Below are 71,276 nucleotides of genomic sequence, written 5' to 3'. Positions count from 1 at the left end.
AGGAGAGTCGCTACCCGCGGGAAGGTGCGGCGCCTCCGCGCCCCACAACCGCATAGGCTGCCGCCAGCACCGTGGCGACGGCGGCGACGGTTACTGCAGCAGGGGAAAGGGAGAAAGGGGCTTAGGGTTTTCTGGGCAAAAGATAGTTTTGCCCCTTAGAATTTGAGAAATTCCAATTTCTAGCCTTTATCTAAATTACAAAAATACCCCTTAGAATTCTAAAAATTCCTTATATGTCCTTGATTTCAGAAAATATTAATTAATTAAATGGTTTAATTGATTATTATTTTTATTATTATTTAGTGTCCTATATGATGATAATTTATACATGTGATGTATGATGTATGGTCGAATGACCATGGACCGTGTAATGTGTGTATTTGTGATTATTATTATTGGGGCCTACGAGCCTCCATTATATTTCTCATTTATTGTTAGATCTGTATGCTTATGATTAAGTTATAATCACGTGAGTAGGTGCAGCGGGAGCGTGGATGCGATAGCGGGACCAACGAGATGGACGATCGCGATGCATGGAGATGCATCGAGATGTCGACGGAACCGATGAGGACGAGATGGATGATCACAGGGGATGGAGATGTATCGTTGCACACATAAATCTTGATGTGAGTGATTAGGCCTACTGGCTCGGGCTTGATCACATTAAGTTGTGGTTCATAATCATCTGGTGTGTTTGCTTATACACCTACTAGATATGTATATATATTTGCATGCGATGTAGATATATATTAAATATGTATATGTGTGACATGTCATATTAGGAGACCAAATCATACAAACCCCTCTCTCGATAATATTAAGTCGGTAAACGTGAGGCAATTAGATTGACCCACGTGGCCTTCTATCGTTATAGGTAGGAACTGATTCCCGATGTAGGTTGAGTTGGTCGAGTCCCTCGAGGCTCACCTATACCGCGATTCACTATCTTGCTTATGATATAGATATGTCACCAGTGACCTGAGGAAATGGTATGCTTGGTCAAGTCCCTCGAGGGTATATCATTAAATCAAACTCTTCTTGTAACGAAGGTATTGACTTAACCGAGCATCATGGTTGGTCGAGTCCCTCGAGACTATGGTGATTCGGAGACCGAACAGGACGGGAATCACAAGAAGTTATGATCGGTAAGAGTTGCCTACCTTTTGGGCTTAGTGTGATTGGTCGAGTCCCTCGAAGTTACACTAAGATGCTGATTGAATCCTAATCCCCACTAGAAGTCTACCGGAGACTTCTATTTCACGTGTTAAGGGTATCGTGTGACTCGCAAGTAAAATAGTGGGTGCATATTAAGATATAAGTCAATATTTTGATTGTTTATTTCTTATAAAATCTGCATGTTATTTATTTTTGCTGCATCTTTATTTTTAGAAAATGTCACATTTCAAATCCCTTATGTGGTATACCCGATGTCAACTGCCTCACTGGTCCAAATTATACAGATTGGCTCCGCAACTTGAGAATTGTTCTCACGGCAGAGAAAATCACGTATGTCCTTGATATAGTGATACCTACGCCCGAGGAAGGGGCAAGCGAGGATGAGATTGCTCGCTACGTGAAGTACATTGATGACTCCACTCTTGCTTAGTGTTACATGTTGGGCTCTATGACTCCTGAGTTACAGAAACAACATGAAAAGATTGATGCCATATTCATTCTCCTATACACCCACAAATTGTTTGAGGAATAGGGAAGGACTCAGTGATATGAGATATCCAAAAGCCTCTTCTACGCTAGGATGACTAAGGGGACATCGGCTCAGAACCATATCCTAAAAATAATTGAGTAGATAGAGAAACTCACATATCTAGGAATGGTCCTAGAGAATAACTTATGTGTGGACATTGTGCTTCAGTCCCTACTAGATTCCTTTTCACAGTCCATAATGAATTTTAATATGAACAAGCTTGAGGTGACTCTCCTAGAGCTCCTCAATATGTTGAGGGAGGCAAAGAGTACTATTAAGAAAGAGAAGTCAGTTCTCTACACTAGTGAGATCAGAATGAAAAAGAAAGTAGAAAAATCCCTTAAGAAGGGCAAGGGCAGACCAGGTAAAGCAAAGGTTGCTAAGAAAGACCCAGCAAAGGACAAAGATCAATGCTTCCACTGTGGCAAAGATGGGCACTAGAAGAGGAACTACAAAGAGTACCTTGTAGAGAGGGCGAAATAGAAGCTTGGAGAAGCTTCAAGTACATTCATGATCAATCTCAAGTTGTTAGATTTTTGTAATAGTGCATTGGTATTGGATACCAGTTTTGCTTATCACATTTGCAATTTGTTGTAGATTCTAGCAAAGCCGAGGGGAGATTGACGAGAGGAATATTGCATAAAGGTTTATTTATGCTAGACACTACTCCACATAACATGAATGTAAGTATGTCTAAGAGAAAACGAGATGAGGTGAACAGTGCATACTTGTGACATTGTAGGCTAGGTCACACCCATGAGGGAAGGATTCAAAAGTTGCTAAATGATAGATATCTAGATCCATTCGACTATGAGTCATATACAACTTGCGAGTCTTGCCTTCGTGGAAAACCAACCAACTCTCTATTTAGTGGAACTGGAGAGAGAGCCACTGAGCTGTTGGAACTCATACATAGTGATGTATGTGGATCCATGTCAACTCATGCCATTGGTAGTTACTCCCACTTCATTACCTTTACTGATGATTTCTCAAGGTATGGATATGTGTACTTAATGAAGTACAAGTCCGAAGCCTTTGAAAAATTCAGAGAATATAAAATGAAGTGGAGAACTAGACTGGAAAGAGTATCAAGACTCTTCGATCGGATCGAGGAGGTGAATACTTAAGTACAGAGTTTACTTAATTCCTCAAGGACCATGAGATATTATCCCAATGGACACCTCCTTATACACCTAAGCTCAATGGTGTGTCTGAAAGAAATAATCATACGCTGTTAGACATGGTATGGTCCATGATGAGTTTCGCTGACCTACCCATCTCATTCTGGGGATATGCCCTAGAGACCGCAGTTTACCTTTTGAATAGAGTTCCAACTAAGTCGGTAGTGTCTACACTATATGAGATATGGAAAGGGAAGAAGCTCGATCTTAAGGTTGTTAAGATTTGGGGCTGCCCTGCCCATGTTAAAAAACATAACCCCGATAAGTTAGAATCAAGGACGGAGCGGTGCAAGTTTGTGGGATACCCCAAGGAAACTTGTGGGTATTATTTCTATAATCTCGAGGACCAAAAGGTTTTTGTAGTCAAGAGAGTAGTGTTCCTTGAGAAGGAACATATTCTTGGCGGAGATAGTGAGAGCAAGATAGAGTTGAGCGAGGTTGGAGAACCTAACTCAAGAACCACTCTACAGCCTGAGTCTGTTCAGGTACCTAATACACAAGTTCCAACTTTATGTAGGTCTGACAGAGTATCTCATCCTCCTGAGAGATATGTGGGATATATTAGAGGAGAGGATGTTTAGGATATTGATCCTTAAACCTATGAGGAGGCTATTATGAGTATAGACTCCGGGAAGTGACAAGAAGCCATGAATTCTGAGATGGATTCTATGTACTCCAATAAGGTTTGAAACCTAGTTGATGCACCCGAAGGTATTGTACCCATTGGTTGCAAGTGGATCTTTAAGAAAAAGATTAGAGTAGATAGAAAGGTAGAGACCTATAAAGCAAGGCTAGTGGCTAAGGGGTATCATCAAAGGCAAGGTGTTGACTATGACGAAACCTTCTCACCTATAGCAATGCTAAAATCTATCCAAATTCTATTAGTTGTTGCAGCACACTATTATTATGAGATCTGACAAATGGATGTGAAAACCATATTCCTTAATGGGAACCTCAAGAAGGAGGTGTATATGATACAACCCGAGGGATTCATGTCTAAGAACTGCCCAGATAAGGTATGCAGGTTGCTTAGATCTATTTATAGACTAAAGCAAGCTTCCCGAAGTTAGAACATAAGATTTGATGAGACAATCAGATATTATGACTTCGTTAAGAACAAAGATGAGCCTTGTGTGTACAGGAAGGTAAGTGGGAGCACTATCACCTTTTTGGTGTTATATATGTATGATATCCTAATCATTGGGAATGACGTAGGAATGGTATCCACAGTAAAAGCTTAGTTATTTAGACACTTCTCCATGAAAGATTTAAGGGAAGCATCCTATATCTTGGGGATTCAGATCTATAGAGATATATCCAAGAGAATGCTTGGCTTGTCCCAGTTCAGGTACATAGAAACTATTGTCAAAATGTTTGGCATGAAAAATTCCAATAGAGGTCTCATACCGATAAGACATGGGATATCGCTTTCTAGGAGTATGTCCCCAAAGACTCCTGAAGAAAGGACAAACATGAATATGATACCTTATGCCTCAATAATAGGGTCTATCATGTATGTCATGCTATGTACTAGGCTTGATATAGCGCATGCTCTGAGTGTCACGAGCAGATATTAGGCGGATCAAGGCTTGGAGTACTGGAAAGCAATAAAGTATATCCTTAAGTACTTGAGAAGGACTAAAGATCTTTTACTAGTATATGGATGTAGTAATCTCAAGGTTGAAGGCTACATAGACTCGAGTTTTCAGTCTGATGTCGATGATAACAAGTTGAATTCGGGGTATGTGTACACCTTGAATGGAGGAGTCGTGTGCTGGAAGAGTTCCAAGCAAGATACTACCGCTGACTTGACTACAGAGGCGGAGTATATTGCTGCAATAGAGACAGCAAATGAGGTAGTCTGGATGAAGAAGTTCATCACAGATCTAGGAGTCGGGCTAAGTAGCGAGGAGCTGATTCCTTATATTACGATAACTACGGTGAGATTACTCAAATAAGAGAACCCGAGTCTCATCAAAAGTATTCTGAGGAGGTTCTAACTTATTGGAGAGATCATGACCTGAGGAGATGTAGTAGTGGAAAGAGTTCCATCCGAAGATAACATTATAGATCCACTAACAAAGTCGTTGTCTCAAATTGTCTTTGAGCATCACAGGGGTCTGATGGGGATCAGACACATAGGTGATTCGCTTTAGTTTAAGTGGGAGATTGCTAGTCATAGGTGTTGGATCTCAGATTTTGATGATGAAGTCAATTGTCATTTGTTATCTAATCCATATGTTGAGATAAGTGTGCAGGATTAACTACGATAAAAGTAAGACATGCAGTAGGAGTTACGCCGAAGTCAAGACCATGATCACGTTGGGGGTTCAAGAGTTCGACGGAAGTCTGGATGGTTGTCGAAGGTTCTACGAGAACAAATCCGAGAAGTCCAGGAGCTTACAAAAGAAGCTTGTCGAAACTCACCAAGTGGATCGTCGCAAGTCTAGGAGTTTGCTGGAAGTCCGCCAGAGCATCGCCGAGGGTTCGTCGGATGTTTGCCGGAAGTTCGTTGAAAGCTCGCCGGAAGAAGCGATTGACGCACCGGAGCAAGCTATAGTATAATGTCTTAAAATATCGTAGTTAGCATGATGATTAAGTTAGAAATGTGAGGTGATCTCATTAACTTAATATTGGGGCAATTGGGCCCTTGACAAACTCAAATTGGGCCGAATGGATCAGCCCATTCGGACCCAGATTTCCTAGCCGGTGGTGGCACCGCTTGGGTCGACAATGGCATCGCCTAGGGGCTCAATCTCCAAGCGAGGCTGGGCGGTGGTACCGCCCCTGTCAGGCGGTGGTACCGCCCGAGCTCGGTTTTCGAGCTCTGCCAGGTGGTGGTACCGCCTAGGTCAGGCGGTGGTACCGCCCAGGTTAGGCGGTGGTACCGCCAGAGCTCGGTCTCTGAGCTCTGTCAAGCGGTCGTACCGCTCAGTCTAGCGGTTGTACCGCCAGGACCCCGAAAATCCGGGAGATGACAGTTTTGAGCTCCAAATTCAAATCTATTTGGGGCCTATATATACCCCACCTTTTCATGTATGAAAGGGCATCGAAATCTTGATCTTATTCTGTGAATTCTAGAGCTCAAAAGTGTTGTAAAGGCCAAAATTTCTTCTCCCTCTTTTCTTTCAAGTTTTGATCATTCAAGAGAGGTGTGAAAAATCTGTAAGGGTTGTCTCCTAAGCCCGTCAAAATGAGTGAAACTGTAAAAGGGTAGTTGGCCTTCGCCTATTGAAGGAAAGTCTCTAGTGGACGTCGATGACCTCATCGGAGGATGAAGCCAAAAGTGGATGTAGGTTAAGATTGACCGAACTACTCTAAAATTGCCGTGCTCTCTGGTTTACATTTATTATTGCTATTTACCTTACTGCAAACCTCCATATGTGCTTTACTTCCTCATTACTATTGCTGCACTCCTTTACAAACTCTCTTTTAAGTTAAGTTTCAAAAAATGACTTTACATCGGAAATAGTTTTATCATACGAAAGTTCTTAAACCGACATTGGTTTTTCCGCTGCACTAATTCACCCCAAACCGCCCCCCCCCCCCGCTCCCCCCTCTCTTAGTGCTCTTGATCCTAATAATTGGTATCAGAGTAAGGTTAACTCTCAATCGGATTAAAACCCAAGAGAGATGGCATACGCTAGAAACCAAGAGGGCCACTCTATTACGCGTCCACCCATGTTCAATGGGATGGACTACACCTATTGGAAGACCCGAATGAGGATCTTCCTTATTTCCATAGATTTTGAACTTTAGAATCTTGTTGAAAATGGATTTTCAAAGTCTTCTCTTCTAATGATCGATTGGAATAAATCGAAGAAGAAGACTTTCGCTCTTAATGCAAAGGCTATGAATGCCTTATTTTGTACGCTTGATAAAAACGAGTTCAATCGTGTTTTAGTTTGTGAAACCGCATTTGATATTTGGCATACACTTGAAGTGACTCACGAAGGCACAAGTAGAGTGAAAGAGTCAAAAATCAATCTTTTGATACATTCTTTTGAACTTTTTCGAATGAAACCGAGTGAGACTATAGGCGATATGTACACCCATTTCACGGATGTCGTCAATGATTTAAAAGGACTCTGTAAAATTTTTTCAGATTTTGAGCTCATAAATAAGATTCTAAGATCCCTTCCAAAGAGTTGGGACCCTAAAGTCACTACTATTTAAGAGGCTAAAGATTTAAACAACTTTCCTCTTGAAGAATTAACCGGATCATTAATGACCTACGAAATGACTTGCAAAGCTCATGAAGAGTAAGAAGACATCCTTCCAAAGAACAGGAAGGATATGACACTTAGAACTTTAGAAGACCACTTGAGAAAAAACTCAAGTGATGAGGACTATGATGATGACTTGGCACTTCTAACAACGAAATTTAAAAAATTTATTAAAAGAAACAAGTTTAAAAATGACACAAAAAATAAATTTGAACTCAAAAAGGACCAAGTTATTTGCTACGAATGCAAGAAGTCGAGACACTACAAAAGTGATTGTCCTCAAGCCAAGAAGAGAACACCAAAGAAGAAGGCGCTCAAAGCAACGTGGGATGACTCAAGCGCGTCCGAAGAAGAGGAGTCCAACACCGAGCAAGTTGCTCATTATGCCCTAATGGCCATCGGAGAGGAGGTAATGAATTTAATTGATACAGATTTATCATTTGACGAATTATTAAATGCCTTCCATGACTTATTTGATGAATGCAAAACTATTAGTAGAAAATATAAATTGCTAAAAACTGAGCATGATAGTCTTATAATTTCGATAAATTAAAAACTGAATATCATGATAGTTTAGCTCCATGTATAAAATGTCATGATCTAGAAACTCTCCAAAAGGAGAACTTGCTACTTAAAGATACCTTGAAGAAATTCGAGGTTGGTAGAAAGTCTTTGAACATGATCCTTACAAATAAGGGTCACGTTCCTAAAAGAAGTGGAATCGGGTTTGTGAGAAGTCCTCACCAAAGTCTAACCACCTTTGTTAAAGGCCCTATCTTACATGTTCGGCACCAAAGCAAATGCAACTTTTGTTGCAAACATGGACATAAAACTTATCATTATTCATTTAAGAAAACTAGTCCGAACAAACTGATTTGGGTTCCCAAAGGAACCATGATAAATTCTATGCAATATGATAAACAATTTAGATCTGTTTTTTAGGCACCCAAAAGTAAATGGGTACCTAAAAATCATCCTTTCTTATAGAAACATACACCATCACAAGCTAGGAGCAAGAGATGGTACCTTGATAGTGGATGCTCAACTATGTGATAAAGGATATATTGTCAAATTCGAATCTAATGCTTGCATCATTGAAAAACCACACAAAAATATATCTATGATTGCATTAAAATAAAATAACGTATATACCATTGACATTATTGATCTTTGTAATAAAATATGTTTCTCGGTTTTGAATGAGGATGCTTGGCTATGGCATGGGAGATTAGGTCATGCTAGCATAAAACTAATCACTCAAATATCATCCAAAGAACTTGTAAGAGGAATTCCTCATATCAAGTTCATCAAAGATAATGTGTGTGATGCTTGTCAATTTGGAAAACAAATTAAGGGTAATTTCAAATCTAAGAATCAAATAAGCACCTCTAGGCCTTTGCAGTTGATCCATATGGACTTGTTCAGACCAATCTCTACATCAAGCCTAAGAGGTAGCAAATATACCTTCGTCATTGTAGATGACCATAGTAGATACACATAGACTTATTTCTTAAAACACAAAAATGAATGCTTTAGATATTTCACCAAGTTTTGTAAACTTATTCAAAATGAAAAGGGTTCTATGATTTCATCAATTAGAAGTGATCATGGTGGTGAATTTCAAAACCATGATTTTCACGAATTTTATGAATTTAATGGATATAATCACAACTTCTCTACTCCAAGAAATCTTCAACAAAATGAAGCAGTAGAAAGAAAAAATAGAAATTTATAAGAAATGGCGAGAACCATGTTGAATAAACATAGCCTACCCAAATATTTTTGGGCAGAAGCTGTAAACAGTACATGCTATATTTTGAATAGAGTTCTAGTAAGACCCTTACTCACCAAAACTCCCTATGAGTTGTGGAACAACAAAAAACCCAATGTTTCATATTTTAAAGTTTTTAGGTGTAAGTGTTTTATCTTGAATGAAAAAGATGCCTTAGAAAAATTTAATGCTAAATCCGATGAAGGAATTTTTCTTGGTTATTCTTTGGTTTCTAAAACTTTTCATATCTTTAATAAAAGAACTTTAATTATAGAAGAATCCATTCATGTTGTTTTTAATGAGAGTTACGAAATCAAGAAAAATGATTTTGATAATGATGTTAATTTGGATTCTTTGAACTTAAATGAAACCCCTTCTCCAACTAGCAACTTGGATGCATCTACTTCCGAAACATCCTTACCCAAGGATTGGAAGTATGTTGATACTCATCCTAAGGAGCTAATCTAAGGAGACATATCTAAGGGAGTTCAAACACGTTCTTCTCTTAAAAATTTTTATGCCAACGTTATTTTTCTCTCCCAAATTGAACCAAAATGTATTAACGAAGCCATGAAAGATGATTCATGAATTATCGCAATGTAAAATGAATTAAATTAATTTAAGAGAAATAAGGTGTGAAAGCTTGTTCCTAGGCCAAATGACCATTTAGTTATTTATATTAAATGGGTCTTTAGAAACAAGCAAGATGAATATGGTATCGTGGTTAGAAACAAGGCTAGATTAGTGGCCAAAGGTTTTAACCAAGAAGAAGGTATCGATTACGAAGAAACCTTCACTCCTGTGGCTCGATTAGAAGCCATAAGGATGCTTCTTGCCTATGTTAGTAATAATAATTTCAAGTTGTTTCAAATGAATGTTAAAAGAGCTTTTCTTAATGGCTTTATTTCCGAAGAAGTTTATGTTGAACAACCTCCTAGATTTAAAAATAATAGCCTCCCTAATCATGTGTTTAAACTAACTAAAGCTCTCTATGGTTTAAAGCAAGCCCCAAGGGCTTGGTATGAGAGACTTAGTTCTTTTTTTATTGAAAATAATTTCACAAAAGGCAAGGTTGATACCATATTGTTTATTAAGAACTTTGAAAATAATTTTCTCATTGTTCATATTTATGTTGATGATATTATCTTCGGTTCTACGAATGAATCTCTTTGTGAATCTTTTGCTAAAACTATGAGTCTCGAATTTGAAATGAGTTTAATGGGAGAATTAACATTCTTCTTAGGCTTACAAATTAAGCAACTAAGCAATGACATCGTTATTAGTCAAACTAAATATGCTATAGATTTGCTAAAAAGATTTAATATGGATAGCTCAAAAGCTATTAACACTCCTATGAGCATCTCCACTAAGTTAGAAGTTGATGAAAGTGAAGAAAGCTTCGATCAAAAAACTTATAGGGGTATGATAGGAAGTTTACTTTACCTCACTGTAACTAGACCAGATATCATGTTCAGTGTAGGACTTTGTGCTAGGTTTCAATCAAACCCTAAGATATCTCATCTCAAAACAGTTAAAAACATACTTAAATATATTAAAGGTACCACAAATCTAGGATTATGGTATTCAAAAATCGAGAATTTTGAGTTAATTGCTTATGCTGATGCGGACTTTGTTGGGTGTAGACTGCTAGTCATAAGTGCCCAGCAAGCCAATCACGTGAGTGATGGCACGTGTGACTTGATACAGAATCTTTTTGGTTATTATATTTTTGGCGTATATCACTTTATAACTATTGCATAAATGCATATGTATTGTGATGTCCTTGGATTTGTGCAATGGGAATCGGATCGTGATGAGATCACGATAATGAGATCGATTCACCTTTAAACACATATCCTAAATAATCCCGGTCATAGGTTACTCGAGAGGGACATCGTGATAACCGGATAGACTGGTGTGCTGTATACCCGTCCATATGATGGATGCAGCTGGTCTCATAGTTGCTCGTGTAGGGACACTAGGGATACAGTACAGGTGCTCATTGGAGAATGAGTTCACTGATTGATCCGCTTACGGAATGCTGGATGGTTGATGATGCCTTATTGTCAGACAACGATTCCTTAGTCCTAGTGGTGTATCTGGTTCTTAGACTTGAGACACCAAGGATGTCCTGTATGAGTGCTCCACTCTTTGATACCAGACTTATAGGTTTGGCTGTTCCCAGATCTAGTACAGCTGGTCATTGGGAGTGGTAGTCGACCTTACAAGGGCTATTGAGTGTCGATAGAGGATCATCCACTCTCGGTATCATGAGAGGAATATCCCATGTGTTCTTGCTCAGACAAATCCCTGGCCAGGGTCATTCGGGTTGAGAGAGAAAGAGTTCTCCGGGAGAATCCGATTAGAGCGAGACTCGAGTAGAAACCGTATGGGTCTGACAGCACCATGCTCGATATACGGTCTCTGGGATATTAGATGGATGAGGGACTATAGGTACATGGTAACTGAGGACAGACAGGTCCAATGGATTGGATTCCCCTGTATCGTCTGGGGACTACGGCGTAGTGGCCTAGTACTTCCGTAGTCGATGAGTCGAGTGAATTATTACAGAGATAATAATTCACTTAGTTAGAAGGAGTTCTGACAGGTATGACTCACGGCCAGCTCGATATTGGGCCTAGAGGGTCACACACATATGGTAGGCATTGCGATGAGTAGAGGTTCGGATATGAGATATCCGACGGAGCCCTTGTCTTATTGGATGCAGATCCAATACCCACTAGGGAAAGGACCCATTAGGGTTTTGACACGGGATCTCTATAAATAGGAGGGATTCACAGCCTCATAGGCTAGAGTCTTTGCTTGCCCTTCCTATTCTCCTCTCCCTCTCCACCTCAGAGTAGGCCTGGAGTTTTGAGGAGCGTCGTCGCAACCCTGCTGTGTGGATCACCGCTAGAGAGGAGGACGCTTGACCTCCTTCACCCTCTCCTGAGGATCTGCAAGGAAACAGGGATATACGATCTCCCTAGGTAACACAATCTCTATACGCAGTTTTGTGTTTTGCGGATTTTGCGCACCAATCTTCGCACGACGACGAACATCTTTTTGGGAATCGGGGATTTTTGTTTTCTTGTTCTTCCGCTGCGCATATGATGTCGCCCCCCATGATTTCCCAACAGTGGTATCAGAGCCAGGTTGTTCGTGCGAATGATTGGTTTTTGAACTGCGTGTGTTGTGTTTAGGAAGAATATTGACGTCAAAATCGTTGACGCAAAAGCAAGGAAGGGCAGCAACAGTTGCTGCCCTCGATCTGCATGCCTACAGCCAGCCGCAGCCGCAGCCAGGCAGCACAGCGCCGGCGCATGCGCAAGCGCTGTGCCTGCAGTAGCCGGCCGGCGATCTGCTTGCAGCAGGCTTGCGGCCGGCGGGGCTGGGAGCCCGCTCGGTAGAAGCGCCTGCGGCCACTGAGCCCGCGGGCAGAGGCGCCGCGGGGCAGCAGCGCGGGCTGAGGCACCGCAGGGCAGCGGCGCCTGTGGCCGCTGCTCCCACGGGCAAAAACCCCGCAGGGGCGGCCGCCAGCGAGACAGCACCACCTGCGGGCACTGACTCGCGGGCAGAACCGCCCGCGAAGGCGGCGGCGCCCGCGGGGGCGCCCACCTGCAGCGGCAGCGACCCCAGCGGGCGTGCCACCTGCAGGCGAGGGCAGTGCCCTCGCCCTCGCCGCACAGGCCGCCGCCAGCAGGGTGGCGGCGGCGGCGGCGCAGCAGCGAAAAGGGGAAAGGGTATTAGGGTTTTCTCCGCAAAAGACAGTTTTGCCCCTCGGAATTTGAGAAATTCCAGTTTCTGTCTTTTGTCCAAATTACGAAAATACCCTTAGGAATTGAGAAATTCCCTATATATCCCTGATTTCAGAAAATATTAATTAATTAAAAGGTTTAGTTGATTATTATTTTTATTATCTAGTAGTCCTACATAATGACGATTATTTATACATGTGATGTATGATGAGTGGACGGATGATCATGGACCGTGTGATGTGTGTACTTGTGATTATTATTATTGAGGTCTGCGAACCTCCATTATATTTCTCGTTTATTGTCGGGCCTGCGTGCCTATGATTAAGTTGTAATCACATGAGGAGGCGCAGCGGGAGCGTGGAAGCCATAGCGGGACCCACGAGACGGACGATCGTGATGCATGAAGATGCATCAAGATGTCGACGGAACCAACGAGGACGAGATGGACGATCACAAGGCATGGAGATGCACCGTTGCACACATAGATCTTGATGTGAGTGATTAGGCCTACTGGCTCGGGCCTAATCATATTAGGTTGTGGTCCATGATCATCTGGTGTGATTGCTTATACACATACTAGATATGTATATATATTTGCATGCGATGTAGATATATATTAAATATGTACATGTGTGACATGTCATAATAGGAGACCAAATCATAGAAACATCTCTCGATAATATTAAGTCGGTAAACGTGAGGCAATTAGATTGACCCACGTGGCCTTCCATCGTTATGAGTAGGAACCGAATCCCGGTGTAGGTTGAGTTGGTCGAGTCCCTCGAGACTCACCTATATCGCGATTCGCTATCTTGCTTACGACATAGAGATGTCACCGGTGACCTGAGGGCATGATATGCTTGGTCGAGTCCCTCGAGGGTATATCATCAAATCAGACTCATCTTGTAACGAAGGTGTTGACTTAACCGAGCATCATGGTTGGTCGAGTCCCTCGAGGCCATGGTGATTCGGAGGCTGAACAGGACGGGAATCACAAGGAGTTGTGATCGGCAAGAGTTGTCTATCTTTTAGGCTTAGTGTGATTGGTCGAGTCCCTCGAGGTTACACTAAGACGCTGATTGGATCCTGATCCCCACTAGAAGTCTGCCGGAGACTTCCGTTTCACGTGCTGAGGGTGTCGCGTGACTCGTTAGTAAAATAGTGGGAGCATATTAAGATAGAAGTCCATATCTTGATAGTTTATTTCTTGCAAAATCTGCATGTTATTCATTTTTGCTACATCTTTATTTTCAGAAAATGTCGCTTTCAAATCCCTTACGTGGCATACTTGATGTCAACCGCCTCACTGGTCCAAATTATACTTGATGTAACTTGAGAATTGTTCTCACAGCGGAGAAAATCGTGTACGTCCTTGATACAGTGATGCCTACGCCCGAAGAAGGGGCAAGCGAGGATGAGATCGCTCGCTACGTGAAGTACATTGATGACTCCACTCTTGCTCAGTGCTATATGTTGGGCTCTATGACTCCAGAGTTACAGAGACAACATGAAAAGATGGATGCCAGATCCATTCTCCTACATGTCCGTAAATTGTTTGAGGAACAGGGAAGGACTCAACGATATGAGATATCCAAGAGCCTTTTCCGCGCTAGGATGACTGAGGGGACACCGGTTCAGAACCATGTCCTAAAGATGATTGAGTGGATAGAGAAACTCACAGGTCTAGGAATGGTCCTAGAGGATAACTTGTGTGTGGACATTGTGCTTCAGTCCCTACCAGATTCCTTTTCACAGTTCATAATGAACTTTAATATGAACAAGCTTGAGGTGACTCTCCCAGAGCTCCTCAATATGTTGAGGGAGGCAGAGAGTACTATTAAGAAAGAGAAGCCAGTTCTCTACACTGGTGAGACCAGAAAGAAAAGGAAAGCAGAAAGGTCCCTTAAGAAGGGAAAGGGCAAGGGCAAACAAGGTAAAGCAAAGGTTGCTAAGAAAGACCCAACAAAGGACAAAGGCCAGTGCTTCCACTGTGGTAAAGATGGGCACTGGAAGAGAAACTGCAAAGAGTACCTTGCAGAAAGGGCGAAACAAAAGCTTGATGAAGCTTCAGGTACATTCATGATCGGTCTCCATTTGTCAGACTCTTATGATAACACATGGGTATTAGATACCGGTAGTGCTTATCATATATGTAATTCGTTACAGGTTCTGGCAAGGCCTAGGAGACTAGAGAGAGGCGAGATGGACCTCAAGATGGGTAATGGAGCAAAAGTTGCTGTTTTAGCTGTTGGCGAGGTCGCCCTACATCTGCCTAGTGGAGCTTTTATTGCATTAGATGCATGTTATTTTGTTCCTTCTATTATCAAAAACATTATCTCCATTTCATGTTTAACAGTTAGTGGATATAAATTTGTTTTTGAGAACAATGGTTGTTCGATATTATTAGACGATAAGATCATCACGAAAGGAACATTGCATAATGGTTTATTTATGTTAGACACCACTCCACATATCATGAATATAAATATGTCCAAAAGGAAACGAGATGAGTTGAACAGTGCATACCTGTGGCATTGTAGGCTAGGTCACATCCATGAAAGAAGGATTCAAAAGTTGTTAAATGATGGATATCTAGATCCATTCGACTATATGTCATATGCAACTTGTGAGCCTTGCATTCGTGGAAAACTGACCAACTCTCCATTTAGTGGAACTGGAGAGAGAGCCACTGAGTTGTTGGAACTCATACATAGTGATGTATGTGGACCCATGTCAACTCATGCCATTGGAGGTTACTCCTACTTCATTACATTTACTGATGATTTCTCAAGGTATGGATATGTGTACTTAATGAAGTACAAGTCCGAGGCCTTTGAGAAATTCAGAGAGTATAAGAATGAGGTGGAAAACCAGACTGGAAAGAGTATCAAAACTCTTCGATCAGATCGAGGAGGTGAGTACTTAAGTACAGAGTTTACTCACTTCCTCAAGGACCATGGGATATTATCCCAATGGACACCTCCTTATACACCTCAGCTCAATGGTGTCTCTGAAAGGAGAAATCGTACATTATTAGATATGGTACGGTCCATGATGAGTTTCGCTGACCTACCCATCTCATTCTGGGGATATGCCCTAGAAACCGCAGCTTACCTTCTGAACAGAGTTCCAACTAAGTCGGTGGTGTCTACACCATATGAGATATGAAAAGGGAAGAAGCCTGATCTTAAAGTAGTTAAGATTTGGGGCTGCTCTGCCCATGTTAAAAGACACAACCCCGATAAGTTAGAATCAAGGACAGGGCGATGTAAATTTGTGGGATACCCCAAGGAAACTTGTGGGTATTACTTCTATCATCTCGAGGACCAAAAGGTCTTTGTAGCTAAGAGAGCAGTGTTCCTTGAGAAGGAACATGTTCTTGGCGGAGACAGTGGGAGAATGATAGAGTTGAGCGAAGTTAGAGAACCAAGCTCAAGCACCACTCTACAGCCCGAGTCTGTTCAGGTACCTAATACACAAGTTTCAACTTTACACAGGTCTGATAGAGTATCTCATCCTCCTGAGAGATATGTGGGACATATTAGAGGAGAGGATGCTGAGGATATTGATCCTCAGACCTACGAGAAGGCTATTATGAGTATAGACTCCGGGAAGTGGCAAGAAGCCATGAATTCTGAGATGGATTCTATGTACTCCAATAAGGTTTGGAACCTAGTTGATGCGCCCGAAGGTATTGTACCCATCGGTTGCAAGTGGATCTTTAAGAAAAAAGATCGGAGTAGATGGAAAGGTAGAGACCTATAAAGCAAGGCTAGTGGCTAAAGGGTATCGTCAAAGGCAAGGTGTTGACTACGACGAAACCTTCTCACCCGTAGCAATGCTAAAATCCATCAGAATTCTATTGGCTATTGCAGTACACTATGATTATGAGATCTGGCAGATGGATGTGAAAACCGCATTCCTCAATGGGAACCTCGAGGAGGAGGTGTATATGATGCAACCTGAGGGATTCGTGTCCAAGAACTGCCCAGATAAAGTGTGTAGGTTGCTTAAATCCATTTATGGACTAAAGCAAGCTTCCCGAAGTTGGAACATAAGATTTGATGAGTCAATCAGATCTTATGACTTCGTTAAGAACGAAGATGAGCCTTGTGTATACAGAAAGTTAAGTGGGAGAGCTATCACCTTTTTGGTGTTATATGTGGATGACATCCTCATCATTGGGAATGACGTAGGAATGGTATCCACAGTAAAGACTTGGTTATCTAGACACTTCTCCATGAAGGACTTAGGAGAAGCATCTTATATCTTGGGGATTAGAATCTATAGAGATAGATCCAAAAGGATGCTTGGCTTGTCCCAGTCCAGGTACATAGAAACTATTGTCAAAAGGTTTGGCATGGAAAATTCCAAAAGAGGTCTCATACCGATGAGACATGGGATATCGCTTTCTACGAGTATGTCCCCAAAGACTCCAGAAGAAAGGGCGAACATGGATATGATACCTTATGCCTCAGCAATAGGGTCTATCATGTATGTCATGCTATGTACTAGGCCTGATATAGCGCATGCTCTGAGTGTCACGAGCAGGTATCAGGCGGATCCAGGCTTGGAGCACTGGAAAGCAGTAAAGTGTATCCTTAAGTACTTGAGAAGGACTAAGGATCTTTTACTAGTATATGGAGGTAATAGCCTTAAGGTTGAAGGCTACACTGACTCAAGTTTTCAGTCTGATGTCGATGATAGCAAGTCGAATTCAGGGTATGTGTACACCTTGAATGGAGGAGCAGTGTGCTGGAAGAGTTCCAAGCAAGATACCACTACTGACTCGACCACAGAGGCGGAGTACATTGCCGCATTAGATGCAGCAAAGGAGGGAGTCTGGGTGAAGAAGTTCATCACAGATTTGGGAGTCGATACAGATAGCGACAAGTCGACTTCCTTATATTGCGACAACTATGGGGTGATTACTCAAATAAGGGAACCCGGGTCTCATCAGAAGTGTTCTGAGGAGGTTCCAGCTTATAAGAGAGATCGTAACCCGAGGAGATGTAGTAGTGGAAAGAGTTCCATCCGAAGATAACATTGCAGATCCACTGACAAAGCCGTTGTCTCATTTTGTCTTTGAGCGTCACAGGGGTCTGATGGGGATCAGACACATAGGTGATTGGCTTTAGGTCAAGTGGGAGATTGCTAGTCATAAGTGCCCAGCAAGCCAATCACGTGAGTGATGGCACGTGTGACTTGATACAGAATCTTTTTGCTTATTATATTTTTGGCGTATATCACTTTATAACTATTGCATAAATGCATATGTATTGTGATGTCCTTGGATTTGTGCAATGGGAATCGGATCGTGATGAGATCACGATAATGAGATCGATTCACCTTTAAACACATATCCTAAATAATCCCGGTCATAGGTTACTCGAGAGGGACATCGTGATAACCGGATAGACTGGTGTGCTGTATACCCGTCCATATGATGGATGCAGCTGGTCTCATAGCTGCTCGTGTAGGGACACTAGGGATACAGTACAGGTGCTCATTGGAGAATGAGTTCACTGATTGATCCGCTTACGGAATGCTGGATGGTTGATGATGCCTTATTGTCAGACAACGATTCCGTAGTCCTAGTGGTGTATCTGGTTCTTAGACTTGAGACACCAAGGATGTCCTGTATGAGTGCTCCACTCTTTGATACCAGACTTATAGGTTTGGCTGTTCCCAGATCTAGTACAGCTGGTCATTGGGAGTGGTAGTCGACCTTACGAGGGCTATTGAGTGTCGATAGAGGATCATCCACTCTCGGTATCATGAGAGGAATATCCCATGTGTTCTTGCTCAGACAAATCCCTGGCCAGGGTCATTCGGGTTGAGAGAGAAAGAGTTCTCCGGGAGAATCCGATTAGAGCGAGACTCGAGTAGAAACCGTATGGGTCTGACAGCACCATGCTCGATATACGGTCTCTGGGATATTAGATGGATGAGGGACTATAGGTACATGGTAACTGAGGACAGACAGGTCCAATGGATTGGATTCCCTTGTATCGTTTGGGGACTACGGCGTAGTGGCCTAGTACTTCCGTAGTCGATGAGTCGAGTGAATTATTACAGAGATAATAATTCACTTAGTTAGAAGGAGTTCTGACAGGTATGACTCACGGCCAGCTCGATATTGGGCCTAGAGGGTCACACACATATGGTAGGCATTGCGATGAGTAGAGGTTCGGATATGAGATATCCGACGGAGCCCTTGTCTTATTGGATGCAGATCCAATACCCACTAGGGAAAGGACCCATTAGGGTTTTGACACGGGATCTCTATAAATAGGAGGGATTCACAGCCTCATAGGCTAGAGTCTTTGCTTGCCCTTCCTATTCTCCTCTCCCTCTCCACCTCAGAGTAGGCCTGGAGTTTTGAGGAGCGTCGTCGCAACCCTGCTGTGTGGATCACCGCTAGAGAGGAGGACGCTTGACCTCCTTCACCCTCTCCTGAGGATCTGCAAGGAAACAAGGATATACGATCTCCCTAGGTAACACAATCTCTATACGCAGTTTTATGTTTTGCGGATTTTGCGCACCAATCTTCGCACGATGACGAACATCTTTTTGGGAATCGGGGATTTTTGTTTTCTTGTTCTTCCGCTGCGCATATGATGTCGCCCCCCATGATTTCCCAACATAGACTAGATAGAAAAAATACATCATGGACATGTCAATTTTTGGGACATGCCCTTGTTTCCTGGTTATCTAAGAAATAAAATTCGGTTGCACTATCAACAACCGAAGCTGAGTATATTGCAGCTAGTGCATGTTGTGCATAAGTTGTATGGATGAAAAACACCTTAGATGATTATAAAGTTTATCTTAAAAATATTCCCATTAAATGTGATAACACAAGTGCAATATGTTTAACAAAGAATCACATTCAACACTCAAGAACAAAACATATTGATATTAGACATCACTTTATACGAGATCATGTCACTAATCATGATGTAATCATAAAGTTCATTGATACTAAACATCAACTAGCTGATATTTTTACAAAACCTCTAAGTGAAGAACAATTTGATTTCATTAAAAGAAAATTAGGAATGTTGATATGTCCGAATGCTTGAACTCATTTAATTTATTTTTCGAATTTTCTTGATTCATTCAATTGCTATAATGAGAGTTTTACACTATTACATGCCTTAATAACATGTTGGAAATTATGTGTTTTGGATATAAAAATTTCCATGTTGATGAGCATGTTTTATCTTCATGATTGTGTTTGAAAATCTATAACAAAACCTTGTCCGAATGCATGAAAGTATTAAATTTCATTTTTGGATTCTCTTAACAATTGGTATCCTAACAATCAGATTTTCTTGATACATTATTTTCTTCCGAACTTAATGTAACTTTCATAACCATGTGTCATATCGAGTTTGATTCATATCATTGATTTTTGACATATGGAATCAATTAGCAAATACATCTCTCATACACTTATCATGTGAAAAATATTTTTTCGAGAAATGGATTTGATGAAATAATTCATTCTTATAAATTCCTTCTTGAAAAAGGAAGATATTGTTTTTACTTGCAAAGATTTGTCTCACATACATATCTTGATCCTTATAAAAATGAAGCGTAATTTAATCTCTTATCGATTTTAACTTCATTCGAAGTAAACTCACAAATAGCCTTCCTCCTTCATGCAAAAAGATAATAACAAATAAAAAAGAAGAAGTATTCAAAGCTATCTCCATATCATGTTTTCCTCGAGATGTTTGTATAATTGGTATCCTATCACTCATTGTTGAAAAATGACATGAACCTTGTTATGGCATGAATCATTGCCGCACTTATGTTTAAAATTTGTTTATATCATTCTCCTTTTTGTTGATAACAAAGGGGGAGAAATATATGAATTGATGATAGCTATGAGTGATATATTTGAATTGATAGCTATGAGTGCCATATTTAAATTTGAATTATGTTAAGATATCAAAAGAAACTTGCATCGAAATATATGGTAAATTGATGATAAAAATGCTATGATTGCCATATTTACACTATCATATATGCATCATGTTAAGATATCAAGAACAAATTGATATGCATCATGTTAAACACTTGAAATGTTTGCATCATGTTAAGATATCAAGAATTTGCATCGTAATTTTACATGTTGATATCTTGCTCTGTGATGAAATGCTATGATTGCTAAACAATTGAAATATATGCATCACGTTAAGATATCAAGAATTTGCATCGTAATTTTACATGTTGATATCTTGCCATGTGATGAAATACTATGATCGCTAAACAATTGAAATGTTTGCATTATGTTAAGATATCAAAAGCTTACATCACAATTTAACATGTTGATATCTTAACATATGATGAATTGCTTCGATTACTATCATTCATATTTGAAATATAAAACTTGAAAATGGATGTCAAGCCTAGACATCATTTTCAGAGAGATACATCATGATAGGAATCATGATGGGAGTATTGATAAGGTTAAGGGATATTAACTTATCAATATGTCTCTTAAATTCAAAGACTTTGAATTCAAGAATAACTTATCTCAAGTATGGCAAATAGATAGGGGGAGTTAAGGTTAACTCCATTATCAATTGATTGTCATCATCAAAAAGGGAGACATTATTGGATCTCGGATTTTGATGATGATGTCAATTGTCATTTGTTATCTAATCCATATGTTGAGATAAATGTGCAGGATTAACTATGATGAAAGTAAGACATGCAGCAGGAGTTATGTTGGAGTCAAGACCATAATCACGTTGGGGGTTCGAGAGTTTGACGGAAGTCCGGACGGTCGTCGGAGGTTCTACGAGAACAAATTCGAGAAGTCCAGGAGCTTGCCAAAGAAGCTCGTCAGAACTCGCCAAGTGGATCGTCGCAAGTCCAGGAGTTTGCCGGAAGTCCGCTGGAGCATCGTCGAGGGTTCGTCGGAAGTTCACCGAAAGTTCGCCGGAAGCTCGTCGAAAAAAGCGATTGATGCACCGGAGCAAGCTGTAGTATAATGTCTTAAAATATCGTAGGTAGCATGATGATTAAATTAGAAATGGGAGATGATCCCATTAACTTAATCTTGGGACAATTGGGCCCTTGATAGACCCAAATTGGGCCGAATAGATCAGCCCATTTGGACCCAAATTTCCTGGCCGGCGGTGGCACCACCTGGGTCGGTAATGGCACCGCCCAGGGGCTCAATCTCCAAGCGAGGCTGGGCGATGGTACCGCCCCTGTCAGGCAGTGGTACCACTGCCCAACCTCTAGTGGACATCGGTGACCTCATCGGAGAAGGAAGCCAAAAGTGGATGTAGGTCAAGATTGACCGAACCACTCTAAAATTGTTGTGCTCTTTGGTTTGCATTTATTCTTACTATTTACCTTACTGCAAACCTCCATATGTGCTTTACTTCCTCATTACTTTTGCTGCACTCCGTTACGAACTCGCTTTCAAGTTAAGTTTCCGAAAATGACTTTACATCGGAAACGGTTTTATCATACGAAAGTTTTTAAACCGACATTAGTTTTTCAGCTGCACTAATTCACCCCCCACCCCTCTTAGTGCTCTTGATCCTAACAATAGGTGCCCAGTAAGCCAATCACGTGAGTGATGGCACGTGTGACTTGACACGGAATCTTTTAGCTTATTATATTAATTGTTGTATGCATGCATGTATATATTGTTATGTCCTTGGATCTGTGCAATGAGAATTGGATCGTGATGAGATCACGATAATGAGATTGATTCACCTTTAAACACAGATCCTAAATAATCTCAGTCATAGGTTACTCGAGAGGGACATCGAGATAACCGGATAGACTGGTGTGCTATATACCCGTCCATATGATGGATGGAGCTGGTCTCATAGCTGCTCGTGTGGGGATACTAGGGATACAGTACAGGTGCTCATTGGAGAATGAGTTCACTGATTGATCCGCTTACGGAATGCTAGATGATTGATGATGCCTTATTGTCAAACAGCGATTCCGTAGTCCTAGGGGTGTATTTGGTCCTTAGACTTGAGACACCAAGGATATCCTATATGAGTGCTCCACTCTTTGATACCAGACTTATAGGTTTGGATAGCCCAGATCTAGTACAGTTGATCATTGAGAGTGGCAGTTAACTTTACGAGGGCTATTGAGTGTCGATAGAGGATCATCTACTCTCGGCATCATGAGAGGAATATTCCATATGTTCTTGCTCAGACAAATCCCTAGTCAGGGTCATTCGAATTGAGAGAGAAAGAGTTCTCTAGGAGAATCCGATTAGAGCGAGACTCGTGTAGAAACCGTATGGGTCTGACAGCACCATGCCCGATATACGGTCTCTGGGATATTAGATGGATGAGAGACTATAGGTACATGGTAACCGAGGACAGATAGGTCCAATGGATTGGATTCCCCTGTATCGTTTGGGGACTACGGCGTAGTGGCCTAGTACGTCCATAGTCGATGAGTCGAGTGAATTATTATAGAGATAATAATTCACTGAGTCAGAATGAGTTCTGATAGGTATGACTCACGGCCAGCTCGATATTAGGCTTAGAGGGTCACACATATATGGTAGGCGTTGCGATGAGTAAAAGTTCAGATATGAGATATCCGCTGGAGCCCCTGTCTTATTGGATATCCAATAAGCCCTTGAATTATTGGATCCTATGGATGAGATCTAATAAGAGCTCATAAGAGATTAATGGATAAAGATCCACTAATCTAAGAGGCTTAGGTAGTTGGATGTAGATCCAATACCCAATAGGGGAGGATCCATTAGGGTTTGACATGGGACCTCTATAAATAGGAGGGATTCAGTGGTTCATAGGCTAGAGCCTTTGCTTTCCTCTCCTATTTTCCTCCCCCTATCCACCTAAAAGCAGGCCTAGAGTTTTGAGGAGCGTCGTCGCAGCCCTGCTATGTGGATCACTGTTAGAGAGGAGGACACTTGACCTCCTTCACCCTTTTCTAAAGATCTACAAGAAAATAGGGATATATGATCTCCCTATGTAACATAATCTATTATATACGCAGTTTATTTCGCAGATTTTTACGCATAAATCTTCGCACGACAACGAATATCTTTTTGGGAAATTGAGGATTTTATTTTTTTGTTCTTCCGATGCGCATGTTATGTCGCCCCCAAGATTTCCCAACAGTACACATACCTCGAATTCGACTTGCTATCATTAATAATGGATTGGAAACTTGAGTCTATGTAGCCTTCAACCCTAAGGCTACTAGCTCCATATACTAGTAAAAGATCATTAGTCCTTCTCAAGTACTTAAGGAATACACTTTACTGCTTTCTAGTGCTCCAAGCCTTGATTCGCCTGATACCTACTCGTGACACTCAGAGTAAGCGCTATATCAGGTTTGGCATATAGCATGACATACATGATAGACCCTATCATTGAGACATAGGTTATCCTATCCATGTTCGCTCTTTGTTCAAGAGTATTTAGGGATATACTCCTAGAAAGCGATATCTCATATCTCATCAGTATAAGAACTCCCTTGGAATTTTTAATGCCAAACCTTTTGACAATGGTGACTGTGTATTTAGATTAGGATAGACCAAACATCCTCTTGGATCTATTTCTATAGATCTGAATCCCCAAGATATAAGATGCTTCCCCTAAGTCCTTCATGGAGAAGTGTCTAAATAACCAAGTATTTACTATGGATATCATTCTTACATCATTCCCAAAGATTAGGATGTCATTCACATATAACACCAAGAAGGTGATAGCGCTTCCACTTACCTTCCAGTATACATAAGGCTTATCTTCATTCTTAACGAAGTCATTAGATCTGATTCCCTGATTAAATCTTATGTTCCAACTTTGGAAAGCTTGCTTTAGTCCATAAATAGACCTAAACAACCTACACACCACCTTATTTAGGTAATCCTTGGACACGAATCCCCAAGGCTGTATCATATACACCTCCTCCTCGAGGTTGCCATTAAAAAATGTTGTTTTCACATCCATCTGTCAGATCTCATAATCATAGTATACTACAATAGCTAATAGAATTCAAATGGATTTTAGCTTAACTACGGGTGAGAAGGTTTCGTTATAGTCAACACCTTACTTTTGGCAATACCCCTTAGCTACTAGATAATTCAATATTAACGGAAGGATGATCTAAAACATACCACAAGGCTACTCCTCAAAGCTCGAAAAAGATATGTGACAATATTTTCTAATTTACATTATTTTTGCTAAAGCTACTCAAAATTTATATTTATATATATCTTAAAAATTCTTTTCTAACTTTTTTTTTTATTTTTTAGATATTTTTAAAGGGATTTTAACTCGTTTTAGGCATATTGGCAATATGTCCTAGCATACCATTAGTATGCATACTGTATTGAGCGAGACTCGGTACATCGGTACAGATAAAAATTATGAATCATGCTTGAATATGTGTTTTTGCTAGGTGACATTGCTTAAATATAATCATAATATGATGAGTAAATCTTGTGAGACACTTTTAATTTTACTTTTTGTTTTTAATTCTCAGTTTGTTCTTTCCTTACGAAGAACTGTGTTAAAAGAAGAAAGTGTTATATAAATTGATCTCTAGGATTTTAGTTCACGTAACTTTTGAGTATTCTCTTGATGAATCTATAAATTTGGTATCACTCTACTCACTCTATACAGTATTAGATACACGAAAATGATTTTTTATTTTTTTTATGTGAATCATAAATCTTTAAAAGTCTTCTGAATGAGACCTGTGAGGGCAACATCTTGAGTTCCTTTTTGTACTTGATCAGCCCATCTTTCTCTCTGTTCCACTAGCAATAGAAAAGGTAATTTATTCTAACTCTACAACCATATTGGGCTTATATACTTTCTGTTTGTAGAAAGATAATTCATGTTTTGTGATGTTTATATGCTCTATCAAACCTTTAGCTTTTGGATAAGTTATGGCCATAACATTCCAAGTTATAGCAAGTGAAATCATGCCCGGTGCTTTGCAGACATGACATTATGGTTTATGGTCATAAGTTAGTCAGTGAATTTATATGAGAACATTAGAGCTTTCACAAGAATAAGACCTTTATAGGTAAGTTGTGAAGTTTTATTCTCTTATCTCTCTACCTTAGCCTCAAACAAGTATTATCAGATTATTCAAAAATAAACATGGCTATCACATCAAGAGGCTTTAGCTACTACAAAATCTCAAGAAGTTTAAACATATATAGATGTATCCCTCTAGGCCATGGGATATTCATTATATTATTCAAGTCCATAGTACTCATTTGTTACATTAATCATGTAGGAAGAGTAGTGCCTGCTAAATAACAAAAACACTCTACAGATTAGTGGGCTTCATTTATTGATTAGATTTTGACTGTTTGATTATGTTGAAAACTCATAATAATCAAGTAATATTTGAATCTTCATGAATAAAAAGTAAATAGTATTTGGTTATTTCGTGTTGAATTAGGAGATAATATTTGACCGCTTGACTATGTTAAAAGTTGAAAATAAATAGGTAATATTTAAATTTCTTGAAGAAAAATTAAACAAGATTTTGTTATTTTCCTAGAAAATATTTTCAAGTATAGATGTTCGTGTTCAATTAGGAGGGAGTTGGTCCTATTGCAACTTTTAATGAATAAGCACATGATGACATTTATAAAAATAGAATTACAAAGAATAGCTTAAGTGGAATTTCATATTTTCTTCGAGAGCATCATTTGATATCTTTATTTGTTGGTCCCGTATTGCTATGTCTTACGATAACACAAAAACTTAATAGCTATGCCAATAATTTGTGTTCCAGAAACGTTGCCACTAAGTTTAGTATTATTTTCCTTTATTTGTTATTTGTCTATTGTATGTTTTTATCTTTGTTTGTCATAAAGATGTTTATCTAATTCAATATATTCCAAAATCATTACCAGTGAGTTTTGTGTACTTATATTTGTGCTCTTGTATATTTATTTGGTGTGTTTTTGTATGTGATAATATGTGTTAAATTATTTTTATAGGTGCACATGACTATATATATGAGGATTATTTATTTAGATACTTCAGATTATATATAAAGCTTCTAAAGGACAAATGAAGTACTCTGAAATGTCTATTTCTATTTGAATAAATTTTAGGATGTTGACTTAATTCAGCTTTGTACAATATAATGTCTTTTGATGGTTGCATGATATTTCATCTGTTAGTGATTATATACTTAGTATCATTCTTTTGGTTGACCTGCTTTAAACTATAGGTTATTTGGAGCAAGTTAGATATGGCATTGGCAATGCTATGCAATGTCTGAGAACTTAATCATTAGTGAGACATTTGCTTAACAATCCAAACTTTGCTTGTTTGACACGTTTTGATGAAGCAAAGCTTTGGCAAGGTATAAAAGGGCATGAGGTGAAGCAACAAATTTGGAAGCAAACCCAAAAACATCATGTTTACATTATGATCATTTTATTTAACTGTGTGGCCTATTAAATTTACTAAATTTATTTGCATGTTTCGTTGCATTGATATCTACCGCTATAATAATAAAATAATATATTATTATAAATCTCTAATAAAAACTACAATATACTCCTTAGAATATTAAAAAAATGATCAAGGTGACCAAACCAATCTCTACAAGCTAGAAGACTCAGAACAAAGAGCAAAATGTATTAACCATTTAGTACTATTGTTCTCCTCCCTAAACACATGACAAAATATGCATGTTTGAAGTCTCAAAATAAAAATCCAAATACATTTTAAGCAATTTAATGAACTTCATAGAAGAGATTCTTCTTTGTTAATGAACTTAATAATCAACTTTGCATCATATTCAGCTATCAACTTGGGACCCTCTCTTCAATCGCAAGGTCAATCCCATATTTGATCATAATTTATTCAGGTTTTCAACATATGATTTTCGATAAATTGATAGTCTACCATCATATGTGTCCCTGCACTGTTTCTAAGAAGGAACCCTATTCCACCATAACCATCCAGCATATTAAATGCACCATCTGAATTAAGCTGAAACCATCCATAATTGGGTTTGGACTAAGTTATAAGTAATTAATTGTTCCCCAAACATTCCTTAGACAGAATTAAGAAAGCTAATCCCTTAACTCCATTTGAAGGTGGCCTAGGCCTTCCAAATCAACCAAATGTCACAGGCAATCAAGACTCTCAATAATTAATAACTGATTTTAGTAAGGCTCTCCCCCTCTCTCAACCTCAAGTTTTTAATCATTCTTGTGAGCAAAGGATACACCAAAATCTCTAGCCCACTCCATACCCACTCCATACTTCACAAGCAAATTTGCACTTAAAAAAATAAGTGATCCTGTATATCCATGCCTTCCCCGTACAATAGCGCACACAATTTAAAATCACAAATACCAATCTTAGCTAATCTCCCGGTGGTAAGAAGCCTATGATGAAGTAATTTTTAACAAATTAATTAAATTCTAGGAAGGATAAGAACCTTCTATAGCCTCACCTAACACTCCTTACTCAAACTAGTGTCACTAGAGCAACCTCTTAAATACCTATAAGCAAATTTAGTTAATAGTTGCGCCTTCCATACCCTCCTATCATCATAGAGGCTAAGGGAATACTAATCCTTATAACCGAAGGTCCACCCACTAACCCAAATAAGGATAGTATTTTACATGTATCCCATGATTAATTATTAACCAAACCAACATTTATTGTACTACCAAAAATGGTATAGGATGGGTGATATATACTTGTCCAGATGTGAGCCAATATGCAGACCATCTCATTTTTAGCGATTTAGTTAACTTAATAAAAAATCAAAGATATAGTGGAGATCCTATCCAAATTAATGTTAAAAAAAATAGATTATGACTTACGAATGCAAGCTCTCTTCTCCTTTAAGATGTTGTCATCTAGCCATTGCTGCTTTTGTCACTATTATCATCATGCTTCATTGTCGCATAAGAGGTCACCAACTCGCCATCACAAATGCGAGCCCTCTTCTTGTGTAAGATGCTACTGCCTTACTGTTGCTACTTCATCACTGTTCTCACTACAACTTCGACATTAAGTAAGATATTGTTGTTGTTACTTTTGCCGCTTCGATGATATTATTGCTTCACCAGTACTACTAATGTTGTAGCTTCCCAAGTACACTACTACTATTCTTTTTCTCCTCATCATCTTTCTTCTTCTTCCTTCTTCTTCCTTCTTCTTTCACCACTTCTTCCCTCTTTCTTCCTTCCTCCTTCCTTCCCTGTTTCGATATCGCCCCTTCCACTTCTCTCTCTTTTTCTTTCTCGCCAAACCCCTAGTATATACCACCAGCATACCATGTGTTAATATACTAATATAGACTGATATATACCATTCGAAATGGGTTTAATACCTAAAAAGACAAACCCTAAATCAAAGTAGAAATTATAACATTTTCAAAGTTGAAATCCATATTTATAAATGTTAGCTTCAATAAAAGAGGGACATCAAATAATCAGTTATCATGCATCACATCAATAAAAATACTATCATCGATGAAAAAAGATAAACCCTCATGGAGAAAATGTAGAGAAAAAGACTCCAACAACAATTAACAAGAGAAGAATTAACATGCTTCTAAGGGGAGATAATGTCATTTAATAGTAATAACTTTGACCTAAAGATTGGACTCCTAGTTCAATACTATGGAAACTCTTTTTCACTTGAAGAGCAAGACTAGTAGTGGTCAAATGAATGCGCTAACCACCATCTTGTTTGGGGAGAGTAATAATATCCTAGGAAATTAGATAAAGCCATTAGTATTATTAAATTTCTACTATAAGAAATCCTTAATATAATATTCTGAAATACTTTCTTAAGCATCAAGACATTTAAAACATGAAAAAGGGTGATATTTAAAAAATAATAATGAGGGTGATCCAATTCTATATTTTGATAATAAAATCAATTGATGAGTTTACAAATTAATATACTTTTGAGAGAAGCGAAATAGGAAATATATCGACCAAAGACTTGAACTATCAAGGGCAAATTGTCGAAGTAGGAGAATCAGAAATTATGCTAAGAAAAGTATTATGTTGGACATTGGGCATAGAGTTGGACGATTGAACTTTATGGTATAAGTTTGGGCATCTTGCTAGAAGGATCAGATATTTTGCTAAAATATCAGATATCGTAGAAAAATTGACATGCCGATGGATCGAGCGATATGTCGATGGAAAGGGTGACATGCCGGAGTTTCAAATAAAGTATCGAAAGATTGGACGACTTGCCAAAATAAAGTATTATACAGGATATGTTGTTAAATTGTTAAAGCCTTGTTTGATGTCTTTTTGGTCAAACTAAGTTAGGATTGGGCCAAAACCATGCCAACTTATTGATAAAGCCAATAGGCTTTGACCAAGGTTAAATTAGGCCTATTAGAAGGCTAAAACAATGGACTTGAGTTGGCTCGGACAGTGGTACTGCTAGGCCCAAGCGATGGTATCACTTAAGTCAACCGATAAGCACAAAACAATATTTGTCAATGCTACTGGTAGTGGTACCACCTATATTGATGGTGATACTACTTAATATTTAAAAATTATGATAGTTGTATTGTCCAAAAGTCTAAAATTGTAATATCAAAAGTTATAACGGTAGTACTACCATGTGTCAACGATAGTATCGCCTATGCCTTAAAATTTCAAGGATTTAAATTTTTTGGCTCCATTTTTTAAGCCTCTTGGGGCCTATAAATAGCCCACTAAGGTTTGGTTGATGGAGCATCAATTTCTGAGTTGGTGAAGAGTTGTAGCTCTCTCTTTGGATATTATTTGAGTCTCTTTCTTTAAGTTTAGAGGTGATTCTGAGTTATAGGAGATGAGAGATATTATAAAAGAGTGAGTATAGAGGTTCTCTCATAAGCCTATTAAAAGGATAAAAGCTATAATAATGATAGTTGATTTTCATCCATTGGAAAAAAGATCAGTAGTGAAAGCCAATGGCCTCAACGAAAGAGAAATTAAGAGTAGATATAGGTCGGAAAGATTGAACCACTATAAATCGATTTGTATTACTTCTCTTAATTTTGATTTGTTGTTACTTACTAATTTACTTTACTCACAACCCTTACTCATATTTTTTGTTAATTTCATTTCCAATATGGATTTATTAATGGATCTTTAAAATCGATTGAAATTTACTGTAATACTAATTCACCCTCCCCTCTTAGTGTCATTATGATCCTAACACCTACTAGCCTAGGATAACTTAGACCTATTCCAAGAATCAATCTTACCATTAAGACTTCAACATAATATCAAAGGGCGATTTGAGAATTCTATGAGCGATGATCATAGGACTAAGGTATTTAAAATAGAATTTTCTCACTTTGATATTAAAGGAATGGACATCATGTCTCTTACCAACTCTCATGCTATGAGAAAAAAAAAATCATATTTACTAAGATTAATGAGTTGATTCATAAGAGTCTCATAAGCCAGAAATTATAATAAGATATAAAAAAATATAAATATAAATATAATTTTTAATCCAAGACAGAAATTATATAAAACAATTTAAAAGAGTATAAATGCAAAAACTGACATCCCAAGAAAGACGATCATATTGTTTTTCAAGATTAATTTTAAACATAACTAAAGGACTCTTACCCTTATTTCAAATGTAGAATGAATCACTTCTTAAGCTATCAAAATATTATCATGAATACTTCTACTCGAGAGAAAAGTTGATTACTCAATATCAAACAAATTATTCAAGAGAGATTTGATATGAGAAGCCAAAAGGTTAGACAAAACATTATATACCACATTACCTACAAAAATGGGATGAAAAATATAAAATTTTTCTAGGAATTAAATATTTAGGGATGAAGACAAAGAAGGTTCTAGCCTAATCAACCAACAAAAAGGCATGAAAATATAATTAATTAAAGGCCTCAATAAGATAATTTTTTTTTGTATCTTAGTGGTATTGATAAAATACAAAAGTATACCCATCAGTCCCAGGATTTTTACTAAAGTCGAACGACCTAGAAACTTACAGATTTTATATTTGTTAAAGTATCTAATTAACTCAGAACCTTGATCATTAAGAATACTATTCATATTAGGCTAAAGGGATTTAGAATTAAAATAAAAAAAAAGGGCTTATTCATATCCCCACCACAAAATTGAGAATAAAAGGAGATGAATTTATGAGAGATAAGCTCAGGTTGATAAATATACTATTGGTCACTCTGAATATTATGAATGAAATTTTACTTATATCTATCAATAATTAAATTATGATAAAATCTCATATCCTTATCCTCGTTCTGAATCTATTTAAACTTGATCTTAACCCAAGTCTTTAGGTAAACATACATAGTAAGAGTCTGAATGTGATTATAAAGGGATCCTAACTCTATAACATCCTTGTTTAAGATAATAGCAATGACATCTAGAAGCTCTAACTTATTAATATTAACCTTGGCATTAATATCACCCAAAGTATTCTAATTCCACTTAGACAAGACTCCTCTTAAGTAATAAATATTAAATAGAGAAAGCATCTAAATATACCAAATATGATGGTAATTTTGCAATGAGTTACTAATAGAAAATATATTTTTCTAATGGATTTTCTTTCGGATATTTCAAACTATGACTATAAATAAATGGAACAATTATGTTGTTTAACCTAGTCTTTCTTAATATTTTTAAACATCTTATATATGGCCTTAATATTTTTAAATATTTTGTATATGAAAATAAAATATATAAACCTTATACTATATAAGATCATTGGACAAACACAAAATGATGGTGATTGAAGTATCCAATAATATGAGAATCCAATTTGAGAAGCCAAACTCAAAAGAGGTCATGTTGAACATAAAAGCATTTATATAGTTGTTAATATAAGAGAATCCAATAATATGCTTTTGTCCAATATCAATTTGTGTTGGATTGGGAAGAAGGAAGAATAGGAAGCCGTGAAGGAGAAAGAAGAAAGAAGATGGATCAAAGGAGGGAGGAGGAAGAGGAGACAAAGTAGTGAGAAATGACATGAAGAAAGAAGAGAAGGATAAGAAGAGAGTATGTACCAAAGAGAGAAATGATGGCTAATGGGTAAGCACCATCCAATGACAACAACATAATGAGAAATATGGTGATTCTAAGGTTTTCATATATAATTTAGATTATATCACTTAAAACAAAAGCAATTCGCATACTGATCTAGACTAGTATGCATAATATATTTTATACCATTTTAGGTGGTATGATGATTTTTGTTACATATGTAATTTTGTTTGATGGATTTTACCTTCAATTATTTTATTTAAAAAAATCAAAATCTTGCCTAAAAAGAAAATCTTACTTAGATAAGCTCTGGTTAGTTTCATATGATCATCTTTTTTCCTCTTTTCTAGGTATTCATATTATGATAAAAATAACATTATTTGTAATATAAAAGAATACTAATGATCACAAAATGTACTCATACAAGCTTGCAATCAGCTTTGTACAACAAAAACTTCTACATGGCTTTTTATATCTTTTCATAAGACATTCTAATTTTAGTGCTTATAATATCACTTTATAAAGCATCCTAGTTTTAATTTAATGATAATTTGTAATAAAGAATTCTGGAAATGATATTTTTTCTACTTTTATTTAATAATAATACTCTTATATCTATCTCCCCCAAAACCTCTTTCACAAATTATGGATCTTTTAAAGAGTATTCTAATTGGATAATAATATATATTTTTTTTAAGTGATCCAAAGTCTAAATAGTTCTCTTAACATATCAAGTTAAAATGTGATGAAAAGGTAAAAAAACCAATAAATTTTTATCAAAGTTTTAAAAACTGAAACAATCTACAAAATATTTATAAAGGTTTCATGTAGAATGTTTTTGATTTGGAGTTTAATTACCTTAGCTAAATAAAATTATAATAATTTTATAAATTTGTGAAGTAGTGGAATCTATTTAATGTATCTCATATATTTTGGTTCTACCTTTTATAAACTCTTTTATACTCTTTATAAATATTTTCTAATCTACTTTATGGATTTCATAACTTATAAATTTAATTTAATTTTTTTGCTCTTTTATCCGTTCTAACACATTTTAATCAAAATTATGTCAAAAATAGCAAAAATGACTTAAGGAAAATTAAATTGATATCTAATAACAACAACCTATATGATTATTTCTTGACAATACTATTATATTTTTAATAATTCATACTATATTTATTAAGATATTAATTAAAAGTATTATTTTATTATTTAATATATCATTATAGTCGTATTTGGTTTATTGATATTTTTCTATTTTCTTTTGATAAAGGGAGAGAAAAGTATCTTAGCCTTTTACATAATCTAGTGAAGTCATCATTTTCCAAGTAAAAAGAAAAAAATTAAAAGTTTTTCCAATGATCTTATCTTATAAATAAATATAATTTTATTAGTATTATATTTTAAAAATTAAAATTATGTAAAGATAATCTTGATATGCATAAAAGATATTTTAATGAAAGGATATCTCTTACAACAATATCAGTTATGACATTTAGGATGCTTTTTAGGCTCTATATATAGAATTGTAAATGGTTATAGTTTATTAATTCATATTTCAATACAATTTCTCCTCTTTATTTTTAAAAAATATTATTATTATTTTTTTTGCTACTTGATATGGTAAGAGAGGCTAGTTAACTAACTCTATGATAATATTTATTTATGTTCACAAAGATAAGATGGATTAAATATTGAGATTAGAATCTCGATCAATCCGATATGTAAGGATGAGTTTTTCATATTAAGACATTGATTACATGTCTTTAAGTTCTTTCTAAACTTTATCTTTTTATTTTTATTATTTTAATATCTTATTTGTTTCTTCATCAAAATTTGTATATCATTGTTTTACTCCAACAATTTAAGATGAACTTTCAATGAATTTTGGTTAGAATAATAATAATAAATTAATATAATTAAAAATGATTAATTGTCATATTTTCTTAATAATTCAAGCATTTAACTATTTATCATCTAAATTGAGAATGGTCAGCATTTACTTCTAGTTTTGTCTAATTGTTCACTGTTTGATCTTTTTTGGATTAATTAGATGCATAATTTATGTGAATGAATATTGTACTAAATTTAAAATTAAAAAATAAGATATATTATAATTTGAGACTCAAAACCTAGTGTATTAATAAAAATATTATCAGTTTATAGATATTATTTAAAAATTAAAATATCCTAAAATAAAAATCTTCTTTTTTAGTGACAAATAAAAGAATATCAAATCTCATTATATTAATAAAAAAATGTCACGTCTTGTTTCTTTAACATACAAATTCAAAAAGAATAAGGTACACCAAATTTAACGTAGATGATAGCTGTATATAATGGTGTGATGTCAAACTACCCGCTACGTAGATTGGGTAAATATAACGGAACGATTTTAGAATGTAACGCTTGGACTGGGTAGCATCTATATAACCCGAGGGCCCACTCTGTTGCAATCACAACAACTTCTCTCCCCTCGCGCGCTCGGGTGTCGACTCTCGGCTCTCGGCTCTCGACTCTCGACTCTCGGCGATCTCGTCGTTCTGCGAAGGTCGGAACTGCTCTCCGACGAACACGAACGGGCACAGCTGCGAGGGTCCTTCCCTTCGATTTTTATTGCGGTGATCTCATTCCTTTCTTTTTTTCTCTTGTTTCGTTTCGCTTGGTTCTTCATCCGTCGAAATTTTGATTAGGGTTCAGAAATTTTGTTGGTCTTGGGGTTCTTTTAATCGATTCTTGGTTGTCGACTTTCTTGTGGGAAGATCGATCTTTCTGGTTTTCTCGATCGTTTTTCGTCACCTAGCCAGTCTCGTTCTGGTTTCGATTGGAAAATATGTCTTCTTCGCGTTCTAGGCGTGTGGAGTACGACCGCTTCATCCCGTTCCGGTCGGCGATGGACATGGACTACGCACGCTTTGCCCTAACGGGGCCTTCGAGACCGCAGCGTGAAGGTTCGAGGGAATCCCCATCGAGCGTGGCGTACCAAAAGCTTCTTGACGAGTGCATTTTGAAGAACAGGTCTCGTATCCTCGCTTTCAAGACTGCACCTGAAGCGTCGGCCAGCAAGCTGCCCGAGTTTGACGAGCCCATTCGGCCGCAGAAGAAGCAGCAGAGGCGAATCCCTAAAGAACCAGAGAGGGTTTTGGTAATCCACGGCTTGTTGGATGATAATGTTTTGAATCTCCTCGACTGGGGAAGCAATAATGTGTTGGCGATTGGCCTTGAGGACGCAGTGTATCTCTGGGACGCTGCAGAAGAGTCGACTAAGCTTCTACAACCCGTAGAAGACAGAGAACCTATCACTTGCATCCGCTGGTCGCCAGACTGTGCAGTTCTTGCTGTCGCATTTGGCAATTCAGATTTATCCCTGATTGATCCAGCAACAGGACATGTCGTGGATGGGATGGAAGATGAGAACCAGGCCCCTGTGTTGTCACTTGCGTGGAGAAGTAATTCAATCTTGACAGTCGGAAGATTTGATGGCACTGTTGTTGATTATGACTTTAGAAAGGATGACATGTTCATCTGTTTCTATAATGGGCATCGGCGTGGAGTTTGTAGTCTTAAATGGTCCGTGTTGTCAGGGCGGTATTTGGCGAGTGGAGGGCAGGACAAACTAGTGCACATATGGGATGCCTGCATGCCTGTCTCACGTGACCATCCACGTCAACGTCAATGGCTTCACAGGATCAGCAGCCACACTTCCATTGTGAAGGCCGTTGACTGGTGCCCAACTCGAAGCAACCTGCTGGCTTCTGGTGGAGGTTGCAATGATCATTGCGTTAAGTTTTGGAACACCGTTAACGGTGCTTGCTTGAACTCGATTGATGCTGGCTCTGAAGTTTGTGCATTGCTATGGGACAAAAACAAATCTGAATTACTGACCTCCCATGGTTCGCCGAACAATCAACTCACCTTGTGGAATTACCCATCCATGACGAGAGTGGCTGAGGTTTCCGGTCATTCATCCCGGGTTCTTTCCTTGGCTGGGAGTCCACTGGGAGGTGTAGTAGCTTCTGCAGCAGCAGATGAGACAGTCAAGTTTTGGAATATCTTTGAGACTCCCAAAATAACAAAACCTGAACTGCCCTTTGCCCAATTTAATGTCATCATAAGATGAAAAGGTGGATAGGTGGAAATGATTAAGATTCCAAATGGAAGACTTCTCTAGTGCTTGGCATGAAGATCTGTTGTTGGTAACATTGCGATGGGAAGTTTCGTGGTGTCAAAGAGGTAGTACATTTTCATACAAGTGCATGGATTCGAGATCTTCAAATATGAGCGCAACCGCCTAAGGTAAGTTAGAAACCTTACAGCCTTTTACAGCATTTTAGTAGGCTTATTTACAACATGACTATCATTGCAGCTACGGGTCTGATTTTTGTTTCCTATTTATTGTTTATCATTTCATAGTTATCGATATGATTATTGCCCAATTGATGAAACATGTGGTCTATAATTTTTGCCCAATTGTTATAATCTAATTATGTGGTTTAAAGTGATTTTAATTTGCTTCTCTTGTGTTTCTTTTTTGTAAGTTACTATCTTTGTCTCATTTTTGTTTGAGAATTTTTGTGCAGACTATATATTTTGTTGTGTATGCTAATCATGCATAATTAGATCAAACTGATAGATGCTTATTGTTTTTTTTCTTTTTTGAGTTCAGATTTCTTATGATATTCAATATGGCCTTGATATCACATGAAGACATCACATTGCACACCTAGAAGAGTGTTTGACAATCGAGAGATCTATGCATTATAAGAGGTAATTGCCTATGGCCTTATGTTTCTATTTTTTCTTTCCGACTATAAGTTTCCTATGATATAAGTTAAACTTAAGAATTTTATATTCTTTTAGGACTATAAAGAAACTTTGAAGATTGAACTGTGTAGCTCTATTGCCAAAACAAAGCACTTGTAATATGGCCTTAAGTATCACATGAAGATTTCACATTGCCAAAACAAACTTTGAAGATTGAACCGTATAACAAACTTCAGATTTCCTTTTCCATTTTTTTTGAGTTGAGATTTCTTATAACATTCAATATGGCCTAGTTATCACATGAAGACATCACATTGCATATCTAGAAGTGTGTTTGACAATCGTGAGATCTATGCATTATAAGAGGTAATTGCTTATGACCCTATGCTTCTTTTTTCTTTTCGAACTATAGGTTTCCTATGATATAAGTTGAACTTCAGAATTTTATATTCTTTTAGGACCATTTAGAAACTTTGAAGATTGAACTGTGTAGCTCTATTGCCAGATCAAAGTACTTTCACATGATGAATTTAAAATCTTGCTATGGTGTCTTTGCTAAATCTTTATTCACAGATACAAAGATATTAAAGCATCTTTGGATTTGCTTAGAGGGTGAAAATATGGAAACTTATGGTGTTGCACAACTATAATCATATTCAACAACTAAGAGATCTATGCATAATTTTGATCTAAGATGTAACTTCTTATGTCTTTATTTTTTGGGTGACTAAAGGTTCCCTAAAATATCCATTAGCTTTCAGATTTTTTATGTTCTTTTAGGACCATTCTAGAACCCGTGAAAACTTTTATTTGGTGTAGATATTATTTCACTACGGAGTACTTCATTTCACTTGAAATAGTATTTTTTTTATGTTTATTTGCATATACAAAGATACTAAAGCATCTCAGGATTTTGTTTAGAGGGTGAAATAATTTAGAAAATTGTGGAGTTGCAAAACTAGAATTGTGTTTGACAATCAAAAGACTGTTGATCAACCACTCAGATATTGTTTAAAAAACTGTTCATGAAATGAATAATTTTCAATTTGAAATTTTTCGAAAATAAAGATAAGTTCAAAAGTGAAATCCAAGCCTAAAATTTTTTGTTTTTAGTAAGATGTGTCATAATTTCTGTAGAAAGCAGTTATTCAACCTAAGAGAACTACAAACCACAGTATATACCATACTAGTAAAGAGATACCAAACAAATAAATCTATGAGCTTGATAAAGGTGAGGCATTGTAATTCTGTTTATTATGTTTTTCCCTGTGAAATAAACAAAAATATCAAATTTATATGTCTTTCCATGAATAGATTATGTCTTCTGCAACATAGATACACTTCTGATCCTAAGATAGGGCTTGAAAAATGGTGTCAAATGGGATATAATGCAGTTCTAAAGTTTGGAAGTTAGCTTACTAGACCAACAGTTCATAAATGCTTCATTATAGTGATAGTGGAGTAGTTCGGGTCCTTCCGATTAACAAGATCTTCATTAAAGGTTTCGATTTGGATTTATCTTGCTGAATCAGCTGTAGTTGTAGCAGAGTGGTAGCAATGTTCATGAGCTTGATAGACAAGCTTGCTATGTTTCATATAAATGTTCACCAATTAATGACATGGCTACTATTTCAGTATTTTTTCAATTATGCTATTGTGGTCATTTACCACAAGTTTCAGCATCCAAGCACTATATCTGAAATTTGCCTTTGTAAGTATAACACCGACCTTTGAGTTGGTATTTCTTGTTTCCAACTTCCGACCTTTGCAAATTGTTTCATGCTTAAAGATATTTCACCTCCAACAATTTTCTCATAGATTGACATTTGTGATGCTTCAGTCATATGTTGAGGCTTACCTTTCATTCATGTTATGATCAAGGCACATTGCTTTTTTTAATCATTCAGGGACAAAGAGACTTAGAGCATTGATGTTTCATTTACTGGAATTTGAGAATCATGTTCAAGTATCCTTTCTTTGTTGAATATTTTGGTTACTCCTTTACTAGAAAGTATCTATGGTGGTTTCTCAAATTTTATCATTGAAAAGTCTACTGCACTAATTAATTCTCTTTCTTGTCTAACTTCTGGCCTGCCTCTTAACATTCTGTAATCTTTTTATCAAATTAGTTATAATTACTAACAAAGAATTGTGACTTCTATTAGTCTTTCTGTTATGTAAGAAAGAAAAAAAGAGATCTTATCAAATTCTGGATTGCATTCTAGATATTGCTCTTCTATTACAGATCATTCATCAATAATATTTTTAGACATGTTTCGATTCCTTTAGACTTTGTTTTTTCTCCTTTTGTTATATTATTCATCAATAATAACATTCCATAATCTTTCGAACAAATTAGTTGTCATTACTCATTACTAACAAAGAATTGTGACTTCTATTAGTCTCTCTGTTCCGTAAGAAAGCAAAAAAAAGACCTATCAAATTCTGGAATTGCATTTTAGATACTTCTCTTTATTATAGATCATTCATTGATAATATTTTTAGACACATTTTGATTCCTTTAGACTTTGTTTTTTCTCCTTTATTTGTGTGTTTTCCACTTTGCACTATTCTGACTATATATTCTGTAGCTGATATTTAACTAATTGTTTTATCATTTAAAAACTGACAATTTATCATATTAATAATATAGGTTTTCCTACCTTGTTGGATTTGCATGTAAAGGTACTGAACATAATACCTTCGCTATTGATGAGTCACTTAAAGACTTCGCACGATTAGCTATCGGACTTTCAGTTGTTGGCTCCACTTTTCAAAATTGTTTTTTTTCCCACATTTGAACATGAGACAGCAAATAGTTTCCTCATTGCTCTAAGTATGCATTTCTAGATGTCTCCGAAAATACCTGAAAATAAAAAAAAAAGTTAGGATAGGGTTTTCAAGTTATAAATAAATATAGTAATAGTATAAGTTTAGCAAAATCAATGTAAATTAGGTAAGAATAGTATCACATATCTTTTTCGGGCTTTAAGGTAGTTTTGTTCGAGGTTCGTATTTCAGCCCGTTATAGATTAAAATATCTACAAAAAAATCATTTGAATTGTTAGACTATTTTATTACAATATAAACTCTAAAATTCAAATTAATTAAATAATTACATATGTAGATATACCTGATTGTTGATTTTACCACCAAAACGAACGACGGGTCTCCACCCAATCTAACATTGGCTCTGAATCTTCGTTTTAGAATTGGAGGTCAATGTGATCAATATAATTCAAATATGTAATTTTAATCCAATATGATTTAAATTATGATAAAATCATCATTTATCTACACTAATTATACGATTAACATAGTTAATTTTTCACTAATTACGTCTCTTTCAACACTATAAACATGACAAATACCCTAATAGGTATTAAATACATTGAATTGATATAAAATCAAATAAATTTCGATTAAATCATCATTAAAATGACTAATCACAGCATTAAATAACTTTAATAAAACTTAATTAAACTTATTTTACTATCATAAATATTATTCAATATTTAATATGCATGAAACACATTAATCATAATCTTAAAGATCTTAATTACTCTCTAATTAAAGAAATCGAATACATACCTCTTGATTAAAAAGCTCTTCCTTTTAATCTTCCCAAATTAGCCTCGATTGAATTCATAAATCGTTGTTTTGTAGAGTTTAGGAGAGAAAAAAAAGTTTGAGAGAGAGTTTAAGAGAGTATAATGAAATAGGGGAGAAGAATGACTTAAATAGAATGAGAAAGGGCTCCAATGGTTAAATTGACCGTTGGAGCACTGTAGCACTGCTACAGTGTGGTAACGATCGAAATTGACCATTACCGCTTGATATTACATCGTATCGTTCGATACGAGATTTTTTTGAATGTACCGCCCGGTAGCGGGCGGTCTGCGTACCGGTATGTATCGCCCGTACCGGGCAGTATAATTCGGTATTGCAGACCTTGGTTATGAATATAGAAATTCAGAAAATAAATCTATCTGAGATATTTTTTTTCTGCTGTTATGTAGTCCATTCTCTAATCTTATATAGGAAATATTTTATTGATGTCAGTTATCTAGTTTTACGTGACATGCCATATTTAGTAATCTGTGCATCTCTGTGTATTTGCCTCGTTCAAGATTCAGATTGTTCATTGTACCAACAACAACAAGAAGTGAAGATATCATGGGTAGCTACTATTATTTTCTAAAATGCTGTATGATTGGTTATAACCATTGAGTGTCATACAATTTCAACAATGGTGATTTAGATTTATTTACTCTCAAGTGTTGGTGCTATCAGTTTTTTTGGTTATGTTAATGTTGCTCTGAGCTAGGAACTAGGTCAGAATTTTTTTAAAAAAAATTGAAGAGAATCTCAAGAAGTAAGAAATCATGAAGACAAATATCCATCTTTAAATATTTTTGTGATTTTAAATGGAATATTAAATGCAAAGCTACCTTTCTTGTGATCTTAGAGTTCTCTCATGGTGAGTGTTATTTGTCATAGCTTGATAAGGATTAGTAACCAGATGACACTCACTTAATATGGGTTGTTTCTCTTTTATTTTCAAAATTTGCTATCAAGTAGATGCTAATACAGATAAATTCCAATGATTTATGACCTCTCCTCGACCTTTAGGTGTTAATGTTGGTGTGTTTGTCTTAATGAAATTTGGGACTCAATTGCTGATGGTTTCAGCTTGGTCATTTCTCAGATGATGGCGATTGCAATATGTGGATATGGAATTATGGGATAGTGTCACTTGGTAGAATGTTTTTTCTTTGATTATTAGGTCTTATGTTGTCTAGATTCAACTTCCAATAGCATTTTGTAGTACTTGTGATCAAGATTTTAGTTATGCTCACTGATCCGAAGTTTTTGTTTATGTTCACTTATCCAAATTGAGAGATTTACATGAGCTCTTGAAATGTTGCTGAAGTCAAGTCTGCAATTTTGTGCCCTTAACATTGGAACTATAAATTTTTATGTGTTGTTAGCAAGAAGTTCTTATGCATTTATGATGCAATTATTACTATAGTTAATAAGGTTTTATAATGTGGCATTTTATATTGTTTGCTATGCTTTAGCTAAATTGACTTTACTCAACTCGATACTCAAAGAACATCCTTGTGTAATTTTTACGGTCCTTTTTGCTTATCATGTTATTACTTCTAAAATAATTAATTTGTAATTCTATGATGGTAAATGTACAATGTGAAATATTAAGTGTAAATAAAATCTCACTCAAATTGAAATGACTAGCAAAGCAAATTATAAAGGTATCGTACAAAGCTAGTTGTTAATTGGAACATATTTGTGCAGCATTCAACTGATATCTCAATAAAAGATGCTTCTTAATCAGGTTAAAACACATGTACTTATCCATACATTTTGAAGGTACACTCAATCAGTTACGTTTTGATATGGTAATTTGAAACTTTTATTTTTAGTCTCCATAGGTTAGGCTTTGTAGAATCACTAGATTTGGGTATAAAAGTAGATGTATAACTGAATCATGACACTTTTGGCTCATATCATATTATTTTTTATCACTAAATAGGAAGCTAGCTACTTAGTTTTGATGAACATCTTCTATTGTTTATAAAGCAAATTGTCATGCCCTGTAATTCTTTATGTTGTTTTTCTTCTTTTATTTTTTCATGGAATATGGTATCAAAACTTAATCGTTGACCCGTATGCTCGTCCCTCTTGGATTTGTATGCTATGTTTGTATGTAGTTGTTTTTGCTTTTCATGTACTTTCCAACTTCCATGAATGAATTGAATATTGGTACTAATTCTAACGCAATATGATGTGATATAACACAAAAATACAAAAATTGTTAGTTGAAATCTTTAGGAATATACAATATATTAATTAATGCTAGTAAATGATCGGATTGATGTTGTCAAATTGACTCTGTTAGAACGTCAATCCTTATTGTCAATATATCATACCAACTCAGGCAGAACATCAATAACATCAATCCTTATTGTCAATATACCTTGGTTACTTTAATTATGGCTATCTAAAATCGAAACATGAAAAAAATATTGAGGAAAATAATTTGGAGTACATAAATTAATTTTTATGACTTTTAAACATAGTACAGTTGTTTGAGGTAAAATTCCAAATTATTTTGTTCTGCGTAATGAAATTTGCCACCAAATTGAGAGTATAACTAAATTTCCTTTGTCATGAGAAAAAATAATAGATAATTTTAGAAAGAAATATTGATAACAATTAAGAAGAAGTTGACAAAAACATATAACACAAACAAAACATATAAAATATTTAAAATAATTAGGAAAATATGATTTAATTGAAAGCAGTCTGAAAAATGTTTAAATAAGATTTAACACAATAAAAACATGGAAAATTAAAAATCTACTTATGTTGATAAAGATGTTAGAGAAATGTTTACAAATTTATGAAAATTAAAAATTTCACAAAAGTTGTCTTAGTCTAAGAATATATTTTCCTTAAATCTTGAAAGTCCATAATAGTTTATCACACAATCAAAATCTTCAAGGGCATTCCTATAGACTACACCTATTCGATCCAAAACATAGTTATCTAATAAGGGACATGACGAGTGCCTACTGGGCCTCTACCTGAACTTCATTAACTCAGACAAACATAGTTCACTCGATCAAGGATCTCTACTAATTTCCTTGTCCTCAAACACCTATTGCATCAATGATAACATGTCTCCTTAGTTTTGATGTAATGCATTACTTAGCTTTTAAGGAATGAACATTTTGATTTTTTTAAAAATAGATGTAATTGAAATAAAGTTTACAAAAGGTAGAATATGGTGATTAGGAATACTTGTTAATTGGCTAAAATATGTTAATTGTTGCCATTTTGTGTGTCTTCATTAAGAATTAATTATAAAAAATACAGTTATCATTTAATAAATATAAAAGTTGTTAATTGTTGCCATTTTGTTAGAGATTATATTTTAGAGGAAGGGAGATGCATAGTTGAAAAGGTCATTTTATAAATATAAAACAGTATTAGAGCTCAAATTTTAGCGCAAGAGAAGCATAGTTGAAATTTGAATAGATCTACCAAGTTTTCTTTCTAGTCTAAAATATCACATTCTAAATAAAGATCTTAATGATGTTTGATGATGTCTATAATCTATTATTTGGACTTTGGATTATAGTATCTCTTTCTCTTTCATTCAAATTTGTTAATGATAAAAAATGACTAACAACTTGTTTGTATACCAGGTGGAACATGTTGGTATACTATCTTATATACCAGTACCATACTACTATGATATATTATTGAAACCGATATCGGACTGAGATTGAAAATATTATTTTTTGGTGTGTATTTTGTTTATTTCAATTTGTTTACAAGAGTAGTTCTGATTCATTTTTATGGGCATTAACTTTATTTCTGGTAACATGTGGAATTTTATTGCAAGACAACTACGTAGTTTGCCAACATGGCAACCAATTTTAGTGACTAAGACTTTTAGTTAAAAGCAAGGGCTTTTCAATTTTAGTTATTTTGGGTTACATGAATGAACAAAAAAATGTACTTTTTTTTTTCCCAAAAGTGGACAAATTTAAACATGCAAGATGATATGCTAAACATTGTTTGTAAAAAATGAACTAACAAAATGAAAGAATGCAGGAAGAACTCGCAAGACTCTGAACGTTTACATCTTTGGGCAATGTATCATTCGAACCAGAAGCTCAGCTTAAACACATACTTTACCTTCATTTGAATTAGTGAATTGGTCCCCCCTCTCTGTCTTTGTTAAGCCTTCTGAATTTTTTAATGAAATATTGCAAACTTGTTTAAAGAGTTTAATTATTCCAAGAATTACTTCAATGCATTTCTGATTTTAGTAAGATGCGTCATAATTTCTGTAGAAAGCAGTTATTTCAACCTAAGAGAACTGTAAACCACAGTATATTTCATAATAGTAAAGAGATACCAAACAAATAAATCTATGAGCTTGATAAAGGTGAGGCATTGTAATTCTGTTAATTATGTTTTTCCCTGTGAAATGAATAAAAATATCAAATTTACATGTCTTTCCATGAATAGACTAGGTCTTCTGCAACATAGATACACTTCTGATCCTAAGATAGGGCTAGAAAACTGGTGCCAAATGGGATATAATGCAGGTTCTAAATTTTGGAAGTTAGCTTACTAGATCAATAGTTCACAAATGCTTCATTATGGTGATAGTGGAGTAGTTCGGGTCCTTCCGATTAACAGGATCTTCATTGAATCTGAAGGTTCTGATTTGTGATTGTTTCAGTCTATGGGATTTATCTTGCTGAATCAGTTGTAGCTGTAGAAGAGTAGTAGCAATGTTCATGAGCTTGATAGACAAGCTTATTATGTTTCATATAAATGTTCACCAATTAATGACATGGCTACTATTTCAGTATTTTTTCAATTCTGCTGTTGTGGTCATTTACCACAAGTTTCAGCATCCAAGCACTATATCTGAAATTTTCCTTTTGTAAGTATAACACCGACCTTTGAGTTGGTATTTCTTGTTCCAACTTCCCTATTTGTTTACTGAGATTAAGGTAGTAGCAACGGTTGTGATTATTTACTATGATTCCAGTAATATCACATGTGGTACCAAGTTTGAATTTGACATGATAATTCCAATTGAATTATTTAAGTCATCATTTTTTTAATGATATATTGATGATCTTGTTGGATGTAATGGAGAAACAAAATGAATATTGGGTAAGCATTTGAAGTCTCCATCACCAAAGGTACCATCCCTTCCAACACCTCTACCTCTGTGCCTCTGGCCATCGTCATGTACATCTTGTAAACTATCATTGGCCTTATGGACAAGGCTAATGCAGTGGAGATTGATGATCCTCAGGAAACTCCAGAGCCTGATCAAGACAAACAAGAAGCTCATGGCCAGGTGCGTGCTTCCTTTGCAAGAAGGGGATGGTGTATATACCAAGGTTCGCAATACCGTATCGTACCGGTATTTCGACCTGGGCTCGGTACTGGTACGGTACGGTACGGTATACCGAGCGGTACACCCAGGTGTACCGAGTATTGTAGCACTGCTACAGTGCTACAGTACTCTCGGACCGGTAACAGTCGGTCCGCGTACCGACAACCTGTCGGACCGGTACGTACCGCCCGTACCGGGCGGTACGGCTCGGTACGATAGACCCTGGTATATACAACCTTCTTTTTCTCTTGATTAGTGGTTATTGGTGTTTGAATTGTAAAACTAGAAATCAGTTTTATGTTGTGAAATTATGTATCGAAGAACAAGAGAATGAATGTCTGACAAATTACCAATGAGATCATCTAGTATTTTTTTTATTAATGCACATATGCTTAGCTCACCCTTGTTATCCAGAATAATAGTTATTCATACTGGTCAGATTTTTTTTGTTTCCCTCGTGTTTCAAATGGTTTGAATATTTCGTGCTTGACGTGGAGCCATCTAGAAAAGATCCATCTACTAGGTGCTTGTTAGTGTTTGACTTGAAGCCTCCCACTTTGGATAAAAATTTGAGAGAATTTGTACATGAATGAACAACCAGTGTACTTTTTTTTTCCAAAAGTGGACAAATTTATATATCCAAGCTGATATGCTAGATATTGTTTGTCAAAAATGAACTAACAAAATGAAAGAATGCAGGAAGAACTCGTAAGATTCTGAACGTTTACATCTTGGGGCAATGTATCATTCGAACCAGAAGCTTAGCTTAAACACACACTTTACTTTCATTTGAATTAGTGAATTGGTCCCCCATCTCTCTCTCTCTCTTAAGCCTTCTGAATTTGTTAATGAAATATTGCAAATTGTTTTGAAGAGTTCAATTATTTCAAGAATTACTTCAATGCATTTTATTGGTATACTAAGTGAACTGATTTTCCAAAAAATTTAGAAGTCATATGTTAATTTATAAGTAAAACAAAGGGAGGTCGCTTGGTTTTTTGCCCGCGTGGGAGAAGAAATGACGAGGCAATCGCCCCTTTTTATGTTATATATATATATATATATATATATATATATATATATATATATATATATATATATATATATATATATATATATATATCAAATGTACCTCTCGGTATACAGTACCATATCGTACCGAGCGAATCTCAAAACTCCGATATGGTATGAAATTTCAATCCTTGTCCTGAACATACATTTATTATTCATTATAATCCTTGTCCTGAACATATATTTGTTATTCATTATAAGTTTTTGGCTTTTGTATATTGGATCTTAAGTTGCTAAACTAAAAATGTATGTATTGGAATGAAATCCTACAGAAACAAGATGTCTAATTAGTTTATGTCAACTAATCTAGACAAAAGTAAATAAATAATGGGTCGGACGGATAGTTTACATCAAGGTTCGCAATATCGTACCGTACCGGTATTTCGACCTGGGCTCGGTACCGGTACGGTACAGTATACCGAGCGGTACACCCAGGTGTACCGAGCGGTACACCTGAGTGTACCGAGTACTGTAGCACTGCAAGAAGGGGATGGTGTATATATCAAGGTTCGCAATACCGTATCGTACCGGTATTTCGACTTGGGCTCGGTACCGGTACGGTACGGTACGGTATACCGAGCGGTACACCCAGGTGTACCGAGTATTGTAGCACTGCTACAGTGCTACAGTACCTCGGACCGGTAACCGTCGGTCCGCGTACCGAAAACCTGTCGGACCGGTACGTATCGCCCGTACCGGGCGGTACGGCTCGGTACGGCAAACCCTGGTTTACATTATATGATTCAAGTTTCAAAAATTCTATATATTCTTGCAAAACTCTTAGGATATGCCGAAATAAAAGTTGCAATTGATCACAACAAGAAAAAAGATATAACTTAATTCCTCGATGGTGTGACAAAATTTGAACATTTTTTTTGTATTACAATATATGTCTCTTTAACTCAAGTCCATGATAGTGTAATCAATTTAATTGTCTTCTTTTATATAAATTATTATCTGAAAGAGTCTTCCCGTATTTTCTTAATTTCTGATTTTTTTTATTTTAGTACACTTGTTAATGGAGCTATCTCTTGATCTTCCAAGGCATTCCCTCATTAAGATATTAGGACAAGCTACCCAGTTGATATATGGATCTGAAAATTGAATAAAAGTTACATAAAGATTGCATCTTTCATGAAACAAATAGGATAAATATTTATATAGTTGGGTTTCCTTACCACAAATGGAGTACCAATAGACTAGGTTAATTAAAAATGTTCTCACCTTGAACGTTAGGCAGGAGGCAAGGTTAGGAGGAACAAATTTAAATGGACAAATTTATCTTATATAAGTATGTGTTAGACATAAATAAATTTTTGCTTAGTTGTAAACAAGATGAAACATGTTCAATCTAGTAGAGTTATTATGTTGATGTGAATGCCTCAATCAAGAACTTCATTTTCTCTAGGATTTTCTGCATTGGAAGTCGTTGTGTCATAGGTTAGTGATATGTTCAGAGATGGCTATGCTTAATTTCCCCCTTTCTCCACCAAAATCATAGCCATAGAGAAAACAAACTTTCTTATGTTTTTATGTGTTGGCAAAAAAATGTTTCTCATTGTTTGGTTTAAAAAAGCGAGTAGTGCCATGATTCAAAAGCCTCTTTGTTGTCTAATTAGACAGAAGTATACTTATTTTTCGAATCTACAATTGTCACTTTTAAATTCCTTCTAGGTGTTTCAATTTTGATCTTTCTCAAAGAAAATTAGTTTCTTTACTTGATTTCTTGTTATGAGTACCAATGTTTCTAACACCGCCAATGTCGGTCCCAAGCCCGAATGAAAAAGGTGGAGGGTTGCTTAAGGCCATAAAAAGCCAGTGTTGAAAATATGTTAGTACTCATAAGCATGATCCTAACTATTTCATGGTAAGACTAGTCCGTCACAATAAATTGATGCAACATATATTGACCTCTCCAGTTATTATGAGAAATAGAGTTTTCTGTTCCTAATTCTAACATTTAAAGTGCCTATTAGTTTTTTAAATCAAGGTCTGCAATATCGAATGATACTGCTCGTACCGAGCGGTACATACCGGTCCGTCAATAGACTAGTACACGGACCGCCCGCTATCGAGCGGTACCATCAATTAAGGCATTATCGTTATCGATTGAGGTGTTATTATCGACGGTGATCGAGGGAGAAGACGAAGAAAGAAATAGGAAAAAAAGGTAGAACCTAGATGTCACCTCTCTTCTCCTCGTCTGTCGACGACTTCTCATCTGTGCGCGGGAGAAGAGGCATCGGCTTGTGGGGCGGAGAGAAGCGAAGATTTTTTTTTTCTTCTCTTCTTGGGCAATGTCGCCTCGGGCATCATCGCAATATTTTTGTTTTTTAGATGTCGTAATTTTTTTTTATCTGCGACGTCGCCCCACATAGAGGTAAACTGTGTGGTTTACCTATATATATATATATATATATATATATATATATATATATATATATATATATATATATATATATATATATATATATATATATATATATATATATATATACACACACAATGGTATACCAAAATATACCACTCGGTATATAGTATCATACCGTATCGAATAAGTCTTGAAATTTTGGTATGGTACAAAATTTCAATCCTTGATTTAAGTGACTTATTTTATGGACTAACATGCAAATATCGGGACTGTGTAACTTATATATCATGAACTAGCATTGTCCATAATGTAAGTTACTCATCTAAGAAACCAAGTATGCTTTCTGTGGATGATAATTGTTAGGACGGGAAACCACAGCATGTGGATAAGGTTCTTAATGGTGAAATTTTATAGGTTTGATCAAGGTATGCAATACCGTACCGTATTAGTATTTCGAGGTTGGCTCGGTATGGTACAGTACCGTATACCGAGCGGTACGCTAGGGTGTACCAAGCGGTACACCTAATTTAGGTGTAAGACCCTCCGAAAATACCTAAAAATAAAAAAAAAAGTTAGGATAGGATTTTTAAATTAGAAATAAATATAGTAATAGCATAAGTTTAGTAAAATCAATGTAAATTAGGTAAGAATAGTATCATTATTTTTTTCAAGATTTGAAGAATATCTTATGCAAGGTTCGTATTTCAGTTCAGTACGGATTATCCTTATGTAAACATACCTCTTGATTAGAAAGTTCTTCCTCTTAATCTTCCTAAATTAACCTCGATTCAATTCACAAATCGTTGTTTTGTAGAATTTAGAAAAGCACAAATGTGAGAAAAAAAGAGTTTGAGATAGTTTAAGAGAGTATGAGAATGTAATGGAGTGAAATAAAGGAGAAGAAGGGTTTAAATACCATAAGAAAGGGTTCCAACGGTCAATTTGACCATTGGAGCACTGTATCACTATTACCGAGCGGTTTAAAATATTTCTTCCTCTTACTGTAGCATTGCAGCACTCTAGCATGTTCTGTCTAGTAGCGGGCGGTTCGCTTACTGGTATGTCGTTGGATCGGTACGTATCGCCCGTACCGGGTGGTACCATTCTAAATTGGTTGGATCAAGATTGACAATCCTTGGAACATGATGAGATAAACTACTCCACTCTATTTGACTTTATGAACTAAAACGGTTAATTTTTTTTTTAACTTTTTATTGGCAGCTACAATGACATATATGAATCTCCAATTGAATTGTGAGAGACACGATGGCTATGCAGGTCCATTTCTCAAAGGATTTGGATTGCCATTTACAAGGACAAGTCTCCACATTGTTAGTTACAGATGTTCTTCTGTTTCTTCTTTGAATTTTGTTCTGTAATATTTTGTGTCAAACATTGAAATAATTATAGATGATGTGTTCCATATTACTTAATAGAAATTCTTTTGCTTTTTGGCTTTCCACGTGTTCAAAAGTGTTCTTTCTTAGTTTAGAGGATTCCACAATAAGTTTATGAAGAAACTAATGTTAATTAAATTATTTTTTCATGCATATTATGTGAATGGATATGGTTTCTTATCAAATCAATTTACAATCTGATTTGACAATTTTGTACTTGAATAGTTGGGTCTGTCTTCAATATTTGATGAAATTGTTAAAACCGAAGTAACCAGGCACATGCAACCTACTGATTACTTGAGCTTGTTTGGGGAAGAATTCAAATGAACTGAAGATTATTGGGATGCTTCTTATTTGAATGTCTTGGATATATCTGCAGCGGAAGAAGGCAGTCCTCATGTCTTATTTGGATGTGCTTCACAAATATGTTCTAAATGATCACCTACCCTATAATGTTTTTTAAACTAATTATCCTGTTTTTTTCCTATTGGAATAACTTTTAGCCACCAGGAGTCTGCTTCTGTAACTAAATTGTCGAGTGTTTACATTCTTTTATAATGAATAGATAGCCTCTCCTGTTCTGTAAATTGGCTAACAGTAATTCAAATTTTTGGTCCCTATTACCACTTATACAAGCACTGCTTCCAGGTGAAAGGTCTCTGTTTTAAGTTAAAACTTTTAACACCTTTTACTAGTTTATATATTAATTAATTTGGATGGATTCTGATTTCCTTTCATTTGATGGCACGTCTTCCTCCAATTAGCCTCCTAAATCAAGTTGATGATAGTTTTTCTTTGTGGAAACATCCTTCTGTCCAGCATGCTCTCTCTCAGGTTCAGCAGTGATGCATCTGGGTGATATACATTACATGCATTTGTATTCTTATCAAAAGTCTCAACAATTCATATTAATCTATTGTTGCAGATAATAATAATGTCATTGTCATCTTCTTAATGCTTGTGCGGGCTATCTGTCTTCATTTTTATCATCTTGTGTTTGTTGGTTTCATACCAAGTTTAATTATGAATAGACAACTTACTTTTTGGCTTTCTAAGTAAGCATTTATTTTTCAATCTTCAGGCAAAAGCAGCATGTGTATTGATTGATTTATGCTTTGGACCATTATCACCATGGATATATACAATTACTGCAAAGGTTTCATCTTTTCCCATAATAAGTCTACATATTAAGTCAACAACTTGTATTTTTGTAACTGCATCGACCCTTTTTCAGGTTGATCTTGCAATTGAACTTCCGGAGGACCTCTTGGTGTTATTCAAGTAATTTCATCATTCTTCTTGTTTTTATTACTGTTATGAAGGCTTAATTCTTTATTATAATGAATGCTCGTTTGGTTGGTTGGTTGGTTATGAAGTCATGGATACAAGTGCAAGATATTGATATGATGGATATGGGCATGTATCAATGTATAATTTTTACTATTTAATGTGACAAAATTTGGTATTTATTTAATGTTAGAATAGGTAGATGTATATAAATCATGATTCATCATAATTAACCTATTCATCATGAAAATATATAAATAATGTTTGGTGAATTATCTAACATAAGTAATTAAAACTATGTTTGATGAGTACTTGATCATTTCTTGGTGCAGATCTAACCTTTTTTGTGGTCAATACATTGTGATTTATTGTGGATGATCAAATTATCAATCATTAATTTTCTCGTGAAATAATCTTCTCATTTTGAGAAAAATGTTATTTGATTTGAACATCATAGTCCTAGCATAACAAAGACTATGAAGTTCAGAGGCAATTTGTTCTGCTGTGGTATAATATTTGATGATGATTGTTCAGATGGCAATTAGTTTCACCATTTGATGATGTATGATAATATTTCAAGTTTGCCAGCAGTGGTTGATGATTGTCGAACTATGTCATGCTAGTATAATACTAGCATGGTGTTTCGTTTTATACCAAGGATGTCCTTGAACACACAATCAAGCACAAGGCTTGTTCCAGCTATATGTTTAAACCGTGCTGATCGGCATGTATTGTACTGACATGTCCATCCTGATGAACTAAAAAAACACTTTCTATGACCTATCATAGATGTTATTTTGTGATCCGTCTATTACCTTATTGTGAAGATTCCAACAATATTAGTCATTTGTACACTTGAATAAAACCTTGATCTCTTGAATTTGATCATAATCATGATAGCAGTTATTGTGAAACTGAAAATTTTGTCTGTTGGATTGTAGTTTTCCTTTTTTTCTAGAGTGCCAATAAAGAACCTACTGTTTGAGTGTTCTGATGATACAACTATGACACAGCCTTGTATAGAGTTCTTTGGAGTGTTGTGCTCAACTCTTATGGGACTTTTATGGACCAATATAACTACTATTGTGGCTTGGAAAGCTATATATTTCTTAATGGGTAGCAGATTATTTTTTACATGTTTCTTAGATACCAATATACACTTAAAATATACACTTCAAATCCTGTGAATGCAAGTCCTTTAGTTCTAGTTACTGTCATTTAGTACTTTTTAGTTCATGAACCCTGTATGTGACATCCATCTTTCATCTGTGTGTGCTCAAGAAATTATGAATTTCAACACAATGCCCCAGTTATTATCCAATTTCACTAACAGTTATGTCCAGGATACATCTTGACTCTATGATTCTACAGTGCACTGCTACAGTGCTGCAGTGCTACAGTGCACTCGGACTGGTAACAGGTGGTCCGCGTACCGATAACCTGTCGGACCGGTACGTACCGCCCGTACTGGGCGGTACAGTTCGGTACTGCAGACCATGCTTAAGATATTCTGTTCCATTGAGATCATTAATATTTTAGAAAATTGGCCTGAATACTTGAATCTACATGTGATTAAGATAGGGATGTATTATAAAAAGTTATATGTGGCTCTTTACTCTATTCAGAATGTTTTGAATGGGTGAATTTTATTTATTATATTGAAAGGCTATAGTCAATGTCATTTCAATGTTTTGGTAGATTGGTTCACACTGTACACTAAGCTGATAACAGTAATTTATAATGAAATTTCTCTTCTATGTTAGACTACATGTGTTATTTATTGGTTGATATATGAAATTTTCTTTTGTCGACTATTGTTGTTACTTTGTGTTGCAGGATAGGATGATGATGTTAAAGTAATAGCCAGAACTGTTGGATTGCACCGTCTGATCTCGTTAAATTTTTATCCGTTTCTTCAAAAATATGTTCAGGTAAACAAGGATTTTTTTGCTTATATGTATTTTAACTTGAAACCATACTTATTTGTATTTATTTTTTTTTAGCCTCATCAACGTGATGTCACCGATTTGCTTGCTGCAGCTGTCCAGGCCTGCCATGATATGGTTGTGCTTTTTTTACTGTAGATTTTCTAAGCGTTCATAGTCAAGGCATGCTGTTCCCAGTTCTGTTCTTCAGATAGAAGAACTCATCGAAGTTGTTTTTATTTGAATAGTACCTCCTGATGCGGTTGAACCCTTATTTAAACAAATTGTGAATCAATTTGTGCATGATCGTTCTCGCACAGAGGTACTGCTGAAAATGATATTACTTTCAGTCATGTTCATCTGTTAATAGTTGAACTGTTGATCATGGACTTTCTTATTTGTCTTGTCAGGCCATTGCTGTTGGGCTGAATGTTGAGGGAGATCTGTATCACGATGCCTTTGGTATTGCTTTACATTTAGTCAATTATTTGTTCAAGTTTGTTTGCGACAGGTTTATTCTTTGCATCATCTTGTATGAGATGCATCACAATTCCATGGTTCATGCCTACTTAATATATCATCTTGTCACTTTAGCATGATCTCGTCACATTAGCAGTTTAGCCAGACTCCATCTGAGATACAAGATGTTGACAGTATGATGAACTTTTATAACGTGCCTTCAGATTTTCTAGGAAGTTGAATCTGTGAAAGAACTATACTTGTTATGGAATTCTAATTTTTTTTCGTCTATACATTGTCACAAAAAAGTACTCAATGTGGATTTGGGTCCGTTGAATGTTTACTTACTCAAATTCTAGATGCAATTATCTTAATAATTATGTTTTTTGTTTTTCAAAATTTTACCCATCTTCATATTAATTAACTGTAATCTTGTTTTTTTTTTATTTTTTTTGCTTCAATTTGAGAAATAATAAAATTATTTGAGAAGGATAGTGCACCACTTGAAATAGATATGTACCTGTAAAAGCTTGTAAATGTCTACAAGAAACTAGTTGTCTAACTGTCACATTTTGGTTGTTTACAGTTAATGAATGAAGATCTGCTTCAAGACTTGGTCTTGTACAAAAAATCACATGAGAAGGCAGTTTCTTCAGCAGCTCGCTCCTTGATAACTTTATTCAGAGAGGTTGGAATATGTATTTCAGTCTAACAATTTTTGTTTCAGACGTATAGCTTGTGATTGTTATTCTGAGCTTTATTTGTTTTCAGATATGCCCTTCTTTATTGGTCAAAAAGGACCGTGGCCGTCCGGTCAATCCCAAAGCAAGGCCAAAAGCATATGGAGAAGTTAGTATAGCTACTGATGTGCCTGACATAGAGTTGCTGGAACACGTTGATAACTCGATGACTGACAGTTCTGATGCTGAGGCTTCTGCATCAGATTTGGATGATGAGTATGACAGTGATGCTGAGACAGAGAAAGAGGATGATTCTTTGGAAGATGAAGAAGAAGAGGATGATGAGGTTTCAGATGAAAAAAATGAAGAAGATTTAGGTAACAGTGATAACATTGATGGGGAGGAAGATGATGGTGATGATCTTGATGATGATATTGATGAGAATGCTGCCTATGATGAATATGATAGTGATACTAAAGAAGATGTGGATCTTAGTGATGATAATATGGATATCTCCAGTGAGCTAGATGCATCAAGGAAAAAGTCTTCTAATGACATCTGCAATGATGATGACCTCAGTAATCATGAATGCGCTTGTGATGACAATGATGAAATAAAGGAAGAGGAGAAGGCCAAATCAAAGAAGAGGAAGTTTGCGGATTATGTTGGACAACTGAATACTTCAGAATCAAGTCTTCGCACCCTTAAAAGACTAACAATGGCTAAGATGTCACAGAAAGCTTCAGATGAAACAGATGGAATTCTTTCTAATGAAGATTTTCAACGTATAAAAGAGTTGAAGGTGTGTTCACCGGAAACTTAGTGCTCCTTTTCATCTTAATTATGTGAAATAGATTCAGTAAAATTCTGACACTGTTCATCGAACTTTGTTGCTCATACGCTCATGTTATCTGATATGAAGTTATAGTAACATCTGCGTAAGCTAGTGTTTCTGAGAATTTTGATCTTCAACTTCTTTAGTGTTCTGATTATTTTTTAATGTTCGATGAAATAATGGATCTTATATTCTTGATTACATTTTTAATCACCAAAATTCACTCACTATGTAGGCATCTTATAAGCTTTGCCTTTTTTCTTTTTTGAATCTCATAGGCAAAGAAAGAAGCAAAGCTGGTTATGGCTCAGCAAGGTCTTTTGAGAAAGGGCATAGACTCGAAAGTCTCATCTTTCAAAATTCCCTCTTCTGAGCAATTAAGTATAAAGCCAGTGGATCCTGCTATGCTAGAGGTGAGCTCTCATCCTTTCTCTTGGTATGAATGTTTTTCTTTTTCTTTTCCCTATTTGGTAATTCTGTGACTATGTAAGGTTGATAAACTCCTTTTGTAATGTTCCAACTATATGTAAAATTGATGAACTCATTTAATAATGTACCAATTGATCCGATTTTAGCTCTCACATATATTATCATTCTGTAATGCAAATTTCTGGTGTTGTATATGTTGTTCAAGGCATTGATTCTTTTGAGATCACTGGTCCATGCTTTTGATCTCTGGATGGAAGCATATCTGCACGAGAGCTTGTATGAGTATTTTTAAAAGTACATGATGAATAGCTAGATGTTGATGTACTGCTAGCTTTTTTTTTTAATGTACTGGTAGCTATTCTTACTTTGGATTACATTTCCTTTACTTTAAATTATGATTTTATGTCATAAGCTTGTGAGTTGTTCTAAGTTGAACTAATTCTCTTTATCATCAACGAACTATTGTTCTTTAGGTCCACATTAAAAGAAAGCTTAGCAAGGAGGAACGACTGGCCCTAGTAAGAGCTGGGAGGGAGGATAGAGGAAAGTATCAGGCTAGAACTGCTGTGAAACAAAAAAAGGTTAGCCTGTATTGGATTTACGACATGTTACATGATAATTTTTTGTTTTTAGTGCAGATTAAAATATAGTGACATTCCTATATTTTATGATACACATCTTGCCTACGTTCCTTTAAAGCTCGCAATTGGTTTCCTTCAGTACTTTTGGTTTGCTTTTTCAAAAGCTGTTATTTTAACATCCTGCGCTTTAGTCTTCAGAGCATCTGGTACACTTCTGATCTGCATTTCAACTAAGGTGATAATCTTCTTTAATTATCCCCCAAGTGGAATGTAGATCCTGTTCTTCTCTGCCTCCTTTTGCTTTTCCTATGTTGGTTGGCAGTCTGCAAAATTTTAACACAATGGAAAGGATCGCCTGCCACCCCCCATCTCCCTGCTGCAAATCAAAGCTTCCTCTCTACCTCCTTTTGCTTTTCCTTCCCCTTCATTAGTCATTCTCTTCTCAGTATCTGCATTAACCAGGCACCTTGTTTTGGAATTAATAGACTGATTGCTTATCTGCGATTTGTTGACAGACGGGTGGTCTAAGCAATCGCCAAAAGGAACATAAAAAGAAGATGCCTCTTTCTGCCAAAAGAGCAAAAGTAGCTCGCTCTAGGCAAGAGAAAAAACAGCGGCAAAGGCGGTCAGGAAAGCAGTTCCAGGGAAGGAAAGCATGGACGTGACAAAATTTCATAGCTTCCTAAAATTTCATGGCTTCGTAAAGTGACAAGATTTCGTAAAATTTTGACCCCATGCAGTTTCTTCCATTAGAAAATTTCATTTCAAAAGTTATGATTTCTGCTTAGAATTTTGATTTATTTTCTTCTGTTGTGTAAATCTTTAGCTGATTTCAGATGAGCTATATGTAAATCAAAGCTGCCTTTTGTCTTAGTTGAATGCTGTTGCAAGGAAATAGAGCAACAGATTTTATTGATTGTGTTTCAATGCATCCATTCCCAGAAGAGTTGGTCAATCTTTCACGGTTGCATGTACAAGTCACATTATTATTAAAATACAAGATTAAAAACAATAATTATTAAATAGGTTTTTTGCATGTTGTATTTATTATTATGAATTCTATTGCAGGATATATGCCTCTTCAGATGTTAAGATCCTCTTCCAGTTAATATTTATTTAAAAAACTCAATTTGAGGTAAAAAGTACTGATTTAGATTTAACCTTTTTTAAAATTCTTGTCATATCTATCTGTCTATGTATCAATTTGAAGTTAAATGTCCCTTGAGAGTAATCACAAGGGCATATGTACGGTTTCAAGTTCTGCACGGGTTTATCTGTTAAATACAAATTCAAAATAATTAAAATGTGCAAGCTAGTAAATTCTTCTCTTATTTTGTCATTGTCAATAAGAAGGAAAGAATACAATGTTGTAATTCTTTTTCTTTTATATCAATTTCTATATCATGATAAAAGATAAAGTATCAATCTTCTTTCAATATGAAAAATTTAAATAAGATATCATTTTAGAAAATGATAGTTGTTGACTTTCACATCGTTTTATAAAAAAAAATCATGAGTATTATATGAATCATTCTAAATTATAAATATTTTAAATAATGATAGTATTAAAATGTCAAATTACATTACATCCTATCATGCATGATCATAATTTCTCATTTGTGTGTATCAACATAATATCATGAGTATTTCATGCATAATTTTATATCGTCACATAAAGAATATCAAGAAAAATTAATTGGGTGATAAGATGTATAAATCATAATTACAAGGGAGTCATATAAAGATCATGACATGAAAGATATTAATATGAAAGATCAATTCGTGGATGATTAATCTTGATAAATTTCCTTTTTAGTAAATAACGAATAGAATCATAGGAGGACAATTTGTGAAAAGAATAATTATGATTCATTTGGATGAATGTTTTCTTAAAAGATTGAATCATACAAGAATTAAGAAAAATATTTCATATAAAATACATCTCAAGTCGTAAACATCGATAAATGATTCGATTGGATATATCATCTCATTATTAAAATGAATCATATTAAAAGAAATCCAAAATCATCCTCAAAATCACTTTTCAGATAATTCAATGAAAGTAACATAGATAGATTCCTATAAGATTAAAAATAGCTCAAGTTCTTTTAGTATCAAATTTTATGATTGATTTTACGTAAGTCTTCCATACAAAAATACATCATCATTTAAAATCGAAAAACAATATGGATATAATCAAGATACACGTTATTGCTTCTTAAAACATATATAGGATTAATCTTATTAAATATATAAGCAATAGATTTAAATCTAACATTTTGTTTCTTTGTCATAAAATATGCAATTGTTATGATCAATATTTTTTTAACAATTTATATATAATTTTTCTAAACTAATTTAAAAACAACTGATGAAATGCTTCAAGTAATTTCAAAATTAGGTAAATACATTTCGGGTGAGTTACATAGCTCATTGTGAAAGGTCACCTCATCTTTATTGGTTTGCTCCTCGTATTCGGATGTGCTCGATTCGTCCTTGAGTGCTTCTTTTTTCTTTGACAACTTCTTCTTTAGTTTTATATACTCATCTTTGTAGTATCCTGACTTCTTACGTTCATAGCAAGTAGTTGTATTCTTTTTAAGTTTATTTTTATTCTTTGATTCTTGTTTCATTAACTTTTTAAGCTTTATTGCTAAGAGTTCAAAGTTATCATCACTTGAGCTTTCGCTCGAGTGGTCTTCTTGAGTTCTGAGTGTCAAATCCTTCTTGTTCTTTGAAAGGTTGTTCTTATGCTTATTATGTGCTTTACATGTCATTTCATAGGTCATCAAAGACACAATAAGTTCTTCAATCGGAAAATGGTAAGTTTTTTTATTCTTCAATAAGATCATAAAACTTTATTAACAAGTTCAAAATTTGAAAAATATTTACCAAAAGCTTTTAAATTATTGATGATATCCGTAAAACGAGTGGACATATCAATAATAGTTTCGCTTAGCTTCATACAAAATAATTTGAAATCATGCATCAAAAGATTAATTTTCGAATCTTTAACTCTACTAATGCCTTCATGTGTAATTTCAAGTGTGTGCCAAATGTCATGCACAGTTTTACAAATGAAAATCCGATTAAACTCGTTTTTATCCAAAGCACAAAACAAAACATTCATAGATTTTGCATTTAAAGAAAATATTTTTTTCTCAAAGTCATTCCATTCATTCAAAGGTTTAGAGGGGGTTTGAAAGCCAAGTTCAATGATATTCCATAAATCAAAGTTTAAAGAAAGTAAGAAAACTCTCATTTGAGTTTTCTAATATGTGTAGTCCGTCTCATCGAACATAAGAGGACGAATGATAGAGTGACCCTCTTGAAAGCCGAAAAGAGTCATTTCTCTTGGGTGTTAAACCAAATGAGAAAAACATGACTTTGATACCAACTGTTAGGATCGAGTTGACACTAAGAGGGGGGTGAAGGGGGGGGGGGGCGGGGGTGGGGTGGGGGGGTGAATTAGTACAATGATAAAAATCATGTAGGTTCTAAAATTCTATCATTTCGATAAAAATCGATATCAAAAAGATGAGTTTAACTTGATAGCTCATTTATAAGCGTAGTGAATGTAGTAACAAGTAAGGCAATTTGCAGTAAAGGTAAATAGCAATTATAGAAATGCAAACCAAGTTTTATAGTGGTTTGGTCATCATGACCTAGATCCACTCCCGATTCCTCTTCACTCGAGGCCACCAATTTTCACTACTGATCTTCTTTCAATAGGCGAAGATCAACTATCTTTATAACTCGATTTTCCTTTTGACAAGTTCAGGAGAGAACCTTTACACCCCCACTAGCTCCTCTCTTAAACTTCACCAATACTTAGAGCTTGAGAGGAGTTCCCATAAGATTATAACAGTGTTTTTCTTTCTTTTTGCTCTTATTTCTTGTGTTTACTAAGCAGGGATGAGAGGGGTATTTATAGACCCTAAATGGATTCAAAGTTAGAGCCTAAAAGTGTCTCATCCTTGGTTTTTAGGATACTAGCGATATCACCGCTTATGCTGGGCAGTACCACCGCCTATAATATTGACACTGGGTGGTACCATGCCTAGTCTAAAGGTACCACTACTTAACACAGGCTGGTAGATTGTGTCTGGGCAGTACCACCGTTTAGTCTGGCAGTACCATCGCTTGGCACTCGACGGTACCATCACCTAGTCTGGTGGTACTATCGCTTGACATAGTCTTGGAAACTGTCTTGAAGATTGAGCCTTTGGAGGTGCCACCGCTTGACCCAACTGTTGGGTCTTGAGCCTTTCTATTAGCCCAAAACAGTCTAATTCGGGCCAAGTTAGCTCCTAATTGAGTTGGCCTAATTATATTTTAAACCGACACAATTACTACTAAGACTACCTCGATCTAGATAAATTATTACATGCAAGAATACTAAGTTGTCCGGCATGTCATTAGTAATCCGGCGCTTCGTCCGACCCTTCAGCACATCGTCCTCTCCTTTGACATATTGCTCAATCGGCATATTGCCTTCTCGCAACATCCAATATCTTTAGTGCAATGTCTAATCTTCTTGGCTTGATGCCTAAACTCATGGCATGAAGCCTTCTGCCAACACATCAACCATTCCTCTGGTCTGACGTCTAATCTTCTGATATGTTCAATTCCGGCCCAACTTTTTATTCTTTTTACTTTAATCAATTTGCCTCTCCTGATCGAAGGTAGTCCTAAATCACTCAAAACACAAATTAGATCACAAACGCATCAATTAATTTCATCATCAAAATCTGAGATTCAACACTCTAGACCATTACAATTGATCCATATGGATTTATTTGGACCAATTGATACAACAAGCCTAGGAGGTAGCAAATACGCCTTTGTAATTGTTGATAATTATAGTAGATACACTTAGACATACTTTTGGACATACAAAAGTGATTTTTTAAGTATTTTTTAAAATTTTGTAAACTTGTTCAAAATGAAAAAGGCTTTATAACGAAGTCATTAGATCTGATTCCCTGATCAAATCTTATGTTCCAACTTTGGGAAGCTTGCTTTAGTCCATAAATGGACCTAAGCAACCTACACACCACCTTATTTAGGTAATCCTTAGACACGAATCTCCAAGGCTGTATCATATATACCTCCTCCTCGAGGTTGCCATTAAAAAATATTATTTTCACATCCATCTGGTAGATCTCATAATCATAGTATACTATAATAGCCAATAGAATTCAAATGAATTTTAGCTTAACTACGAGTGAGAAGGTTTCGTTATAGTCAACACCTTACTTTTGGCAATACCCCTTAGCTACTAGATAATTCAATATTAATGGAAGGATGATCTAAAACATACCACAAGGCTACTCCTCAAAGCTCGAAAAAAAAATGTGACAATATTTTCTAATTTACATTATTTTTGCTAAAGCTATGCAAAATTTATATTTATATATATCTTAAAAATTCTATTCTAACTTTTTTTTTTTAGATATTTTTTAAGGGATTTTAACTCATTTTAGGCATATAGGCAATATGTCCTAGTATATCATTAGTATGCATATTGTATTGAGCGAGACTCGGTACATCGGTATAGATAGAAATTATGAATCATGCTTGAATATGTGTTTTTGCTAGGTGACATTGCTTAAATATAATCATAATATGATGAGTAAATCTTGTGAGACACTTTTAATTTTACTTTTTGTTTCTAATTCTCAGTTTGCTCTTTCCTTACCAAGAATTGTGTTAAAAGAAGAAAGTGCTATACAAATTGATCTCTAGGATTTCAATTCACGTAACTTTTTGAGTATTCTTTTGATGAATCTATAAATTTGGTATCACTCTACTCACTCTATATAGTATTAGATACACAAAATGATTTTTTATTTTTTTATGTGAATCATAAATCTCTAAAAGTCTTCTGAATAAGATCAGTGAGGGCAACATCTTGAGTTCCTTTTTGTACTTGATCAGCCCATCTTTCTCTCTGTTCCACTAGCAATAGAAAAGGTAATTTATTCTAACTCTACAACCATATTGGGCTTATATACTTTCTGTTTGTAGAAAGATAATTCATGTTTTGTGATGTTTATATGCTCTATCAAACCTTTAGCTTTTGGATAAGTTATGGCCAAAACATTCCAAGTTATAGCAAGTGAAATCATGCCTGGTGCTTTGCAGACATGATATTATGGTTTATGGTCATCAGTTAGTCATGAGAACATTAGAGCTTTCACAAGAATAAGGCCTTTATAGGTAAGTTGTGAAGTTTTATTTTCTTATCTCTCTGCCTTAGCCTCAAACAAGTATGATCAGATTATTCAAAAATATACATGGCTATCACATCAAGAGGCTTTAGCTACTACAAAATCTCAAGAAGTTTAAACATATATAGATGTATCCCTCTAGGCCATGGGATATTCATTATATTATTTAAGTCCATAGTACTCATTTGTTACATTAATCATGTAGGAAGAGTAGTGCTTGCTAAATAACAAAAACACTCTACAGATTAGTGGGCTTCATTTATTGATTAGATTTTGACTGCTTGATTATGTTGAAAACTCATAATAATCAAGTAATATTTGAATCTTCATGAATAAAAAGTAAATAGTATTCAGTTATTTCGTGTTGAATTAGGAGATAATATTTGACCGCTTGACTATGTTAAAAGTTGAAAATAAATAGGTAATATTTAAATTTCTTGAAGAAAATTTAAACAAGATTTTGTTATTTTCCTAGAAAATATTTTCAAGTATAGATGTTCGTGTTCAATTAGGAGGGAGTTAGTCCTATTGCAACTTTTGATGAATAAGCACATGATGACATTTATAAGAATAGAATTACAAAGAATAGCTTAAGTGGAATTTCATATTATCTTCGAGAGCAGCATTTGATATCTTTATTTGTTGGTCCCATATTGCTATGTCTTACGATAAGACAAAAACTTAATAGCTATGCCAATAATTTGTGTTCCAGAAACGTTGTCACTAAGTTTGGTATTATTTTCCTTTATTTGTTATTTGTCTATTGTATGTTTTTATCTTTGCTTGTCATAAAGATGTTTATCTAATTCAATATATTCCAAAATCATTACCAGTGAGTTTTGTGTACTTATATTTGTGCTCTTGTATATTTATTTGGTGAGTTTTTGTACTTAAAAAATTGATTGTTCCCTTAACTCCATTTGAAGGTGGTCTGGGCCTTTCAAATCAACCAAATGTCACAGGCAATCAAGACTCTCAATAATTAATAACTGATTTTAGTAAGGCTCTCCCCCTCTCTCAACCTCAAGTTTTTAATCATTCTTGTGAGCAAAGGATACACCAAAATCTCTAGCCCACTCCATACCCACTCTATACTTCACAAGCAAATTTGCACTTAAAAAAATAAGTGATCCTATATATCCATGCCTTCCCCGTACAATAGCGCACACAGTTAAAAATCACAAATACCAATCTTAACTAATCTCCCGGTGGTAAGAAGCCTATGATGAAATAATTTTTAACAAATTAATTAAATTCTAGGGAGGATAAGAACCTTCTATAGCATCACCTAACACTCTTTACTCAAACTAGTGTTACTAGAGCAACCTCTTAACTGTTGCTACTTCATCACTGTTCTCACTACAACTTCGACATTAAGTAAGATATTGTTGTTGTTACTTTTGCCGCTTCGATGATATTATTGCTTCACCAGTACTACTAATGTTGTAGCTTCCCAAGTACACTACTACTATTCTTTTTCTCCTCATCATCTTTCTTCTTCTTCCTTCTTCTTTCACCACTTCTTCCCTCTTTCTTCCTTCCTTCTCTGTTTCGATATCACCCCTTCCACTTCTCTCTCTTTTTCTTTCTCGCCAAACCCCCAGTATACACCACCAGCATACCATGTATTAATATACTAATATAGACTGATATATACCATTCAAAATGGGTTTAATACCTAAAAAGACAAACCCTAAATCAAAGTAGAAATTATAACATTTTCAAAGTTGAAATCCATATTTATAAATGTTAGCTTCAATAAAAGAGGGACATCAAATAATCAGTTATCATGCATAACATCAATAAAAATACTATCACCGATGAAAAAAGATAAACCCTCATGGAGAAAATGTAGAGAAAAAGACTCCAACAATAATTAACAAGAGAAGAATTAACATGCTTCTAAGGGGAGATAATGTCATTTAACAGTAATAATTTTGACCTAAAGATTAGACTCCTAATTCAACACTATGGAAACTCTTTTTCACTTGAAGACCAAGACTAGTAGTGGTCAAATGAATGCGCTAACCACCATCTTGTTTGGGGAGAGTAATAATATCCTAGGAAATTAGATAAATCCATTAGTATTATTAAAGTTCTACTATAAGAAATCCTTAATATAATATTCTGAAATACTTTCTTAAGCATCAAGACATTTAAAACATGAAAAAGGGTGATATTTAAAAAATAATAATGAGGGTGATCCAATTCTATATTTTGATAATAAAATCAATTGATGAGTTTACAAATTAATATACTTTTGAGAGAAGCGGCATAGGAAATATATCGACCAAAGACTCGAACTATCAAGGGCAAATTGTCGAAGTAGGAGAATCAGAAATTATGCTAAGAAAAATATTATGTTGGACATTGGGCATAGAATTGGACGATTGAACTTTATGACATAAGTTTGGGCATCTTGCTAGAAGGATCAGATATTTTGCTAAAATATCAGATATTGTAGAAAAATTGACATGCCGATGGATCGAGCAATATGCCGATGGAAAGGGTGACATGCCGGAGTTTCAAATAAAGTATCAAAAGATTGGACGACTTGCCAAAATAAAGTATTATGCAGGATATGTTGTTAAATTGTTAAAGTCTTGTTTGATGTCTTTTTGGTCAAACTAAGTTAGGATTGGGCCAAAACCATGCCAACTTGTTGATAAAGCCAATAGGCTTTGACCAAGGTTAAATTAGGCCTATTAGAAGGCTAAAACAATGGACTTGAGTTGGCTCGGACAGTGGTACTGCTAGGCCCAAGCGATGGTACCACTTAAGTCAACCGATAAGCACAAAACAATATTTGTCAATGCTACTGGTAGTGGTACCACCTATATTGATGGTGATACTACTTAATATTTAAAAATTATGATAGTTGTATTGTCCAAAAGTCTAAAATTATAATATCAAAAGTTATAACGATAGTACTACCATGTGTCAACGATAGTATCGCCTATGCCTTAAAATTTCAAGAATTTAAATTTTTTGGCTCCATTTTTTAAGCCTCTTGGGGCCTATAAATAGCCCACTAAGGTTTGGTTGATGGAGCATCAATTTCTGAGTTGGTGAAGAGTTGTCGCTCTCTCTTTGGATATTATTTGAGTCTCTTTCTCTGAGTTTAGAGGTGATTATGAGTTATAGGAGATGAGAGATATTATAAAAGAGTAAGTATAGAGGTTCTCTCATAAGCCTATTAAAAGGATAAAAGCTATAATAATGATAGTTGATTTTCATCCATTGGAAAAAAGATCAGTAGTGAAAGCCAATGGCCTCGACGAAAGAGAAATCAAGAGTAGATATAGGTCGAAAAGATTGAACCACTATAAATCGATTTGTATTACTTCTCTTAATTTTGATTTGTTGTTACTTACTAATTTACTTTACTCACAACCCTTACTCATATTTTTTGTTAATTTCATTTCCAATATGGATTTATTGATGGACCTTTAAAATCGATTGAAATTTACTGTAATACTAATTCACCCTCCCCTCTCAGTGTCACTATGATCCTAACACCTACTAGCCTAAAATTAGACCTATTCCAAGAATCAATCTTACCATTAAGACTTCAATATAATATGAAAGGGCGATTTGAGAATTCTATGAGCGTTGATCATAGTACTAAGGTATTTAAAATAGAACTTTCTCACTTTGATATTAAAGGAATGGACATCATGTCTCTTACCAACTCTCATGTTACGAGAAAAAAAAAATCATATTTACTAAGATTAATGAGTTGATTCATAAGAGTCTCATAAGCCTTGAGATTATCTTTAATGGTTTCGCAAAATCTTTTATTCACCCTAAAGCATGTCAAAATATCATTTGCATATATAATATGAGAGAAACAGATACATTTTTAAATTTAAATAGGGTGAGCAACTTATCTTCAATAGCCTTATGAAATAGGCAAGAAAGGATTTGGGCCACAATGATATATAGATATGGGGATAATAGTCCCCAATACCCCTATTGCTCTTGAAATACCTTGAGCCCTTACAATTAATAAGATATAAAAAAATATAAATAGAAATATAATTTTTAATCCAAGACAGAAATTATATAAAACAATTTAAAAGAGTATAAATGCAAAAAATGACATCCCAAGAAAGACGATCATATTCTTTTTCAAGATCAATTTTAAACATAACTAAAGGACTCTTACCCTTATTTCAAATGTAGAATGAATCACTTCTTAAGCTATCAAAATATTATCATGAATACTTCTACTCGAGAGAAAAGTTGATTACTCAATATCAAACAAATTATTCAAGAGAGATTTGATATAAGAAGCCAAAAGCTTAGACAAAACATTATATACCACATTACCTACAAAAATGGGATGAAAAATATAAATTTTTTCTAGGAATTAAATATTTAGGGATGAAGACAAAGAAGGTTCTAGCCTAATCAACCAACAAAAAGGCATGAAAATATAATTAATTAAAGGCCTCAATAAGATAATCTTTTTTAGCATCTTAGTGGTATTGATAAAATTTAAAAGTATACCCATCAGTCCCAGGATTTTTACTAAAGTCGAACGACCTAGAAACTTACAGATTTTATATTTGTTAAAGTATCTAATTAACTCAGAACCTTGATCATTAAGAATATTATTCATATTAGATTAAAGAGATTTAGAATTAAAATAAAAAAAAGGGCTTATTCATATCCCCACCATAAAATTGAGAATAAAAGGAGATGAATTTATGAGAGATAAGCTCAAGTTGATAAATATACTATTGGTCACTCTAAATATTATGAATGAAATTTTACTTATATCTATCAATAATTAAATTATGATAAAATCTCATATCCTTATCCTCGTTCTGAATCTATTTAAACTGGATCTTAACCTAAGTCTTTAGGTAAACATACATAGTAAGAGTCTGAATGTGATTATAAAGGGATCCCAACTCTATAACATCCTTGTTTAAGATAATAGCAATGACATCTAGAAGCTCTAACTTATTAATATCAACCTTGACATTAATATCACCTAAAGTATTCTAATTCCACTTAGACAAGACTCCTCTTAAGTAATAAATGTTATTAAATAGAGAAAGCATCTAAATATACCAAATATGATGGTAATTTTGCAATGAGTTACTAATAGAAAATATATTTTTCTAATGGATTTTCTTTCGGATATTTCAAGCTATGACTATAAATAAATGGAACAATTATGTTGTTTAACCTAGTCTTTCTTAATATTTTTAAACATCTTATATATGGCCTTAATATTTTTAAATATTTTGTATATGAAAATAAAATATATAAACCTTATACTATATAAGATCATTGGACAAATACAAAATGATGGTGATTGAAGTATCCAATAATATGAGAATCCAATTTGAAAAGCCAAACTCAAAAGAGGTCATGTTGAACATAAAATCATTTATGTAGTTGTTAATATAAGAGAATCCAATAATATGCTTTTGTCCTATATCAATTTGTGTTGGATTGGGAAGAAGGAAGAAGAGGAAGCAGTGAAGGAGAAAGAAGAAAGAAGATGGATCAAAGGAGAGAGAAGGAAGAGGAGACAAAGTAGTGAGAAATGACATAAGGAAAGAAGAGAAGAATAAGAAGAGAGTATGAACCAAAGAGAGAAATGATAGCTAATGGGTAAGCACCATCCATGAAAAATATGGTGATTCTAAGGTTTTCATATATAATTTAGATTATATCACTTAAAACAAAAGCAATTCGCATACCGATCCACATCTAGACTAGTACGCACAATATATTTTATACCATTTTAGGTGGTATGATGATTTTTGCTACATATGTAATTTTGTTTGATGGATTTTACCTTCAATTATTTTATTTTAAAAAATCAAAATCTTGCCTAAAAAGAAAATCTTACTTGGATAAGCTCTGGTTAGTTTCATATGATCATCTCTTTTCCTCTTTTCTAGGTATTCATATTATGATAAAAATAACATTATTTATAATATAAAAGAATACCAATGATCACAAAATGTACTCATAGAAGCTTGCAATCAGCTTTGTACAACAAAAACTTCTACATGGCTTATTATATCTTTTCATAAGACATTCTAATTTTAGTGTTTATTATATCATTTTATAAAGCATCCTAGTTTTAATTTAATGATCATTTGTAATAAAGAATTCTGGAAATGATATTTTTTCTACTTTTATTTAATAATAATACTCTTATATCTTTCACAAATTATGGATCTTTTAAAGAGTATTCTAAGTGGATAATAATATAATTTTTTTTAAAATGATCCAAAGTCTAAATAGTTCTCTTAACATATCAAGTTAAAATGTGATGAAAAGGTAAAAAAATCAATAAAATTTTATTAAAGTTTTAAAAACTAAAACAATCTACAAAATATTTATAAAGGTTTTATGTAGAATGTTTTTGATTTGGAGTTTAATTACCTTAGCTAAATAAAATTATAATAATTTTATAAATTTATGAAGTAGTGGAATCTATTTTAAGAACAATGTATCTCATATATTTTGGTTCTACCTTTTATAAACTCTTTTATACTCTTTATAAATATTTTCTAATCTACTTTATGGATTTCATAACTTATAAATTTAATTTATTTTTTTGCTCTTTTATCTGTTCTAACACATTTTAATCAAAATTATGTCAAAAATAGCAAAAATGACTTAAGGAAAATTAAATTGATATCTAATAACAACAACCTATATGATTATTTCTTGACAATACTATTATATTTTTAATAATTCATACTATATTTATTAAGATATTAATTAAAAGTATTAATTTATTATTTAATATATCATTATAGTTGTATTTGGTTTATTGATATTTTTCTATTTTCTTTCGATAAAGTGAGAGAAAAGTATTCCAGTCTTTTACATAATCTAGTGAAGTCATCATTTTCCAGGTAAAAAGAAAAAAATAAAAAGTTTTTCCAATAATCTTATCTTATAAATAAATATAATTTTCTTAGTATTATATTTTAAAAATTAAAAGTATGTAACGATAATCTTGATATGCATAAAAGATATTTTAATGAAAGGATATGTCTCTTACAACAATATCAGTTATGACATTTAGGATACTTTTTAGGCTCTATAAATATAATTGTAAATGGCTATAGTTTATTAATTCATATTTCAATACAATTTCTCCTCTTTATTTTTTAAAAATATTATTATTATTATTTTTTTGCTACTTGATATGCTAAGAGAGACTAGTTAACTAACTCTATGATAATATTTATTTATGTTCGCAAAGATAAGATGGATTAAATATTGAGATTAGAATCTCGATCAATCCGATATGTAAGGATGAGTTTTTCATATTAAGACATTGATTACATGTCTTTAAGTTCTTTCTAAACTTTATCTTTTTATTTTTATTATTTTAATATCTTATTTGTTTCTTCATCAAAATTTGTATATCATTGTTTTGCTCCAATAATTTAAGATGAAATTTCAATGAATTTTGGTTAGAATAATAATAATAAATTAATTTAATTAAAAATGATTAATTAACATGTTTTCTTAATAATTCAAGCATTTAACTATTTATCATCTAAATTGAGAATGGTCAGCATTTACTTCTAGTTTTGTCTAATTGTTCACTGTTTGATCTTTGTTG

The 71,276-nt window shown here is 35.0% G+C and overlaps 1 protein-coding gene and 1 pseudogene across 1 annotated transcript; both read left to right on the top strand.

Moving 5' to 3' along the window:
- The first annotated feature begins 35,512 nt into the window (after positions 1 to 35,512).
- On the top strand, positions 35,513 to 45,771 carry LOC135629284 (cell division cycle 20.1, cofactor of APC complex-like). Its single transcript, XM_065136458.1, has 2 exons — positions 35,513 to 36,443; positions 45,725 to 45,771. The coding sequence occupies exons 1-2, from the start codon at positions 35,513 to 35,515 to the stop codon at positions 45,769 to 45,771; spliced, it is 978 nt and encodes a 325-aa protein (XP_064992530.1).
- A 502-nt stretch (positions 45,772 to 46,273) lies between these two features.
- Positions 46,274 to 58,358, top strand: LOC135629283 (uncharacterized; annotated as a pseudogene).
- The last annotated feature ends 12,918 nt before the right edge of the window (positions 58,359 to 71,276 follow it).

Source organism: Musa acuminata, chromosome BXJ3-1, assembly GCF_036884655.1.
Source record: "Musa acuminata AAA Group cultivar baxijiao chromosome BXJ3-1, Cavendish_Baxijiao_AAA, whole genome shotgun sequence".
NCBI classification, from domain to species: Eukaryota; Viridiplantae; Streptophyta; class Magnoliopsida; order Zingiberales; family Musaceae; genus Musa; species Musa acuminata.
Note: the sequence above shows the minus strand (reverse complement) of the source record. Positions and strands in the feature narration are given on the sequence as shown.

Excerpts from the sequence above, each read along its gene's own strand:
- LOC135629284 (XM_065136458.1), top strand. The coding sequence starts at position 35,513 with ATGTCTTCTTCGCGTTCTAGGCGTGTGGAGTACGACCGCTTCATCCCG. Across the intron at positions 36,444-45,724 it reads CCTGCTGGCTTCTGGTGGAG|TCTATGGGATTTATCTTGCT; the intron begins GTTGCAATGATC and ends TGATTGTTTCAG.